Genomic DNA, 72,089 nt, shown 5'->3' with positions numbered 1-72,089 from the left:
TACATTTGATTCTTTTGGAAGTGTTTGTAGAATTGAGCTGCTTCTCCGTGATGTTTCACTCCTTCAGTGATGTGGTTTGGTGTTTTCCTGCTGAGGAATGTTTTTGGGTGACTTTGTGTAGAAAAGTTTGTGAAACGGTTTGGTGTGTCTGTATTGTTTCAACTCGGTGACACTGAGCGGTTACACGTTTTGTGATTGAATGCAGAGTCTGCGTGTTTGAAACTGCTTGTCGCAGGATTGTCGGCAGAGAACAGGGAGGCTGTTTCTGCATCTTGAAAAAAAAAGTGAAAATTGCAGATTAAACTAAGCCACGTTTTGCCACAAATCCTTTCCGAGCACAAGTTGTTGCTGCAATCAGTTTGCCGTTTGTGCAAAGTTTAATCTCGGTGGCATCTGATGGTTGCAGCTTTTACCATCAACTGCAAACATTAAAAGCATTTAAATGTGTTTGAAAAGTGACTCAGTATGAAAAAAATGGTTAAGTTTCAATATTTATTTGTTGTTAATATTCGAGCACCTCGCAATGCTATTGCTGTTATTCCACATTTCTGTTTAGTTTAATAATTCATACATTTGGTTACGAGTTGGTTTGCTGGATATTGATATTTTCTTGCAATGTTAAGTTTGATCCTGTTCGATGTAGAATTGAGCTGCTTCTCCATAAACGGGTTTCAGTCCTTCATTGATGTGATTTAGTGTTTTGTTCTGTTGAGGAGATTGTGTATCTGGGTGACTTTAAATGATTCAGATCTGTCAAACGGTTCAGCGTTTCTGCATTGTTTCTGCATTGTTTAAACTCGGTGACACTGAGCGGTTACACGTTTTCTGGTTGAATGCAAACAGTCTCGGCGTTTGAAAATGCTTGAAAGGCGAATGTCCGGAGAAAACAGCCAGGCTTAAGAAAATAATCTAATAAAGATATGTTGATGCATTTTGTAATTTTAACTGAAGATTCCAGATTAAACGAAATAATGACTGAAACGCCCATGCCGAACATAGTAACATTTATATAATTCAAACAATTGCAATGCGGTGATACAACTCCATATTAACCAAAGCTTATTATATATTAATATAATTCATCATTAATCAACTTTTACAATCCTGCTGTGTTCTGCACGAGGTTAACATGACCGGACAGGTTTCTAGGCTGGAAATACTTTGTAATTCCAGTTATTCTATTATTTCTGTGGCGCTGCAACCATATTATCCCTTCACTGTAATGCGCAGTTGGATAGCGAGGGAATTATCATTAATCTAATTTTAAACAGGTTTCTGAGATGTGGAAGTCGCTGCCAATCAATGAATTGTTCCCATGATTTTATTTGTATTATAGGAAAGTTCAGATTGCCTATGGCAAGAGATTGAAAAGTAAAAGCTTGAATGTCAAACCGATTTATTTATTTACAAAAGGTTAACAGTACCTTTGCATTTTATAATGACACCCTGTCTCCCATAGCTGTGCTCTACATACGATAGAATTATAGGAAAACAGATGATAGGAAAGAAGGAATGATTATATCTTAGCTTTAGGCTTAAATTTTATTAAATGCTAAATTCAACATCAAATTGTCGACGCTACTTGCTCATAATGTGTCAGTTTTACAAATGATTTGAATAAACATTACTGAGCTGTTCTCGTTATATTCATTACTTTCTGAGAATAGATGGAGTTTATGATTTATCAATGCGTTCAGAAAGGCGCATATTTTGCACATTTGTAGGTCGAATAGGGCAATTGGAGTTTAAAAAATTAAAATGTGAATACAGTCAATTAAATGTTAAGATGTTTCCATCTAGTAATTTGGAGTTTATTGCTCAACATTGTTTGATTGTCAGGTTGTTTTAATTAAACCCCAATTATTTCATAAAGCTCTGGGTAAAACAAGTTAGGGATTATTGAAAGCTATTTTTGTTATATTTATTATTATAGTACAGATAATCGAATAAAGAATTAGCTGACAATTAACAATAACTTACAATACAATATCAGTGAGAATTAATTCAACATAAATGATCTCCTACAATTGAGTTGTATCCTGGCGTGCAATATCTCAAATGGTTTTAGAGAACTTTAATAATATCTGAAATGAATTTAGGAAACCATACATTCCTTTACACTGCTGTGTGCAGCTAAACTCTTTTGCTGATTACATTCTTTTGCCCTGATTCTTTTGCTGATTATATTTAGTTGTGATTTTAGATCGTATCAGTGGCTAATGTGAATATTTCCTGGTTTGTTTAATTATTGCCCTGTCACTGAGTCTCTGTTCCGTCATTAATCTACCCTGAATCTGTAATATTTAATCTGCTCATTTTCAGCAAAACTACTTTTTGCCCAATTATCGAGTTTTGAGACAGACGGAGAGAAATAGTTAAAAACCGAATGCAGTTTTGAAATTAATGTCAGTTTAATTTCAAATAAATCACTAAATTATTGTTGTCGGAAGTTGACCATTGATCAATTAGAATCAAACAGTTTCATGAAATTGACAGATTGAACAGATCTATCTGCTGGAACTCGATTGTTGTCATGTGTGTCTGTTCAGTTTATGTGCGCGCGGTCACTGTGCTGGGACCAGGAATCTTCCTGAATGGTTGTAAATCTTCTACTTCATTTTCCAATATTTCAGGGAGTGCAATTTGATCAAGTCCTTCAATAAAACTTGTATATGTGTGGAATGTGGAAATTGTACTTGATGTTTGACCAGGCGACTCAGAAAGGGGATTCCAAATCCAGATTGTGACAGAAAGAATTCAGCAACGCCAGACAGGCTGGAAAAGGAGATTTGGTTGATTTTTAAGCAGTGGTGTATTGGTCTTGGGAATTTTCGATTAGGCAATGCAGAGAGCGATTTATTGGGTTACATTCCGTGCTATGGCAGTCCTTGATTTATTTAATGGGTCAGTGCAGCGGAGAAATCCCTTTGCATTATATTTTTAATCCTATCCTAGGATTCTGGAGGCGCTGGCAAGGCCAGATTTTATTATATATGCCTAAGGGTTCTTGGGAAAGTTTTGATGTGAAGCATCCTTGAATAGCTGCAGTCCATGTGGCGGAGGTCTATCTGCAATATTGTCAGGGAGGGAGTTCCAGAATTTTGACTCGGCGACAGTGAAGGATTGGCAGTATATTTCAGAATCAGGGTGGTGAGTGTCTTGGAAGAGAACATGCAGGTTTTGGTGCACCCATGCATCATCACAAACACAGACACACTCTCGCTCTCTCACACACATTCTCTCACAGCCTCGCACAAACTCATTCTCTCACACACATAATCACAATACTTCTTTGAAACATACACACTGTGCCTCACACACAATCACACTCTCACAGTCTCACTCTTAGACACACTGTGACGATCTCTCACACACACTTTCACTCACACGCTCTCTCACTCACACACATTCGCTCACACGCTCTCTCACTCTCACACGCACTCTCCTTCACCAAATCTCTGACACACCTTGCCTCACTCTCACACCCACTCTCAGACACACAGACCCTCTCCCTCACATACATGCATAATCGCTCTTCAAACGTAGCATTTTTTCTTTCAGGCTCTCTCTCACACACATTTCTCGTATATACACACACACAATATCTCAGACGCACACAAACTCGCCACCACATTATTACTCTCTCACTCTCTCGCTCTCACGCACTCTCACACGTGCACCCTGGCACATGCCCTCTCTCTCTTATGGACACTGTCTCATTCTCTCTCTGACACACAATCTATCTCTTTCAGGCATGCAGTATCTCACATTCTCTCTCTCACATTCTCTCTCTCTCTGACACACTCTCTCAGATGCACATTCTTTCTCTCACACACTCCCTCTCTATTACGGACACACTATATCAGACACACAGATCTCCGTCTCCCACACAGTCTCACATCCATAATCGCTCTTCAAACAGAATCAATCCTTCTTTCACACACACAATCTCAAACATACTATCTCTCTCCCTTTCTCTCACACACACTTCCACAGACGCACACACGCACCCTGTCACACACACATTCTCTCACCTGCTCTCTCATGCACACTGTGTCACGTGTCTCTCTCACACAAAATCTCTCTTTCGCACATGCACACTCATACACAAACACAAACATACTCACACAAACACTTATTTCTCTCACACACACAAACACTGGTACATACATATCTCGTAAACACACTTTCTTTCACTCAAACACAGACATGTTCTTTGGCACACTCCCTCACACGTTCTCTCAGAAACACACAAACTCGGCCGCACAATCTGTCCTTCTCAGACACACGGTCTCTCCCTCATATAGATACAAACGCTCCCACACAAACAGTATCTCGCAAACACACATTCTCTCACTCAAACAGAGACATATTCTTTGGCATACTCGCACCTTCTCAGAAACACACAAACGCGCCCCCACATTCTGTCTCTCTGTGACACACGTGGTCTCTCTCTCACTGTCTGAGGTACACACCCACATGCTCTCTAATCTCTGTCACACACACACTCAATCATACACACACTATCTCGAACTCACGCACACAATCTTTCGTTTACACACACTCTCACGCACATTGCCTCTCTCACTCACACACAAAATCTCACACACACACATCCCCTCACACACTCTCACACAGAAACTCTCCCTTGCAAATTATTTTATTCTCCCTCTAACACCTATCTCACATACATACACGTACTCTATCTGTAGGAGTGTGGTCTGTTCAGTTTCTGAAAGTATTAAAGCAGCTGCCCAGTGATCTACACTGCTGTCTGACTTTACACAGCCCGTGTTACTGACAGTATTAAAGCAGCTGCCCAGTGATCTACACTGCTGTCTGACTTTACACAGCCGGTATTACTGAAAGTATTAAAGCAGCTGCCCAGTGATCTACACTGCTGTCTGACTGTACAGCCGGTGTTACTGAAAGCTGATTAATGTGGAGAATCAGGACAGGATCGATGGAGAGGAAGAGGAGGAGGCGGGGGTGGTGGAGCCGAATGGAGGAGCCCCCAGCACGGCTGTGGACAAGACAAAAGGAAACTGAGTCTGAGTGGAAAATCATCCAGAGAAACATCGTCCTAATGGCTGGGAGTACCTGTGAATCATCACTCAGCCACGGTCACTCACTCCCACACCCTCACTCACACATCCTCACTCACTCCTTTTTTAAAATAAATTTAGAGTACCCAATCCATTTTTTCTAATTAAGGGGCAATTTAACGTAGCCAATCCACCTACCCTGCACATGTTTGGGCTGTGGGGATGAAACCCACGCAAACACGGGGAGAATGTGCAAACTTCACATGGACAGTGACCCAGAGCCCGGATCGAACCTGGGACCTGGACGCTGTGAGGCAGCAGGGCTACCACTGCACCACCATGCTGTCCTTTCACCCACTCCTTCACACACACTTACCCACTGTCACTCACTCACACAGCCTCACTCACTCACACACACATCCTCACACACCCTCACTCACCCACTCACTCACTCACACCCACCCTCACTCATACACCCTCACTCACACATCCTCACACACTAATGCACACTCCCTCACTCACGCACCCTCACTCACTCACACTCACACACTAATGCACACTCCCTCACTCACACGCCTTCACTCACACACACATCCTCACTCACCCTCATGCACCCACTCTCACTCACCCTCACTCACACACCCTCACTCACACATCCTCACACACTAATGCACACTCCCTCACTCACACGCCTTCACTCACTCACACACACTCACTCACCCACCCTGAGACACTCACCCACCCCCACTCACACACCCTCATTCACCAACCCTCAATTATCCACCCTCACTCACAAATCTTCACTCATCCACCCTCTCACACACACTCACTCACCCACCTTCACTCACACGCACTCACCACCCTCCCTGAATCTCCCTCATTCACCGACTCTCATTTCCACACCCTCACTCACTCCCACACCCTCACTCAACACCCTCACTCACACACCCTCACTCACACACCCTTACTCACACACCCTCACTCACACACCCTCACTCACTCCCACACCCTCACTCACACACCCTCACTCACACACCCTCACTCACACACCCTCACTCACACGCCCTCACTCACTCCCACACCCTCACTCACACATCCTCACTCACACATACTCACACGCAGTCGCTACCCTCCCTGAATCTCCCTCACTCTCCTACACTCCCTTGCCACCCTCACTCACTCACACACCCTCACTCACACACCCTCACTCACACACCCTCACTCACACACCCTCACTCACACACCCTCACTCACACGCCCTCACTCACTCCCACACCCTCACTCACACATCCTCACTCACACATACTCACACGCAGTCGCTACCCTCCCTGAATCTCCCTCACTCTCCTACACTCCCTTGCCACCCTCACTCACACACCCTCACTCACACACCCTCACTCACACATCCTCAATCACACACCCTCACTCACACATACTCACTCACACATACTCACACACACTCGCCACCCTCCCTGAATCTCCCTCACTCTCCTACACTCCCTCGCCCACCCTCACTCACTCACACACCCTCACTCACTCACTCACCCTCACTCACACACCCTCACTCACTCACACACCCTCACTCACACACCCTCACTCACACACCCTCCGTCACTCACACCCCTCACTCACACACCCTCACTCACACACCCTCACTCACTCACACCCCTCACTGACCCACCCACTCTCACTCATCCACCCTCACTCACACATCCTCACTCACACACACTCACTCAGATGCACTCATGACACTTCCTGAATCTCCCTCACTCACCTACTCTCCCTCGTCCACCCTCACTCACTCACACAGTCTCACTCACACACCCTCACTCACACACCGTCACTCACTCAAACAGCCTCACGCACTATAACACCCTCACTCACCATCTCTCTCTCACACTTATTCACTCACACTTGCTAGCCCAACCTAAATTGCTCACTCTCATTCACCTGCACTCATTCACACACCTTCACTTCACCTTAGTCACCCACACTGATTCACTTACCCACCCTCACTCACTCAGCCTCACCTCGCTCATCGTCACTAACCCTCAGTCATGGAACCTCACTCAGTCACCCTCACTCATTCAGCCTCAGTCACACACCTTCACACTACCCTCATTACTCACCCTCAATCATCTTCACTCACTCACACACCCTCACTCATTCTTCCTCGTTCACCCAGCTTTATTCACTCACCCACTCTCACTCTCTCAGCCTCATTCACTCACCTACCGACCCTCACTCACCTTCATTCAGTAACCCACCTACGCACCCAACCTCATTCAGTCTCACACACCCACCCTCACTGATCCTCCTTCAGTCTCTCGGCTCAATCAATCACCCATCCTCACTCACTCCCCCTCACTCATCCACCCACCCTCACTTACTCACGCTCAGTCACACACCCACCCTCACTCATCCTCATTCAATCACTCAGCTCAATCAATCACCCATACTCACTCACTCACCCTCACTAACTCACCCACCCACCCTGACTTACTCACGCTCAGTCACACACCCTAACACACTCACTCTCATCCACTTACCCTCACTAACCCACCCACCCTCACTTACCCATGCTCAGTCACACACCCTCACACACTCACGCTCATTCACGTACCCTCACTCACCCACCCTCATGTACTCACGCTCAGTCACATACCCTCACACACTGACCCTCAATCACTTACCCTCACTCACCCTCACGTACTCAAGCTCAGTCACACACCCTCACACACTCACCCTCATTCACTTACCCTCACCCTCCCATGCTCACTCGCCCTCTGTCACACTGTCCTCACTTACTCAGCCCCATTCATTCACCCACCCACCCTCACTCTCCTCATTCAGTAACTTACCCTCACTCAGTCACCCACCCACCTTCACTCTCCTCATTCAGTAACTTACCCTCACTCAGTCACCCACCCACCCTCACTCTCCTCATTCAGTAACTTACCCTCACTCAGTCACCCACCCACCCTCACTCTCCTCATTCAGTAACTTACCCTCACTCAGTCACCCACACTCACTAACACACTCACACACCCACTCTCACTCACCCACTCTCATTCACTCGATCTCACTGACGCCCACAATCACTCACCTCACTCACTCACTCTCTCACTCACACTCACCAACTCACCCACCCTCAGTAAACTACCCTAACTCAGCCCCACTCACTCAACATCACACCCACCATCACTCCCCATCCTCTCGCATTCGCCCACCCTCACTCACTACCCTCACTCACCCACCCTGACCCACTACCCTGACTCACTACCCTCACTCACACAGCCTCACTCACACAGCCTCACTCACACACCCTCACTCACACAGCCTCACTCACACACCCTCACTCACACAGCCTCACTCACACACCCTCACTCACACAGCCTCACTCACACACCCTCACTCACACACCCTCACTCACACAGCCTCACTCACACAGCCTCACTCAGCCTCACTCACACAGCCTCACTCACACACCCTCACTCACACACCCTCACTCACACAGCCTCACTCACACAGCCTCAGTCACACAGCCTCACTCACACACCCCTCCCTCACACAGCCTCACTCAGCCTCACTCAGCCTCACTCAGCCTCACCCACGCAGCCTCACTCACACACCCTCACTCACACAGCCTCACTCACACAGCGTCACTCACACAGCCTCACTCATACACCCTCACTCACACAGCCTCACTCACACAGCCTCACACACACAGCCTCACTCACACACCCTCACTCACACAGCCTCACTCACAAGGAGTCTCTCACCCACCATTACCCATGCGCCTTCACTCACAATCTCACCCATCCTCACACACCCTCACTCACCCATGTTCCCTCTTACATCCTCACTCAGCCACCCTTACTTACACACACTCATGCACCAACACTTTTACACCGCTCTCAGTCACCGTCACTTACACACACTCACTCACCATCACTCACACACCCTCATTAACTCACTCGCCATCACTCACCCAACCTCATTAAATCACCCTCGCCTCTCACCCTCACTCACTCATGCACCCACTCTCATTCACTCCCTCATTCTTACCCATCCACTCTTATTCTCTCATTCACCCTCACTCACTCAACCACTATCACATACCCTCGCTCACCCACCCACACTCATGCTCCGCCGCTCAAGCGCCCTCACTCACCCAAGTTCACCCACTAATTCTGTTACAAACCTCGCTCACAGCCACACTCATACAGCCTTAACCACCCTCACTCATTCACTCCCACTTATTCACCCTCACCCATTCACCCTCCCCATTCACTCACCCGCAGTCACCAACCCTGCCTCACCCACCCTAACCCACTCACCTTCACCACACAACTTCACTCACAAACTCACCCTCCAGGCCTCACTCACCCATCCTCACTTATTTTCCACCTCTCACTCACTGTCCCTCACCCATCATGACTCACTCACCCTCAGTGACACACCCTCACCCAATTACACTCACTCAGTCAACCCCCCATTCTCTCCCACTCATCCACACTCTCATATCCTCAATCACCCAACTCACTCACCCACACTCACTCTCTACCCTCACTCAGTTACTCACTCATCCACACTCACTCTCCTACCCTCACTCAGTTACTCACTCACCCACACTCACTCTCCTACCGTCACTCAGTTACTCACTCACCCACACTCACTCTCCTACCCTCACTCATTTACTCACTCACTCTCTTCATTCTCTCTTATTCACGGTCCCTAAATCAGCGAGGGAATGTCTGGAACGAGAGAGAAAGAGAGAACTGGAGTGGGACATGATCACGAGAGGTGCCCACATGTGTCTGTTGGCCCGGGATTGGGGAGAGCCGGGGGTAGTTCAGAGAGTCGGGAGAAAGCGCCGGAGCCGGGAGAAAGCGCCGGAGCCGGGAGAAAGAGCAAGGAGGCAGGGAAAGGGCAGGAAAGGGAGTGGTGGGGAGGAGGGGGGCAAGCACAGAGATGTGGGAGCCAGGGGAGAGATTCTGCGGAAAGCTCAGGGAGCCGTCGCAAAGGACAGAGAGCTGGAAGAAAGAGAGCAGGGAAAAGGTGCCGAGAGCCGGTGGAAGGTGCAGAGAGCTGAGAGAATTGCAGTGATCGGGAAGAAACTCAGCAAAGAGTGGGCGATAAGCGGTAAGATTCCGCGCATAATAATGGCAAAAAAACTGAAAGAACCGCAGAAAGTACCAGGAACCGGGGCAAAATCCAAAGAACGGGAAAAGTGAAGAGCGCATGGACAAAGCAGAACGAGATGGAGGAAAGTGCGGAGAGACAAAGGAAAAGGCAGAGATGTCGGGGAAAGCCGGAGAGCCGTCTAAAAGAGCAGACAGCTGAAAGAAAGTGAAGGGAGCAGGTGAAAGGTGCAGAGATCCAGCGGAATGGCAGAGAGATGGGGGAACGAACAGAAAGCGCGGGGCGGGGTGCGGGGGATTGCAGACAGCCCGGTCTTAGTGACAGGCGGAATGCTGTTCATTGTGACGTACACCGCTCAGTTTGCTGGATTGTGACGTGCACAGCTCGGTTTGCTGGATTGTGACGTACACAGCTCAGTTAGCTGGATTGTGACGTATACAGCTCAGTTAGCTGGATTGTGACGTATACAGCTCAGTTAGCTGGATTGTGACGTACACCGCTCAGTTTGCTGGATTGTGACGTACACAGCTCAGTTAGCTGGATTGTGACGTACACCGCTCAATTTGCTGGATTGTGACGTACACCGCTCAGTTAGCTGGATTATGACGTACACAGCTCAGATAGCTGGACGGCTGGTTCGTGATGAAGAGCGATCCCAGCAGCGCGGGTTCAATTGCTGGACCGGCTGAGGTATTCATAAAGACCCCCATTTCCACCTGCCCCTGGCCTGGGATGTGGTGCCCTCGGTTAAATCACCACCAGTCCAGCTCTCAAAAGGAGAAATCAGATTCCAGGACTACGGGCGGGGTTTCACATTTTGGAGAACATTGATGGCTGAAATAATGGGAAAAATCATCCGCTCTTCGCTTTCAATCCAATGAAATTTACATCATTCTGAGGACATCAACATGTTGTTTATGCCAGGTGATATGGACGGAGAAAATATGTAGGTTCTAATGAGGGCCAAACCATGTTCTGGGGAAAAGCACAAAGAGCAAGTGGAAAGTTCCAGAAGCTGAGGCAAAGAGCAAACAACCTGGAAAGATGCAGCTGGGCAAATTACAGAAGTGGAGGAAAGATCAGAGAGCTGGGAAAAGCGCAGAGAGCTGGGAAAAGGACAGGAAGCTGGTTAACGCGGATACATGGAATGCGGAGTCCATCCCACAATCCGCTCCGCCATAATCATATTGAATGGTGCAGGAGACCTGAGGGACCGAATGGCCGCATCCCGCTTTTAATGTCCAGGGTCCTGTAATTGGAGAATTTTGGAGTTACTTGCACATGTGCTCAAACGTAGAATTTTATAGTCATTATTTAAATACCTGGATGATTTTTCTGAAGCAAAGTCACGACTCCCTGTTTTGGGGAGTGGGGGTAGTGAGGTGGAGAGAGGAGGGACATCAGTCAGTTTGAACACAGGCAATTTCCAAACAGCAATGACCGAAATGAAGAGACAACTTCTTTATCACAAAGTGCTGTTGGTGGAAAAAACATTGGTGTCATAAATAATGGGGAAACCCTCCGCTCTGCTCATTGAAAGGAATGAATGGTACATTTTCAGATGACACCATAATGCTAATTTCTGCAAGGTGTTAGAAATGGAGAAAGAGATGTGAGTTTCTAAAGAGGGAATAAACAAATGGTGATTCTCAAAAGTTAGAAGTAACAGATGCTCAAGTATGGATGCAGTTTTAATGCGAACGGTTTATGATAAATTTGTAACTTTATCCAAATTCTAAGTTGTATGATACCTTAATGACAAATCCCAGAGTCTAACTTGTTCAATTGGCCATTCTCTCCCAGCGACACCGTCTCCGCCCACTCTCTACAGCCTGGTCTCCTGTCAGCAACACAACACCGGCGGCTCCGTCACCTACGGCTGTTTGGCGATGGACTACTCCCCAGAAATCACCAGCCTTACCTGGAAGAAAGATGGGCAGCTGATCAGCACTGGAGTTAAGGAATACCCGTCAGCGAGAAACAAGAAGGGAACCTACACCCTGAGCAGCCAGTTAACCATCACCGAGTCAGAGGGGGTATGCAGCAAAATCAGCTGTGAGGTTCGACACAGCGGCTCAGACAAGAGCATTGGAATGACATGTAAGTGTTATGGAAACTGTGCGAAGCAGAACCGCTGTGATTACTTTATTTACACCTTTGGCTATAACATATTTATGATAAAGTGTGCCGTTCTGATTCCTGAGGAAAATATTGGCCGCAGAGAAACAGTTAAAATATAATAAATCATTTTATTTGTCACACCATCTTCTGCAAGAAATGTCTAAATTGTGTTTCTTGAAGGCCCGCCTGGTGTCCCTCCACATGTTCTCCTCACCGTGAGTTCCAGTGAAGAAATCACAAGACAGAAATTTGCAACCATCGTCTGTTCAATTAACGATTTCCAGACAAATTCAATCACGGTAAAGTGGCTGAAGAATGGACAACCCATGGCTTCAGGAATTGTCACCTCTCCCGCCTGTGAAGTGAACGGGAACTTCTCGGCGAGCAGTCGGCTGACAGTCTCCGCCGGGGAATGGTTCAGCAAAGCGGTCTATACCTGCCAGGTCACTCATCAAGAGGTTACCCAAAGTCACAACGTCACCGCGTCTGGTAAGAGACACAAACAGAGGAAACAATAAATCATCCTTCACTCTGATGTTAATCCAAATCAGGAATTTATTAAAATCAGGACAAAGCACAGAATAACTTCTAATTTACTGCCATGTAGTTTGTGTTTCATTCTGATGTAAGAGCTGCATTTGGATTGCTCACCATTCAGGATTTGATCAGCAGAGAAATAAATGTTTCCCTCTAATTTGAAGTCATTTAGTGAGTGAGGTGGATTTGATATCAGCCTTATCCTGAGACAGCTGATTATATTTGAGAGGCAGTGGGTGTCTGAACCCCTTTATTGATAACAGCTCCAAGGAAAATTGTTGGAAAGTTCATTCAACCTATTTATAAATCAGCCTTCCGTATTAGGTTTCCGAGATCAGGATTGGAATATTTGTATTGGGAATGCTGCAATACTCGTTCATTAGAATGCCATTGGTGCTGACTGTATTTCACAATGAGAATCGTTTAAGATAACCAAACTGGTTTTCCATTGTGTACAGAAGATTAATGGCGATCATTAGAAGTTTCGAAGTTGATTTATTCCCATTGAGTGAGTGAAGGCTGAATCCTTCTGTCCTGATTCTGAAGATGAACTTGTGTTGATTTTCATGTTTTCATTCACAGATCCTTCTGATTGTATTACCGCCTCAGTAACAATACTGCCACCACCAATAGAACAGGTCTTACTGGAGGCGACTGTCACCTTAACCTGCGTCATTTCGAATGGTCCTTATGGAGTCAACGTGTCCTGGAGTGAAGCGAAGAAGCCGCTGAAATCAGAGATTGCCGACCAGCCTGGGGCAGATACTGAGAGCGTGGTCAGCAATTAAACATCTCGACACAAGCCTGGCTGAGTGGGGCTGTGTTTGACTGTGTGGCGAGCCATCAGGACCTGCCAACTCCTTTAAGAATTTCAATCCACAAAAAAATAGGTGAGCGGTGAAACTGAAGCAATAAGTGAGTCATTGTGTCTATTTCTAGTGTCAGTGCAGCGGTCAGTATTTAGTATTCAGTGTATTTATGGTCCATTCTGATTGGCAATTCCACGACTAAAAATTTTGGGCCTGTTGATCTTAAGGGGGAAATTGCTACGTAGATGAAGGAACAATGAATTAAAAGCAGTGATATGGGGTTTAGACGGAGCTAGACCAATGGCCACAAGACGTAGGAGCAGACGTAGGCCATTCAGCCCAAAACACTGATCCCAGCCTTCAATGAGATCATAACTGATCTGATGTGATGATCTTCAACTCCTCTTTCCCGCCTTCTCCCGCAGTTACCAGACACCTAAACGACCCTCTTACGGACTGACCTCATTAACACTACACCTCTGTATGCTTCACCCGATGCCGGTGTTAAGTAGTTACATTGTGTACCTTATGTTGCCCTGTTATGTATTTTATTTTATTTCCCTTTCTTTTCATGTACTGAATGATCTGTTGAGCTGCTTGCAGAAAAAATACTTTTCACTGTACCTCGGTACACGTGACAATAAACAAAATCCAATCCCATATCTCCCATTGGTTGAAAATATGTCTCTCTCAACCTTGAACATACTGAACAACCCAGAATCTACAGCCCCCTGGGTTAAATCATTCTACAGCTCCCCGACGCTCTGAGAGAGGAATTCCTTCTCATCTCTGTCTGAAATGGGCGAACATTGACTATGTGATCCTGCACTCTGGTCCGAGATGCTCCCACAAGGGAAAACAACCTCCTCAGCGATTACACTCCGAAGCTCCCTGAGAATCTTTCATGTCTCAATTAGGCCGCCTTCATTCTTCTAAACTCCAATCAGTCCAGGCCCAGCCTACTTAACCTCTCCCCATAAGAAAATCCCTCCATACTCGGATCAACATCGTGGTCCTTCTCTGGACTGCCTTCAAAACCAATCTGTCTTCCTTAGATAAGGGCACCAAAACTATTCAAAGTATATCAGGTGCAGACTAACTAGTGCCTTGTATAGTTTTAGCTCGACTTCCCCATGTTTATATTCTATTACCTTTGAATTAAATGTCAACATTCAATTTGTCTCCATATTACCTGCAGAACTTGATTTGTGTGGTTTCTGCACGAGGATCCCCAATTCCCCCGTTACTTCAGCTTTCTCCAGTCTTTCTCCATCTGAATTATATTCCGTTATGTTCCTCCTCCTCCCAAAGTGTCTAACCTCACATTTTCCTACATTATGTTCCATCTGCCAAGCTTTTACTCAGTAACTAAAGCCCTCTCTGTCCCTCTCTAGATTTTCTGTAACTTCACCACTTGCCTTTATATTTTTGTCATCTGCAGTCGTGGGAATAGTACATTCATTTATTAAACACAGTTTTGAAATTCATGTATATTACATCTATTGCCCCCCCCCCCCCCCCCCCCTCCTCTCTAGCCTTCGCGTTATCACCTCGAATAAGGGCAATACATTTGTCAGGCATGATTTCCCCTTCACGAAGCCGTGCTGACTCTGTTTGATTATGTTATGTATTTCGAAATGCTCAGCTATTGGATCTGTTATAATGGACTCGAACCGTTTTCCACTGACAGATGTTAACGTCCCTGGCCTATAGTTACCTGTTTTTGACACCCTCCCTTTTGAATAAGGGTGTCACATTGGCAGTTTTCTAATCCTCTTGGGGTAAGGTGGGAGGAGCCTGGTTTGGAGTTTATACACCAGCACAGAACAGTTGGGCCGAATGGCCTGTTTCCCTGCTGTGCACTTTCTGAAACTTTCGAATCCATAATCCGTAAATCCTCAGGGAAAAGGATTGTGTCCACCTCTGCTCCGAGCTGGGAACCCGGACAGATCCCAAAGTGGAAAATGGAAACCTTTAAAATCCAACACAAAACACATTTCTCTCACATCTAACCCGCGGTTCCATTGTCTCCGGAATTCCCCATTTTATTGACATTTATTGTACATTTTCTGCAGATCCCAATCCGCGGGAACCGTCCGTCTCTGTCCTCCTGCCCTCGGCTGAAGACGTCTCCGCTCAGAGATTCGTCTCCCTCAGCTGCTTAGTGAGAGGTTTCTCCCCCCCGAGAGATCTTCGTCAAGTGGACCGTCAATGACAAGCCGGTGAATCCCGGGAACTACAAGAACACCGAGGTGATGGCGGAGAACGGCAATAGCTCCTTCTTCATGTACAGCCTGTTATCCATTGCAGCGGAGGAGTGGGCCAGCGGCGCTTCTTACTCCTGTGTGGTGGGACATGAAGCCATCCCCTTGAAGATCATCAACAGAACGGTTGATAAATCCAGCGGTAAACCCAGTTTTGTGAACATTTCCCTCGCTCTGATGGACACCGTTAATTCATGTCAATGAGAATCTATTGGTTATATTTCGAACTAAAATAAAATAATAAAGTTTTTTTCCTCCAATTGTGATTTAAATGCACGGCCGCTTAATTAATGGCGCTTCCACTTTGCTGATATTAGATCTGTTCAATGAGACCCGGATTTCTACAGGTCTCAGCCCCAAGTCTGATACAACCAGTGCTCCCAGCTCAGATACACCCTGGGTTAGAGACAGAGTAAAACTCATTCATTCCAGGATTCAGCAAAATATCTTCATTGACTTTCCTCCCGCTGAGGAGAAATCGGACAATTCCCCATTTCAGACAAACAAACCATCACATTTAGATCTCGGTGTTCCTGCTTCTCCCATTGTCCATCCCTTTAAAATTAATGTCAGCTTTAAATTGCTGCATCAGACCCACTGGGAACTGAATTGAGGGTCACACAGAAACATGGACCAACAATCGCCAGTCAAAGAGAGGGGGAAGTGAAATTGTTAATCCACTGTACCCGCACTTTCCCAACAGAGAGAGGGGGAGGGGTATTAGTTATTCCACTGTACCCCCAACTTCCCCAACAGAGTGAGGGGGAGGGGCATTAGTTAATCCACTGTTCCCCCACTTCCCCAACAGAGGGAGGGGGAGGGGCATTAGTTAATCCACTGTTACCCCACTTCCCCAACAGAGGGAGGGGGAGGGGCATTAGTTAATCCACTGTGCCCCCAATTTCCCCAACAGAGTGAGGGGGAGGGGCATTAGTTAATCCACTGTTCCCCCACTTCCCCAACAGAGGGAGGGGGAGGGGCATTAGTTAATCCACTGTAGCCCTACTTCCCCAATAGAGAGAGGGGGAGGGGCCTGAGTTAATCCACTGTACACCTGCTTCCAACAATGAGAGGGGGAGAGGCATTATTTAATCCACTGTACCCACACTTCCCCAACAAAGAGAGCAAAGGGGCAATAATAACCCATTTTACGTCCACTATCCCGACCAAAAGAGGAGGAAGGTGACGAGTGAACTCTCTGTATCTCCATCTCCAGCTGGGAGAACCCAAAGGGAATTTGCTGAGCTGACCAGAGAGAGGGAGATTATTAACTCAATATCTTCCCGGTCTCCAAGCAGCGAGTTTGGAAGTAAACGGTTCTCTAGACTAAGAAATCAGTTACTGACATTACAAGACGACATGTAGCTTACTGGCTGAAGGGTTTAAAAGATCATCATGATAAAGATGTATATTTTTAGCACCCTTGTTCGTCTTATCCGTCTGCTTAGACCGATTCCCCAGAATCCAAATCCAGATGGTGATTGAATTCTCGCTGGGTTTTCACTGTTCTCTCCTGAGGCACCTCCTTGTATTTTTGCATTCGGTCACCTGATGTCAGCTTGCAACTCACACAAAATACATTTATAAGCAGAAAGTTCAACATATTCTACATCGGGACCAATAATACCCACAACTGGCAAAGCGACAGGCAGCTGATACAAATACACAGACAGATAAACAGACACAAACACTACACACACACACGCACACAGACCCACAAACGGACACGCGCTCACACGTAGACACAGACACAGACACACACAGAGAAACACATGCATAAACATACACCCAGGCACAACGAACCACACATATTTTGGCACAAAATCACACGCAAACGTGCGCAAAAATTCACAAATATGCACATAAACACAAAAAAACACACGTTTGTACACACACACATACATACGGGCACATCTACACAAACACACACAAATCCACACACACAAGTGGGACACAAATGTACACAAACAGACACATACAACCACATGACCACACACACACAAACATACGAAAGCAAACCGACGGAAAAATATGAAACACAAATGTAACCAATAACATGTACATTAGCAGAATTTCACGATGACAGAAATATTTCCATTCAGAGACAATGATCCACACTGACACACTTATGGGCATACGTAGGCACATATTAGCATACCCATACACATGCTAACACAAACACACATTAGTGCACATCGAGGCATCAATAAACATCAATAGTTATAAACAACCACCAACGCATAAATAGCTCTGCTGCCTCACAGCGCCATAAACCCGGGTTCAATTCCAGCCTTGGGTGATTGTCTGTGTGGAGTTCCCACGTTCTCCAGTGTCTGTTCCTGTTTCCTCCGGGGGCTCCGGTTTCCTCCCACAGTCCAAAGATGTGCAGGTTCGGTGGATTGGCCAGGCTATATTACCCCTTAGTGCCCACAACGTTAGGTGGGGTTCCGAGGTTCTGGGGACAGGGCAGGGGTCCAGGGGTCCAGGTAGGGTGCTCTTTCCGAGGGTCGGTGCAGACTCAATGGGCCGAATAGCCTCGTTCGGCACAGTAGGGATTATACGAAGATGATTCTGTGATGAAATACAGGCATCAACAAACACACACACACACAAACGCAGTTATCCAGACACAAACATTAAGACAAAGACATGCATGTTGAACGGATAAAGACACATTTACACTTTTATTACTGGGCGGGGAAGTATAAACTTATACTAACACAGGCATTAATATATACACATAGACTTCAACACACACACACACGCAATAAAACACTCATATATACTCATTGACAGAAGATAAACAAAGTCCACATACAGGCGCTGACACAGATACACAGATCAATACTCGTTGACACATGAACACACAATGACACTTATAAAGACATCGGGACACAAAAGAAGAGTAAAGAAACACGAATTTCGCATCCACACAGACACAAAATATGAAGAACAAACACAAACGTCAGGCAATGGCGGCACGGTGGCATAGTGGTTAGCACTGCTGCCTCACGCCACCATGGACCTGGGGTTGATCCCGCTCCTGGGTCTCTGTCCCAGTGGAGTTTCCCCGTGACCCGTGGGTCTCACGCCGACAACCCAAAGATGTGCAGAGTAGGTGGACTGGCCACGCTAACTTGCCCCTTAATTGGAAGAAATAGGTGACAGAGACCGATTTCTGAGTGTCATGAACTCACCAGTAGATATGCAATAATAAATATATAAAAGAATGAATTAGCAGCGGGAGAAATTTAAACAAGAATATTAAAAATATATCCTAGATTAATAAACAATCTGATTATATTTATCCGGCTCTATCCTCGTAGATACCACAGACCACACCTGGACTGAAGAAAATGAGGATGATAACGGGAACATCTGGACAACCGCTTCTACATTCATCACCCTGTTCTTCCTGAGCATTTCCTACAGCGCTGCAGTCACTCTGGTGAAGGTGAGAAGATTCAATCCACTCACACTTCAAACTGACAGAAGCCGTTTAAAACATCTCTAAATGTTTGATTGATTAAAAACTCTAACATCAATGTCCCAGATCATAAACATCTGCTTCATCATTTTCTCTCTCTTTTACAGATCAAGTGATGGGTTGACGTTCGGACGCCGTAGATCTTCCTCAGCTGTTTATTATGATCTGTGTGTGACAGAAATACAATATCTCCTCTTGGTGACTCTCACAGTAAAATTCTCTCAGTTTATTATTCTGCATCTGTAACTGAGACAATCATGGACAGTATTTCTGCTTTTCAGTTTAAAATGTCCGAGATAATTTTGGCTGTATTGTAATTGTAGCTAATAATTTCTCTCAATGTCATGTCTAAATAAGTAACTTATCTCGTAACTTATTTACAACAGTTGCCTTCCCTTTATGTTGAGCTCCTGTTCTCTCTTGTGTCTGTAGCAGTTGTACATACATTTGGCAGCTCAGAGGGCATGTGTTCTGTTCTCACTGTGACCCTCAATCGTTTTTGTTAACTTCAAAATAAACTTTTGTGCAATATCGTCTCTGAAATGTTAATAAATATTGAATAAAAAGTTAATAAAATACTTTGCTGAACTTCTTTCTCTCAAGTCCATCGGAAGCGCTCCTTTTCCCCGATTATACAGTTCTCTCCCCTTTCCCAGACAGATATTTCTCACCAGTCCCTCTGGGATGTGTCTGAACTCACGGCCCCTCAGTGAAAGACCCACTGCGCCACCAAGCGGCCCATCCGGGTTAAGACATTTCACCTCTGCCGTTTTATGGTAAACTCCAGAGAGAGGATATGAAATGAAAAATGAAAATCGCTTGTTGTCAGGAGTAGGCTTCAATGAAGTTACTGTGAAAAGCCCCTGGTCGCCACATTCCGGCGCCTGTTCGGGGAGGCTGTTACGGGAATCGAGCCATGCTGCTGGCATGGCTTTCTGCGATCAAAGCCAGCGATTTAGCCCAGTGTGCTAAACAGCATGATTGCGCAGCTGAAGAATTCCACAGATTCACTCCCGTCTGAGAGAAGAAATGTCTCCTCATCTCTATCTTAAATGGGAGATCCCTTACTCTGACATTCTGCCCTCTGGTCCTAGACTCTCCCACAAGAGGAAACATCCTCTCAGCATCTTCCCTGTCAAGTCCCCTGAGAATCCTTATGTCTCAATAAGGTTACCTCTCATTCGTCTCAACTCCAATGAGTACAGGCCCAAACAACTCAACCTCTTCTAATATGAAAATCCCTCCATACCCAGGATCAACCGAGTGAACCTTCTCTGGACAGCTTCAAATGTCCACATATATTCCCTGAGGAAAGGGGACCAAGATTATTCACAGTATTCCAGGTGTGGTCTAACTAGTGGCTGTAAAATTTCAGCATGTCTTCCCTATTTTTCTACTCCATTCCCTTTGACATAAAGACCAATCTTCCCAATTACCTGCTGAAACTGCATGTTATTTTTTTGTGATTTATGCACCAGGACCTCTGTGCTGCAGGCTTTCGACATTTAAATGATATTCAACTCCTATATTATATTCCATCTGCCAAGTTTTTACCCAATCACCAAATCTGTCTATATCCATCTGCAGACTTCGCATCTGTTTTTGTGTCATCCACAAAGTTTGCAACAGGGCATTCACTTTCAACACCATAATCCCAGCCAAACTCATATCAAAGCTCCAAAACCTAGGACTTGGCTCTCCACTCAGCAACTGGATCCTCGATTTTCTGACCAACAGACCACAATCAATAAGAATTAATACCAACACCTCCTCCACAATAGTCCTCAATACCGGTGAACCGCAAGGCTGCGTACTTAGCCCCCTACTCTACCCCCTGTACACACACGACTGCGTGGCAAAATTTGGTTTCACTCCCCCTTGCTCTTTGCGTTGGCAATTGAGCCCCTGGCCATGGCGTTGAGGGAGTCGAGGAATTGGAGGGGTCTGGTGCGGGGTGGGGAGGAGCACCGAGTGTCATTATACGCAGATGATTTGTTGCTATATGTGGCGGACCCAGTGGGGGGAATGCTGGAGGTGATGACGATCCTGAGGGAATTAGGGGGCTTTCTGGGTACAAGCTCAACCTGGGTAAGAGTGAGCTGTTCGTCGTGCACCCGGGGGATCAGGAGAAGGGGATTGGTAGGCTCCCACTGAAAAGGGCAGGGAGGAGTTTTCGGTACCTAGGAGTCCAGGTGGCTAGGGGCTGGGCGAGGGGGGGGGGGGGGTCCTTCACAAACTTAACCTCGCTAGGCTGGTGGAGCAAATGGAGGAGGAGTTCAAAAGATGGGACATGTTGCCGCTATCGCTGGCAGGCAGGGTGCAGTCCATCAAGATGACGGTGCTCTCGAGGTTTTTGTTCTTGTTCCAGTGCCTCCCCATCCTTATCCCAAAGGCCTTTTTTAGGATGGTCAATAGGAGTATTACGGGATTTGTATGGGTGCAAGGGACTCCGAGGGTGAGAAGGGTGTTTTTGGAGCGGGGCAGGGATAGGGGGGGGGGGGGGGGTGGTGGGGGGGGGGGGGGGGGGGGCTGGTGTTGCCTAACCTCTGTGGGTACTATTGGGCTGCCAATGCAGCGATGGCTCGTAAGTGGGTAATGGACGGGGCAGGGGCAGCATGGAAGAGGATGGAGATGGCGTCCTGTGTGGACACGAGCCTGGAGGCGCTGGTAATGGCGCCGTTGCCGCTCCCTCCAACGAGGTATACCACGAGCCCGGTGGTGGCGGCTACCCTCAAAATTTGGGGGCAATGGAGACGGCATAGGGAGGAAGTGGGGTGCTCAATGGAGTCCCTGATACGGGGGAACCAGCGGTTTGTTCCAGGGAGCATCGATGGTGTGTTACTTGGCTGGCATAGGGTAGGTATCAGGAGGTTGAGGGACCTGTTTGTGGATGGGAGTTTTGCGAGCCTGGGTGAGTTAGAAGGGAAGTTTGGGCTCCCCCCTGCATGTTTAGGTACATGCAGGTTCGGGCGTTTGCCAGGCGGCAGGTGGAGGGGTTCCCTCTGCTGCCCCCATGTGGGGTACGGGACAGGGTGCTCTCGGGGGTGTGGGTTGGAGGGGGGAGGATTTTGGACGTGTACCACGTCAAGCAGGAGGTGGATGAGGCTTTGGTGGGGGAGCTGAAGGGTAAATGGGAAGAGGAGCTGGGTGAGGAGATTGAGCAGGGGACGTGGGCGGATGCCCTGGAAAGGGTGAATTCCTCCTCTTCCTGTGCGAGGCTTAGCCTCATACAGGTCAAGGCGCTGCACAGGGCCCATATGACCGGGATGAGGATGAGTAGGTTTTTCGGGGGCGAAGACAGGTGTGCTAGGTGCTCGGGGAGCCCAGCGAACCATGCCCATATGTTCTAGGCATGCCCAGCGCTGGGGGAATTTTGGAAGGGGGTAGCAAGAACAATGTCGAGGGTGGTAGGATCCAGGGTCGAGCCAGGCTGGGGACTCGCAAATTTTGGGGTTGCAGTGGAGCCGGGAGTGCAGGAGGTGTAAGAGGCCGGTGTGCTGCCCTTTGCGTCCCTAGTAGCCCGGCGGAGGATTTTGCTTCAATGGAAGGATGCGAGGCCCCCAAGTGTGCAGGCCTGGATCAAAGATATGGCAGGGTTCATCAAATTGGAGAAGGTGAAATTTGCCCTGAGGGGATCAGCACAGGGGTTCTTTAGGCGGTGGCAGCCTTTCCTGGACTTCCTGGCAGAACGGTAGAAAAATAGGCCGGCAGCAGCAGACGGGGGGAGGGGAGGGGGGAGAGGGGGGGTTTGTTGCGGGAGAAGGGAGAAATGTGTATATGTGTTTATTGAATATGCCGAGTGCTTATCTATTTCTTCTTTTTGTAGTTACTGGGGGGGGGGGGGGGGGGGGGGGATTTGGTCTTGGGGGTTCTTGTGTTATTTCTTTTTGTTGTTGTTAATACGGTTTTCTTGCTGTTATTTTATGTTTTTGATACGTTTTTGAAAATCTTAATAAAAATTTATTTTTTTAAAACTTGGTTTCAACTCCATCTGCAAGTTTGCTGACGATACGACCATAGTGGGCCGGATCTCGAATAACGACGAGTCAGAATACAGGAGGGAGATAGAGAACCTAGTGGAGTGGTGTAATGACAACAATCTCTCCCTTAATGCCAGCAAAACTAAAGAGCTGGTCATTGACTTCAGAAAGCAAAGTACTTAACACCCCTGTCAGCATCAACGGGGCCGAGGTGGAGATGGTTAGCAGTTTCAAATTCCTAGGGGTGCACATCACCAAAAATCAAGAAAATACAAGAAAATACATAATAGGGCAACACAAGATATACAATGTAACTACATAACCATTGGCATCGGATGAAGCATACAAGATGTAGTGTTAATGAGGTCAGTCAATAAGAGGGCCATTTAGGAGCCTGGTGACAGTGGGGAAGAAGCTCTGTGGTCCACTCACATCGACGCTATCACCAAGAAAGCGCCTATACTTCCTCAGGAAACTAAGGAAATTCGGCATGTCCACATTACCCCTTGCCAACTTTTACAGATGCACTACAGAAAGCATCCTATCGGCTGCATCACAGCCCGGTATAGCAACTGCTCGGCCCAGGACCGCAAGGAACTTCAGAGAGTTGTGAATACCGCCCAGTCCATCACACAAACCTGCCTCCCATCCATGGACTCCATCTACACCTCCCACTGCCGGGGGAAAGCGGGCAGCATAATCAAGGATCCCTCCCACCCGGCTTACTCACTTTTCCAATTTCTTGCATTGGGCAGGAGATACAGAAATCTGTGAACATGCACGCACAGACTCAAAAACAGCTTCTTCCCCACTGTCATCAGGCTCCTAAATGGCCCTCTTATTGACTGACCTCATTAACACTACATCTTGTATGCTTCATCCGATGCCAATGGTTATGTAGTTACATTGTGTATCTTGTGTTGCCCTATTATGTATTTTCTTGTATTTTCTTGAATTTTGTTTAATTCCCTTTTCTTCCCATGTACTGGATGATCTGTTGAGCTGCTTGCAGAAAAATACTTTTCACTGTGCCTCGGTACATGTGACAATAAACAAATCCAATCCAATCACTTCCCTCGTCCAAGTCATTAATATATATGGTGAATAACTGTGGCCCCAGTACGGATCACTGTGGCACTCCACTAGTTCTAAGCTACCATTCTGAATATGCCCCCTATTCCCAATTTTCTGTCTTTTATAATAATAACAATAATCTTTATTATTGTCACAAGTAGGCTTACAATAAAACTGCAATTAAGTTACTGTGAAAACTCTGGTAAGTCGCCACATTCTGGCGCCTGAATGGGTACACAGAGGGAGAATTCAGAACGTCCAATTCATCGAACAAGCACGTCTTTCGGGACTTGTGGGAGGAAATGAGCACCCAGAGGAAACCCACACAGACACGGTAAAAACATGCAGACAGTGACCCAAGCCAGGTATCGAACCTGGGACCCTGGTGCTGTGAAGCAACAGTGCTACCATGCCGCCGAATAGTTAGCCAATCTTCTGTCCATGCTAATAATAATAATAATCATTATTGTCACAAGTTGGCTTCCAATAAATGTTACTGTGAAAAGCCCTAATCGCCACATTCCGGAGCCTGCTCGGGTACACGAAGGGAAAATTGGGAATGTCCAAATTACCCAACAGTACGTTTTTCGGGACTTGTGGGAGAAAACCAGAACACCCGGAGGAAACCCACCTGAGAATCAATCTCCTGGCTATTCATCTACAAGAAGCTTCAGAGACTCATGAGAATTATTTGTGTCTAAAAACGCTTCCCTCCAGCTAAAGTATCAGCTAAACAAAAAGCCAACAGGCCTGCAGCGATATAAAGATTGCAGTCTACATTCCATTTTCATCATTATAGCTTCAACTTGACCTGCAGCTAATTTCTGTGCGTGTGTCAGTGAGTGAAAGAGCCGAGAGACTGAGATGCTCAAACATCCAGGGAAAGGGTGCGATAATAAATAACCTTCTATCCTTTAAAAATCACCAGTAACTTGCTGCTGAAATGTATTTTAAATAAAGAAATATCACGCTGAGGGTAAGAAAATATCACACAAACATCCTGATAATGGAGTGAAAGGACCACGAAATGTAATCAACCTTTGGAAAACCCCCTTCAGGTAGCTGTATAGAGGCTCAAGCCTCTCACACTGAATGTATACGTGATACATAGACACCTCCAGGCTACAAACATCAGCTTCAGGCTGGGAGTGGGTGAAACCTTTTGAAAACCTGTTCCTCGTTAATTTTCCGTCGGGCACTAGGACCCGGCTGGGAACAGAAACCTTCAGGCCCCGCCCACGAGCTGTTGCATCACCAAGACGCCAGCGCATGCGCTCTGCTTCCCCAAGATGGTGGCTGTGAATCAGGGCCTGATCCCGGGAGAGAGAGCTGACCGGCGGTGATGTGACCTGAGGATCACCACACCTCAGGCAAGGGGCCAGGTTGGGAAGGCGGTGCCTTCAGGAATAACTGGGAAGGTGATGTTTGGTCAGTTGCTGCAGTCTGTGTAGTGAAGGTGCTGTCACAGTGGTGTGAGGTAAGGAAGTACAGGATTATCACCCAGCAATGATGAATTAATGGGAATGTAAATCCAGCTCAGGCTGCTTTCAGATTGGAAAGGGAGCTAAGGTGAGTCCTTAGAGCTGGTGAATGTTGAGGCTTTGGCAGTTTCTCTGTAAAGTCCTTCTCATTCATTGCCTCTCTTTACAGCACGGATAAAGGCCCTTTGGCCCATTCATAATAATCTTTAATATTAGTGTCACAGGGAGGCTGACATTAACACTGCAATGAAGTTACTGTGAATATCCCCTAGTCGCCACATTCCGGCGCCTGTTCGAGTACACAGAGGGAGAATTCAGAATGTCCAATTCATCTAACAAGCTCATCTTCGGGACTTGTGGGAGGAAACCGGAGCACACAGAGGAAACCCACCTAGACACGGAGAATGTGCAGACTCCGCACAGACAGTGATCCAAGCCTGGAATCGAACCCAGGTGCCTCGTGCTGTGATGCAGCAGTGCTATCCACTGTGCTACCGTGCCGCCCATAAGATTATTAGATTACCAGGTCTGGATGAATTGTGTCCCAGGATGCTGTGGGACGTGAGGGAGAGATTGCAGAAGCTCTGACCCAAAGTTTTAACCACCAATTAGGCCTGATTTCGCCGAATATTTAGACAATTAAGGTGTGATCTGATTGAAGTATTTAAGATATTAAAAGGGAAAGACAGGGTAGATAAAGATAAACTATTTCCACTGGTTGGAGATGCTAAAACTAGGCATTATTGTCTGAAAATTAGTACCAGACCATCCAGTACAGTTTTGTGGAAGTAGTTGAGTCGGAAACGTTAGGGACCTTCAAACGGCTATTGGATCTCGTGGATTAGGGTAGAATAATGGAGTGTAGGTTAACTTCTAAGGGCAGCACGGTAGCATTGTGGATAGCACAATTGCTTCACAGCTCCAGGGTCCCAAGTTCGATTTTGACTTGGGTCACTGTCTGTGCGGAGTCTGCACATCCTCCCCGTGACTGCGTGGGTTTCCTCCGGGTACTCCGGTTTCCTCCCACAGTCCAAAGATGTGCAGGTTGGGTGGATTGGCCATGAAAAATTGTCCAAATTCTATGATTAACCTAGGACAAAAGTTCGGTGCAACATCGTGGGCCGAAGGGCCTGTTCTGTGCTGTATTTCGCTATCTATCTCTATCTCTACAGATATTAGGAAGAACTTCTTCACACACAGGGTGGGAGAGGTTTGGAACTCTCTCCCACAAACAGCAGGTGAAGCTGAATCAGTTGTTAAGTTTAAATCTGAGATAGCGTTTTCTTTAGCAAAGATATTCAGGGATAGGTCACAGATCAGAAATGATCTCACTAAATGGCAGGACAGACTCGAGGGGTTGAATGGCCTACTCCTGTCCCTATGTGTATTTCTGTGATTCTGAAATTCAGATAACACCATGACACGGAAAGAGTCCTGATTAGAACCTGAGTTAGTCCGAGCTGTAAACCATCCCTCCAGATCCTTGTCCTTCATGGATTTAATGAAGGTCAAGGCAATAGTTGGATTATTGAAAGACTTGATGGAGTTGTTGGAGACCATTTTTCGGGTCTCAGGATAAAGCCTGACGTAATTCACTCCCCACAGCCTTGAGCTACCTCTGAACTTCATCGAAGCCTCGACGCTTTGTGTTGCTGCCAAAAAGTCCTGGAAGAAGTAGATCCTCATTCCTTCCTGGAGCCAGGTGCCACCTCGCCGTTCCCTCTCCAGGACATTCTCTCAAGTTGTGGAAGTGAATGATTACAGGCCTGGGATGAAAACTATCCCTCAGCCTCAGAGACAGGATACGATGAACCCTTTCTAATTTGAAACGGCCAGGCTTCACATCCAGCTTGAGAAAACATGGCAGTCAGTCCTTGAAAAACCAAACGGGAGCCTTAGTCTCTACACTAAATGGACAAAAAATAACATCATTTATGGGCAGCATCATAGCACAGTGGTTAGCACAGTCACTTCACAGCTCCAGTGTCCCAGGATCGATTCCTGGCTTGGGTCACTGTCTGTGCGGAGTCTGCACGTTTTCCCTGTGTTTGTGTGGGTTTACTTCAGGTGCTCCGGTTTCCTCCCACAGTCCAAAGATGTGCAGGTTAGGTGGATCGGCCATGATAAATATCCCTCAGTACCCAAATAAAAGGTTACATGGGGTTACGGGGATGGGATGGAGGTATGGGCTTGAGTGGGGTGCTGTTTCCAAGGCGCAGACTTGGTGGCCGAGTGCACTGTAAATTCTATGATGACCATCGGACAGGCCGATGACTCGGATGTTCTTTCTCTGGCCCTGGTCCTCCAGGACCTCCGCCAGCCACTTAGCTGGTTTTCAAAGGATTGAATTCTTGCCGCCGTTGAGGAGGCATCTTGCTGAATGTTCAGGATTCTCTCCTCCGGATCATCGAGCCTCTTCATGGTGTTTTACAGCTGGACCGCATGAGCACATTCTGGTCAATAAAATGGATAATGTCGGCAGTCATCATTTTCGCCACCTCCCAGAGCCCCAGAGAGCGCGGGGTCGAGAGACCTCCTGAGGGTCAGGCCGCCATGTTGAAAAGACAACATTCCCACAGAATCTGCCAGCGCTGTTTTATCGACGCCTATCTTCACATTTTCCGGCACAATCCTACCAGGCCGAACTCTGAAGTGTTTCAGGGACACAATAACAAATATGAATTCAAGGATTAGGTAGAATAGTGCCGGGCAATCGGGATAAGTGACAGATTATAGGTGAGTGGCACCAGAACCTGCTGAAAAGCAGCTACTCCCGCACCCGTATCACATGGCTGACCCCTGCCCCCTCCCCCACAGACAGATTTCTGATAGAGGGTGTCGAGCGTTATGGGGAACTGGCAGGAAAATGGAGAGAAAGTTGAGATGAGAAGGGATTTCTTTACTCGAGGATGTGGTGAAGGTTTGGAATTCTGTACCCCCGAGGATTCTGGAGCTTCAGTCATCAAGTATTTTCAAGACACAGACTGATAGGTTTCTAGATATTGAAGATGTCGAGGGATATGGGGGATAGTGTGGGAAAACGGTGCTGTGGTAGATCGGCCAAGGATCTCATTGAATAGTTGAGCAGACTCAGTAGGCCGAATGTGGGCCGAATAGCCTAGTCTTGCTCCTATTATAATCTCTGTGTCCTGGTCAGGAAGCAGAGAGCTGAGCTTGGATCTGTTAATCCACATCAACCAGCACCTTCAGGAGAATTGGGAGGGTGAATATTAGATACAGCAGAGTGAGAATGGAGGGAGATTGTGTGGGATGGAGATTTAAAGCTTTTGGAGAACGAGAGAGGAAATTATGTTCCATCGGAACTAGAATTGTCTGTCTGAGTTTCTATCCTGTACTAACAATGATGACTTTGGTATTTTGTTTTCACAGGATATTAGATGAGGTGGAGTGACAGACAGAAATCTCAAACGTTACATCACGATCTGACAGAGTCACCCAATTGCTTGGAACCTGAATATCATCGGACTCTGAATATCATCCGCCTTTGAATCTAGAAGAAGAACTGATTGCCTGAACTGTCAGCTTCTAAACATTTCAAACATCACTGTGACTGGAAAAGCACCATGACCCACACAACACACACCCGAGTGAGAGAGTTCCAGTGAACTGACTGTGGAAAGATCAGTGTGACTGGAAAAGCACCGAGACCCACACAACACACACCCGAGTGAGAGTGTTCCAGTGAACTGACTGTGGGAAGAGCTTTAACCAGTTACACAGCCTGAAAATAAATCACACCATTCACAGCGGGAAGAGACCGTACCCGTGTTGTATCTGTGATTGCCCAACGTGGAGAGACACGAGGAAAACCAAAACATGGAGAAACCGTGGAAATGTGTGGACTGTGGGAAGGGATTCAGATTCCCATCTCAGCTGGAGACTCATCGACGCAGTCACACTGGGGAGAGGCCGTTCACCTGCTCTCAGTGTGGGAAAGGATTTACTCAATTATCCAACCTGCAGTCACACCAGCGAGTTCACACTGGGGAGAGGCCGTTCACCTGCTCCGAATGTGGGAAAGGATTCTATGATTCATCCCACCTATTGAGACACCAGCGAGTTCACACTGGGGAGAGGCCATTCACCTGCTCTCAATGTGGGAAAGGATTTAGTGAAGTATCCGACCTGCAGAAACACCAGCGAGTTCACACTGGGGAGAGGCCGTTCACCTGTTTTCAGTGTGGGAAAGGATTTAGTGAAGTATCCGAACTGCGGAGACACCAGCGTGTTCACACCGGGGAGAGGCCATTCACCTGCTCTCAGTGTGGGAAGGGATTCACTCAGTTATCCACCCTGCAGAGACACCAGCGATTTCACACTGGGGAAAGACCATTCACCTGCTCTCAGTGTGGGAAGGGATTTACTGAGGTATCCGACCTGCAGAAACACCAGCGAGTTCACACTGGGGAGAGGCCGTTCACCTGTTTTCAGTGTGGGAAAGGATTTAGTGAAGTATCTGACCTGCGGAGACACCAACGAGTTCACACTGGGGAGAGGCCATTCTCCTGCTCTCAGTGTGGAAAGGAATTCATTGATTCATCCACCCTGCGGAGACACCAGCGAGTTCACACTGGGGAGAGGCCGTTCACCTGCTCTCAGTGTGGGAAGGGATTCACTCAGTTATCCCACCTGTGGAGACACCAGCGAGTTCACACTGGGGAGAGGCCATTCATCTGCTCTCAGTGTGGGAGAGGATTTACTCAGTTATCCAACCTGCGGAGACACCAAGTTCACACTGGGGAGAGGCCATTCACATCTCAATGTGAGATGGGATTACATGTTTCTTTGCACCTGCTGTGACACCAACAATTTCACAATTGATTACAGGGGTTGGATTTTGCTGTTATTGTTTCTGCTCTACACCCAGGACTGCATTTTGTTCATTCTGACAGGTGGTCAGTGGGGATGGTCAGAGGGTTTCTTTCTGCTGGACTGGCCGGTCTCACCACTTTGCCTCCAGTGGGCTGATGCTCTTTGAGCCTTGTTGCTGGTACCTGGCTTCAAATTGCACAAGGATCACAGAGTGAAAGGGGGTCTGGAAGTGTGAAGATATTTAGTTGCTATTTCTGTTTGATACCCCCCAAAGCATGCCACGTTGCCATGGAGATGGGCCCTGGTGGTTACATGGTTCTTTTGTTTAATTTATCTGGGTGTTCCTCACAGAAGAAAACTATCAGGGTATGAAGGGCAAGTTGTCTGAGGTGGACTGGGAAACTGATTGGTACAGGGAATACCTAATATTTAAGGAATTATTTCATATTTATCAGGGGGTTGGTTTGCTCAGTTGGCTGGACGACTGGGTTGTGATGCAGAGCGAGGCCAACAGTGAGGATTCAACTCCCGTACTGGCTGAATTTATTGATGAAGGCCCCGCCTTCTCAACCAGGCCCCTCGCCTGAGGTGTACTGACCCTCGGGTTAAATCACCTCCAGGCAGCTCTCTCTCTGTCAAAGGGGAGAGCAGCCTATGCTCCTCTGGGATTTTTGCAACCTTTATTCACATAAATACAACTTCAAGCGGCTATTGGATAGGTACATGGATTATGGTAGAATAATGGAGTGTAGATTAATTTGTTCTTAAGGGCAGCACGGTAGCATTGTGGATAGCACAATTGCTTCACAGCTCCAGGGTCCCAGGTTCGATTTCGGCTTGGGTCATTGTGTGGAGTCTGCACATCCTCCCCATGTGTGCGTGGGTTTCTTCCGGGTGCTCCAGTTTCCTCCCACAGTCCAAAGATGTGCAGGTTGGGTGGATTGGCCATGATAAATTGCCCTTAGTGTCCAAAATTCTATGATCTATGATTAACCTTGGACAGAAGTTCGGCACAACATCGTGGGCCGAAGGGCCTGTTCTGTGCTGTATTTCTCGATGTTCTACGTTCTAAATATAGATTCCTTTAAGGAACAAATATCCAACAGGAAAAGTGATGCAACATTGGTTAACAAGAATAGTTAAAGATTCCATGAGATCCATTAGAATTCAACAAAGGAGGATCAAGAAAATGATGAGAGCAAACTGGCGAGAAAGATAAAAACTGACTGGAAAAGCTTCTACAGGAATGTGAAAAGGAAAAGATTAGCAAAGACCAATGTGGGTCCATTCCAGGCAGAGACAGGAAAGTTTATAATGGAGAGTAAGGAAATGGCAGAGAAACTAAACAACGTGAGTCTGTCTTCACAGAGGAAGATACAGAATTTGTCCCCAAAACACCAGAGAACCAAGGGACTGGCAGAGATTAGTATTGGTGAAAAAGTAGCACTGGAGAAATTAATGGGGTTGAAAATGAATAAATACCCAAAAGCTGATGAACGAGGTGGCTGTAGAGATCTCTATTCCTCATTCTAAATTCTCCTGACTCTATCTGGAATGGACAAACCTTTGTCTTAGCCAAACGTTTCCTTTTTATGTAGCCATAGAAGCTTTTACAGTCCATTTTTATATATTTTTCTAGTTCACATTCTATTCTATTTTTTTCCCTCCGTGTCTTGGTTGAAGAACGGAAGTAAATACTCAGGAATGAATCATCACTTTGGGCAGATTCTGAGATAATTAAGTTTTGACTTCCAGGAAAGAGTAAACTGTAATTGTGGAGTGTGATTTTAGCTTGTATAAAGGGCGAAGTTCTATTTTATAGTTTAATGTATAGGTTTCCGAGTTAAAGTAGCTTCCAGTTTGTTTGTTGCATTAAAAGTCCTGTTGTGTGATCCTTTAATTTGTTGACAGGGAATTTGAATTTTTCTTAGAAGGTGCTGACCTACAGGGGTGCCCCCTGTCCCCCTTGCTCTTTGCACTGGCGATTGAACCTCTGGCTATGGCGTTGAGGGAGTCAGGGAGATGGAGGGGTCTGGTGTGGGGTGGGGAGGAACATCGTGTATCGCTGTATGCGGACGACCTGCTGTTGTATGTGGCGGATCCAGAAGGGGGAATGCCGGGGGTGATGGAGCTGTTAGCGGAATTTGGGGGCTTCTCGGGCTATAAGTTAAATTTAGGCAAGAGTGAGGTATTTGTAGTACACCCGGGTGATCAGGAGGAGGGAATTGGGAGACTCCCATTTAAGAGGGCAGTGAAGAGTTTCAGATACCTGGGGGTGCAGGTGGCCAGGAGTTGGGGGACTCTCCATAAGCTTAATTTTACCAGGCTGGTGGAGCAGATGGAAGAGGAATTTAAAAGGTGGGACATGGTGCCGCTATCGTTGGTGGGTAGAGTGCAGTCCGTCAAAATGACGGTTCTCCCGAGGTTCTTGTTCCTTTTTCAGTGTTTGCCCATCTTTATCCCTCGGGCCTTTTTTAGAAGGGTGACTAGCAGCATCATGAGCTTTGTTTGGGCGCATGGGACCCCGAGGGTGAAGAGGGTCTTCTTGGAGCGGGGTAGAGATGGTGGGGGGCTGGCGTTACCCAATCTCTCGGGGTATTATTGGGCGGCCAATGTGTCGATGGTGCGCAAGTGGGTAATGGAGGGGGAGGGGGCAGCATGGAAACGGATGGAGAGGGCGTCCTGTGGCGATACAAGCCTGGGGGCCCTGGTAACGGCGCCGTGGCCGTTCCCTCCTACGAGGTATACCACGAGCCCGGTGGTGGCGGCTACCCTCAAGATTTGGGGGCAGTGGAGGCGACATAGGGGAGAAGTGGGGGGCTCGATGGAGGCTCCGTTAAGGGGGAACCATAGGTTCGTCCCGGGGAATATTGATGGGGGATTTCAGAGTTGGCACAGAGCGGGCATCAGACAGCTGAGGGACCTGTTTATTGATGGGAGGTTTGCGAGCCTGGGGGAGTTGGAGGAGAAATTTGGGCTCCCCCCGGGGAACATGTTCAGGTATCTGCAGATAAAGGCATTTGCTAGGCGGCAGGTGGAGGGATTCCCTTCGCTTCCTGCGAGGGGGGTGAGCGACAGGGTGCTTTCGGGGGTCTGGGTCGGAGAGGGGAAGATATCTGATATCTACAAGGTTATGCAGAAGGCGGAGGAGGCGTCAGGAGAGGAGCTGAAAGCTAAGTGGGAGGGGGAACTGGGGGAACAGATCGAAGACGGGACATGGGCTGATGCTCTGGAGAGGGTTAATTCTTCCTCCTCGTGTGCGCGGCTTAGCCTCATCCAATTCAAGGTGCTGCACCGGGCCCACATGACTGGGACGAGGATGAGTAGGTTCTTTGGGGGTGAAGACAGGTGTGTCAGGTGCTCGGGGAGTCCAGCGAACCATGCCCATATGTTCTGGGCATGCCCGGCACTGGAGGAGTTCTGGAAGGGGGTGGCGAGGACGGTGTCGAGGGTGGTGGGATCCAGGGTCAAGCCAGGATGGGGACTCGCGATTTTTGGGGTTGGGGTGGAGCCGGGAGTGCAGGAGGCGAAAGAGGCCGGCGTGCTGGCCTTTGCGTCCCTAGTAGCCCGGCGAAGGATCTTGCTACAATGGAAGGATGCGAGGCCCCCAAGCGTGGAGACCTGGATCAATGACATGGCGGGTTTCATTAAGCTCGAGAAGGTCAAATTCGCCCTGAGAGGGTCGGTACAAGGGTTCTTTAGGCGGTGGCAACCTTTTCTCGACTTTCTGGCTCAACGATAGGGTACAGGGACATTAGCAGCAGCAACCCGGGGGAGGGAAAGGGGGGGGCGGACAATGACTGTTTGTTTATTTAATTTAAATTTATTTTTAAGTTCTTTTGTTGTTCATGGGGGGTGGGGGGATGGGATACATATGGTCTGGGGGTGTTACAGTTATTATGGGTTATTTTGTTGCATTTCATTGTTTGTCGTTATGTTTTATATTTTCTGTAAAAAATTCCAATAAAAATTATATTTAAAAAAAAAAGTTTACCCAGTGTATATGCAGATTGAAATCACCCATTACTGTTTTACCCATGCTACATGCTTCTCTAATCTGCGATTAATACCATGTCCCACACAACCCCTACTGTTTGGTCGCCTATAACAGCTCTTACCAATGTTTCCTGCCCCATGCTGTTTCTTGTCTCCACCCAAACATATTCCACGTTTGTATTCCTGATCTGAGATCCACCCTTACTAATGTTCTGATGCCGTCCCTTATTCGAGCAACACCACCTCCTTTTCCTTTTTGCCTGCATCATCAGCAAACTAAGCGACCATACCTTTGGTACTGTCATCAAAGTCATTGATATAAATTGTAAAACGTTGAGGCTCCAGCACTGATGGATGTGATACATCACTCATTACATCTTGCCAACCAGAAAATGGCCTATTTGTGCCTCCTCTCGGTTTTCTGGCAGCTGGCTAATCTTTCACTGTGAAAGACAGATCTGGGATTAAAGGCTGCCTGACTGTGAAAAGAACGGAAGTAAATCCTGGGGAATGACTCATTACTTTGGACTGGTTCTGAGATAATTCAGTTTCGACTTGCAGGGCAGAGTAACTATAATCGTTCAGTTCGAATTTAGATTGCGTAACTGTGGTATGGTAGCACAGTGGTTAGCACTGTTGCTTCACAGTGCCAGGGCGCCAGGTTCAATTCCCACTTGAGCCACTGTTGTACAGTCTGCACGTTCTCCCTGTGTCTGTGTGGGTTTCCTCCGGATGCTCCGGTTTCCTCCCACAAGTCCCGAAAGGTGTGCTTGTTAGATGAATTTGGCATCCGGAATTCTCCCTCTGTGTACTCAAACAGGTGCCGGACTGTGGCAACTAGGGGCTTTTCACAGTATCTTCATTGCAGTGTTAATGTCAGCCTACTTGTGACGATAATAAAGATTATTATTATTAAAAAAGAGCAAAGTTCTATGTGTAGGTTAATGTACCTTTTAGTTTGTTGCATTAAAAGTCATAACACGTGAAGTCCCGCCGTGTGATTCTTTAATTTGTTGACTGGGAATTCAATTTTTAAAAAATAATTTGCTGACCTTTATGGAGGTCCTAATCCACAAATTCTGACTTCCCTCGTGCACCTGTTTGTCTCTATTGTTCGTGTCACTGACAGCCAGGTGATGGAGCTGAGGGCTGAATTTAGCTGAGAGTAAAGGAGCCTGTGCACGAATAGAGACAGGAAGGGCTGGAGGCCTGACTGGGAAATGGATCTCCAACTAATCAGGGGTGGGGGGGTTTCGGCGACCACAGTTTACATACAGAAAAATCCCGGAGTTCCCCTCGGGGAAGTGTGTGTAAAGGCCACAATGTTACAGAAATTCAAGTAAACAGGTTACAAGGGGAAAGAATATAATAGAAATGTTTGCACCGAGCAAGAGAAAACTCTAAAGCTACAAAAGGAAGAACCTTATTGATTGTCATGATGGGGAATGTAGACAGAGGGAGGCAACACAGAGAAGATCTGAATAACTTTAATAAACTTTATTCAACAGTAATGACACTTACACACATTAAAACAAAGGACCTACAATACAAACAGGTTCTCAGAGGTCAGACTGAGGATAAGATTGGACATGAAGAGATAAATAATCCGAAAGGACAGACAATGTATATTCTCAACACTGAGCCAGAGGGTCAGGAGATGGACTAAATACAAAGACATTCTTAAGTTTTTAAGAGAGGAGATATTCAGTTCTAAACCATGAGAAAAGTAGTGGTAATATCACACAGACTGACTAAAGAGCATGACATCATTTACCAAATGAATTAATGGGTTCATGTGTTCCACTTTGATAAATAAATAACCAGAGTGTGTTGACAAGTTAAGAACACGTTGAGCAAATTCTTCGGGATAGAGGACAAATGCGCTAGGTGCGCGGGAGGACCAGCGAACCACGTGCACATGTTTTGGGCATGCCCTAAGCTGAGGGGGTACTGGGAGGGATTTGCGGGGGTCAGGTCCCGGGTGCTAAAAACGAGGGTGGTGATGAGCCCAGGGGTGGCAATTTTTGGGGTTTCGGAGGACCCGGGAGTCCAGGGGGCGAAAGAGGCCGATGTTTTGGCCTTTGCTTCCCTGATAGCCCGGCGACGAATATTATTGGCGTGGGGGGACTCAAAGCCCCCGAAGACGGAGTGGTGGCTTGCGGACATGTCGAGTTTCCTGGGTATGGAGAAAATTAAGTTCGCCTTGAGGGGATCTGTGCAGGGGTTCGCCCGGAGATGGCAACCATTTATTGACTTCTTTGCGGGAGAGTGAGCGTCAGCGGGGGGGGGGGGGGGGGGGGGGGGGGGTAGAGTAGAGTAGGAGGGAAAATATGGGAGGGGAGCGGGCTTGTGCAATATGTTACGATTGAAGTATTGAAAGCACGTGGATGTTTGCACATTTTTGCCTTTTGTGCTTTCTTTCGATGATGTCTGTAACTGTTTATAAAGCGAAAAACTACCTCAATAAAATTGTTTATTAAAGAACACGTTACTAAAGTCAAAAAGGATCAATATAAAATCTCGGTGTTCCTGAGCAGGTCTACCTTTGAGCAGATTGATCAGATTAGAATAACGTGCTCACTGATCTTTCTGATGAGACCTCCCGTCAGTATCCAGTAATCTCACGGTCTCTGTCTGGAATGGGTTATGTGATAGAAATAAAAACATTGAACAAATGTCTCATTGTTGCTTAGTTTCCGAGCTCGTATTAAGTGTTATGGATAATTCGGTAAAAACACGTGGTATATTTAGTTTTTAGGGAGCAACACTGTAACAATTTGAAATGAAATCCAGGATCTCTGATCAATATGAATTCCATTATCAGAAACTGTGTTTCCAGGCAGCACACACACACCCTCTGTGCAGTGTGAACTCACTGAGGAGTCAAAGGTTTAAATGACTGAGTGAATCCCTTCCCACTCAGATCAGATGAACAGTCTCAGCCCAGTGTGAACTTTCATCAGGTCAGTTGAAACATTTCCACACATAAAGTGAATGACTGTCCAACAGCAGACTGTGTGACTGAGTGAATCCCGACACACACACACAGGGCAAGTGAATGACTGTCGAACAGCAGACTGCGTGACTGAGTGAATCCCTGCACACGCACACAGGGCAAGTGAATGACTGTCGAACAGCAAACTGTGTGACTGAGTGAATCCCGACACACACACACACGGCAAGTGAATGACTGTCGAACAGCAAACTGTGTGAATCCCGACACACACACACAGGGCAAGTGAATGACTGTCCAACAGCAGACTGTGTGACTGAGTGAATCCCTATACACACAGCAAGCGAATGACTGTTGAACAGCAGACTGTGACAGTGAATCCCCCCCCACACACACACACACACACAGCAAGTGAACAACTGTCCAACAGCAGACTGTGACAGTGAATCCCTGCACACACACACAGACACACACGGCAAGTGAATGACTGTCCAACAGCAGACTGTGTGACTGTGATAATCCCTACACACACAGACACATAGAGCAGATGGTTGGCCTCTCCCCAGTATGAATACACTGCTGTCTCAGAAGGGTGTATGTCTAATTGACTCTCCTCCCACACTCGGAGTATGAGATGGCCTCTTCCCAGTGTGAGTGCAATGGTGAACTGTGATGCGAGATGTTTGCCTGAATCCAGTCCCACAGTGAGAGCGCCTGAACTCACTCACATCCGTGAACACGTCAATGGGAGATAAAGTTCCTCGGAAAGTTTACAGCACTTCCCGCAGTCTGGGCATTTAATAGGTCACTCATCAGTGTGAACTGGCTGATGTCGCACCAGGTTGGACAAGTGAGCAAATCCCATCCTACACTTGGAACAGGTGAATGGCCTCTCCCCAGTGTGAAGTCGCTGGTGGATCAGCAGGTAGGATGAATGAGTGAATTGTTTTCCACACATAGAACAACTGAATGGTTTCTCCCCAGTGAACTCGCTGGTGTATCCGCAGTTGGGATGACTGACTAAATGTCTTCCCATATTCAGAGCAGGTGAATGGACTCTGCCCAGTCTGAATTCTCTGGTGTCTGAAGGCAGGATGCGATACTGAATCCTTTCCCACATTCAGAGTAGGTGAATGGCCTCTGCCCAGTCTGAATTCTCTGGTGTCTGAAGGCAGGATGCGATACTGAATCCTTTCCCACATTCAGAGTAGGTGAATGGCCTCTGCCCAGTCTGAATTCTCTGGTGTCTGAAGGCAGGATGCGATACTGAATCCTTTCCCACATTCAGAGCAGGTGAATGGCCTCTGCCCAGTCAGAATTCTCTGGTGTCTGAAGGCAGGATGTGATACTGAATCCTTTCCCTCATTCAGAGCAGGTGAATGGACTCTCGGCAGTGTGACTGTGATGTACAGTGGGGTCAGATGAACGCCTAAACCTACTGTCACAGTGAGAGCACTTGAACCGTCTCTCAGCAGTGTGAACAAGTTGGTGGGATATCAGGGCTCCAGTGGGCAGCACGGTAGCATAATGGCTACCACTACGGCTTCACAGCACCAGGATCCCAGGTTCGATTCCCAGCTTGGGTCACTGTCTGTGCGGAGTCTGCACGTTCTCCCCATGTCTGCGTGGGTTTCCTCCGGGTGCTCCGCTTTCCTCCCACAAGTCCCATTAGGTACTTTGGACAGTCTGAATTCTCCCTCATTATACCCAAACAGGCGCTGGAATGTAGCGACTACGGGCTTTTCACAGTAACTTCATTGCAGTTTTAATGTAAGTCCACTTGTGACAAAAAGGATTATTTAAAAATTCCCGCAATCTGGACATTTAAAAGGTCTCATCAGTGTGAACCTTCTGGTGTGTCAGCAAGTGTGATGAACAAGTGAATCCCTTCCCACACTCACAGCAGGTGAACAGCCTCTCTCAGTGTCAGTGCCCTGATGTACAGTAAGGTCAGATGATCGTTTGAACCCAGTCCCAATGGGAGAGCAGCTGAATGGTCCTTCATCAGTGTGAATACGTTGATGGGACTTCAGTTCCCAGGAGCTTCGACAGTACTTCTCACAGTCCAGGCATTTAACGGTGTCTCATCAGTGTGAATCCGCTGGTGTCTCAGCAGGTTGGATGACTGAGTGAATCCTTTCCCACAATGAGGGCAGGTGAATGGCTTCTCTCTGGTGTGAATTCACTGGTGAACCAGCATAGCTGATGCACAAGTGAACCCCTTCCCACACTTGGAGCAAGTGAATGGCTTCTCCCCAGTGTGAATGCGTTGGTGTGTCCGCAGTTGGGATGGGGTAATAAATCCTTTCATACAGTTAGAGCAGGTGAATGGTCTCTCCCTGGTGTGAACTCGCTGGTGTTGAGTGAGGTTAAATGATCGCCTGAACCCAGTCTCGCAGTGAGAGCATCTGAACGGTTTCTCGTCAGTGTGAACACGTTGATGGGACTTCAGATCCCCAGAACTTTTATAGCACTTCCCACAGTCTGGGCATTTAAAAGGTCTCTCATCAGTGTGAATCCGCTGGTGTCTCAGTAGGTTGGATGACTGAATGAATCCTTTCCCACACTGAGAGCAGGTGAATGGTCTCTCCCCAGTGTGACTGCGCTGATGTTTTAACAGGTCAGATGATTGTCTGAATCCTCGTCCACACACAGAACACGTGAACGGTTTCTCCTCACTGTGAACAGTGCTTTTCTATTCCATGTTCAAAATCTGATGATATTCAGGTGATGATTATTGGCTACTTTTCCAATGTCCTGTCAAACTGATTTAAAACAGAAAAAAGGGAGTGAGAGAGAACCCACATAAACACAAAGAGAGAGAGAGCGACGTGGAGCAGCAGGGTTGAAGGGGATGAAGTTTATACAGCTACAACTCGACAAAAGTCTGCCAACCCTCAACATGTACCACCCAAAAGGACTGGGATAGCAGGTATATATTAATAATAATAATCTTCCATATTGAACATCGTCATCTTGTGTTTCCCCTCCAGGTAACATACCGTCCTGACTAATCAGATATCCAGTACTGGATAAGCAGAAATTTCCTCTCTCAATTTCATTATTGACAAGACTGAAGCCTTGTCTTCAGTCCCAGTTATAAACTCCACTCCCTCACCAGTGGCTCCATCCCTCTCCCTGGGAACTGTCTGAATCAAACGGTTCACAATCTCAGTGTCATCTTTCACCTAAATATGGGTTTCCAACCACATCATAACCAAGACCGTTTATTTCCACCTCAGTGCTTGTCTCTCTCTCACTGTGTAATCTCCTCTCTGCCCTTGACACTCTCTCTCTCTCTCTTATCTTCTCCCTGCTCTGGTCTTTCTCTTGTTAGTTAGAGGGAGGGAAGTGGAAAAAGTTCATTTGTTCTCGCAGAGAGCTAGCACAGGCTAGACAGGCCGAATGGCCCCTGCCCCTGTCTGTATTGTAATCACTCAATGATTCAATGCAAAAAGACTTACACTGGAGGCCATGGACCAGATTCTGCCTCTGGACCCACCCTGCTAAAAACTGGATCTTAATTGGTCTGCCTGTGTTTCCATGAGTGACTCTGTGGTGAGGTTCCCGTATCAGCCTCCCCGGACAGGCGCCGGAATGTGGCGACTAGGGGCTTTTCACAGTAACTTCATTGAAGCCTACTCGTGACAATAAGCGATTTTCATTTCATTTTCATTTCTTGCAATAAAAAAATCAAAATACTGCAGTTGCTGGAAAGCTGAAATAAAAAGAGGAAATGCTGGAAACACTCAGCAGGATCTGTGGGGAGGGAAACAGATTTCACATTTTCACTTTGTGCAGAACGAACTCCAGAGAATAAAAATGGTCAATATAAACTCAGAAGTGGAAGAAAAATGCTTTACGCCACAGGAAAAACAATTCCTGACTCTGAAAGGTGCAGTGAGATGGTCGGGGGATGAGCAGTGATGGAAACCTCATTTAGACATGGTCGGTGGAAGTAACAATAACATTTTTTAAAAAAATTAATTTACAGGATGCTGATTAGGCCAGCATTTATTCTCCATCCTTAGATACCCTTCAGAAGGTGGCACTGAGTTGCCTTCTTGAACCACTGCAGTCAATGGCATGTAGGTACATCCACTGTGCTGTTAGGGAAGTGGTTCCAGGATATTGCCCCAGTGACAGGAGGAGCGGCGATATATTCCCAGCTCAGGGTGGTGAGTGACTTGGAGGGAAGCCTCCAGGTGGTGGGGTCCCCAGATGTCTGCTGCTCTTGTCCTTCTAGATGGTAGTGGTCATGGGTTTGGATTGTGTTGTCTAAGGAACCTTGGTGAGTTACTGCAGTGCATCTTGTAGATGGTACACACGGCTGCCACTGTTAGTCGGTGGTGGAGGGTTTCAATGTTTGTGGAAGGGGGGCAATCAAGCGGGGCTGCTTTGTCCTGGATGGTGTCGAGCTTCTTTAGTGTTGTTAGAACTGCACTCATCCAGGCAAGTGGAGAGTATTCCATAACAGTCCTGACTTGTGCCTTACAGATGATGGACAGGCTTTGAGGCGAGTCAGGGGGTGAGTTACTCGCCGTAGGATTCCTAGCCTTTGACCTGCACTGGTAGCCACAGTATTAATGTGGCTAGTCCAGTTCAGTTTCTGATCAATGGAACCATGCTAAATATATTTAAAATATGTTAAACTCATTCATTACTGAAGACAGAGAACAATGGTGGAAGGTGATTCGGGAGAGCAGGGGTGATGGAGATGGATTCAGGCCCAGAGTAAAGAACAGACCCACAAATCTTTGGAGGCATGGTGCACGATATCCCAGGAGGGAGAGAGATCCAGAGAGCAGAATTCACTTATTTTCCTTTACTTCTCTACTTATCATCTGGGTCCCTGCAAACAAGGGAAATGGAGGGTCAAATTCCCCAGATCAAAGGCTAATGCAGTTTGATGGACAGGCTGCCTCCATTCTGAACAATGGGAACAATCTCCTCCCAGTCATTCAAAATTTTGCCCCTTACACAGATGGCGGCCGGACATGCGCCTTGCTGCATCTTGCCCACCAGAAAGATTGAGCCTCCAGTCTTTGGGTAAACATTTTCCAAGGCGGCCTTCAAGATACACGACAACAAGGGCGGCATAATAAGTGGTTAGCACTGGGACTGCAGCGCTGAGGACCCGGGTTTAAATCCTGGCCCTGGGTCACTGTCCTTGTGGAGTTTGCACATTCTTCCCATGTATGTGTGGGTTTCACCCCCACAACCCAAAGATGTGCAGGTTAGGTGGATTGGCCACACTAAATTGCCCCTTAATTGGGGAAAAATAATTGGATTCTCTAAATTTATTTTTAAAAAGACACACGACAACACAGAATTGCCGAGCAGAAACTGGTCGTCAAACTCTGCTCGCGTGACGCCGGCCTGAACCGGGATCTCGGGTTCATATTGGATTGGATTCGATTTGTTTATTGTCACATGTACCGACGTACAGTGAAAAGTATTTTTCTGCAAGCAGCTCAACAGATCATTCAGCACATGGAAGAAAGGGGAATTAAACAAAATTCAAGAAAATACATGAGAATACATAATAGGGCAAAACAAGATATACAATGTAACTACATAAGCATTGGTATCGGATGAAGCATACAGGGTGTAGTGTTAATGAGGTCAGTCAATAAGAGGGTCATTTAGGAGTCTGGTGACAGTGGGGGAAGAAGCTGTTTTTGAGTCTGTTCGTGCGTGTTCTCATACTTCTGTATCTCCTGACCCGATGGAAAAAGTTGGAAAAGTGAGTAAGCCGGATGGGAGGGATCTTTGATTATGCTGCCCGCTTTCCCCAGGCAGCGGGAGGTGTAGATGGGGGTCAATGGATGGGAGGCAGGTTTGTGTGATGGACTGGGCAGTATTCACGACTCTCTGAAGTTCCTAGCGGTTCTGGGCCGAGCAGTTGCCATACCAGGCTGTGATGCAGCCCGATAGGATGCTTTCTTATAGTGCATCTGTAAAAGTTGGTAAGGGTTAATGTGGACATGCTGAATTTCCTTAGTTTCCTGAGGAAGTATAGGCACTGTTGTGCTTTCTTGGTGATAGCGTCGACGTGAGTGGACCAGGACAGATCTTTGGTGATGTGCACCCCTAGGAATTTGAATTTGAATGTGATAGGAATTATCACATTACATGTAACCCCTACCATACTGCCCGGATTTACAGAATCCTACTCACTGTCCTGGTTTGAGACAATTCACACCTCGATTACCTGTGATTATCCCTCACTCCACTCAGACTGTTCCTACAGAGACTCACATTCCAGTCTGCAATTATCTGGCAATTATTTATCTGCCTATTTCTACTGTGCCTGTGAACCTGCCTCCACTTCACCTGAGGAAGGAGCAGCGCTCCGAAAGCTTGTGATTTCCAATAAATTTGTTGGGCTTTACCCTGGTTTTGTGAGACTTCTCCCTGGGCTCACCCCAGCCCAGAGGCGGCATCTCCACCCCACCAGAAAGGTGGCGTCAACTAAGGCCTATCACGAGAAGTTGTGACCCTGTTCGGTGCAAATATGGGGACGGAGAAGTTATTTCTCATGGTTTCATCTTGAAAAGGATGTTTTGATGCCTCTCCACCAACCTGGCAGATCCGTCCTCCCGGAGCACCGTCAACTCCCCCCGGAACCGATCACGGACCCGAGACAGCTCAGCCCCGCCCCTCATTGTCTCTGATTGGCTGGAGGACCAGCCTCTCCCACTCGGTTCTCCAGACCCGCCCCCACTTTCTGTTGATCGCGAATCGCCGTCAATCATTCCCAGGGAGCTGGAGCATGCGTGGTGCAGCTGCCAGGGCTGAACATAATTGCGCATGCGCGGGGTCGAGGCCTTCGGCGGAAGGAGCCGGAGAAGCGGAGTCAGCGTCAGGCGGTGGGTGGGAGGATTTGGAAACACTTTGTGGGTCCGCAAACCCTTCACCATCATTGCCAGCTCCCTGGTTTGCAGCTGCGGGGCTAAAATCAATGAGGACTCTGATCTCTGGCAAGGAAGGAAATTCCCAGTCAGCAGTGGAAGCTGCTTCATTAAATATATTCAAGGCTCAGTTAGATCCAAAAGGCAGTCAAAGGTTGTGGGTGACAGGAAGAAAATGAAGTTTAGGGTCACAATCCGATCAGCCATGATCTTATTAAATAGAAGAGCAGGATTGATGGGCCGAATGGCCGATTCCTGTCCTGAGGTTCTTAAGATCTCTCCGTTGAGAATATGAAATGCTGTGCAGATGAAAATGAAAATGAAAATCGCTTATTGTCACGAGTAGGCTTCAATGAAGTTACTGTGAAAAGCCCCTAGTCGCCACATTCCGGCACCTGTCCGGGGAGGCTGGTACGGGAATCGAACCGTGCTGCTGGCCTGCTTGGTCTGCTTTTAAAGCCAGCGGTTTACCAGATCTGTCCATCAGCATGTGTTAGCACCTTCAGGTGTATCTTCGATGCAGCAGAGTGAGAACGGAGGGAGTGAGTGTATGTGGGTGGGTGGGTGGGTGGGTGGGGGGGGGAGGGAGTGAATGTATGTGGGGGGGCGGAGGGGGTGAGTGTATGTGGGTGGGGGGGAGGGTGGGTGGAGGGAGTGGGGGGTGGGTGGAGGGAGTGGGGGGTGGGTGGAGGGAGTGGGGGGGTGGGTGGAGGGAGTGGGGGGGTGGGTGGAGGGAGTGGGGGGGGGGGTGGAGGGAGTGGGGGGGTGGGTGGAGGGAGTGGGGGGGGGGATGGAGTGTGGGGGGTATATAAAAATATTGAAAATGGGATAAAGGTCGTTTGGCTGACGGTCAATCACTGTCCTGTGAGGTAATGAGTCATTTTGCCTCCCAATTGGCTGAGGAAGGCAGTGTGTCACAAGGATGGATGTGTTGACCGATTAATGGCTGGAGGATGGGGCAGGTCATGTGATCAACCCTCCAGGAATACATTTAATCAAAGTTGGCGAGGAGAGAATGTTGTGAATTTCTATCCTAAACTGACAATGAGGTTCCTGTAAATTTGCAGGATACTGGAAGTGGAGGTTTAACAGACGGGAAACACAAACCAAACGTCACATCGCGATCTGACAAAGTCACTCGATTCATCAGAACCTGAATATCAGCAGCATCTGGGTGTGGAAGGTAAAAGTTTGTCTGATCTGTCTGTGAGGGAAGATTTCAGGTCTCTGTGTGACTGGAAAAGCCCCGAGATTCACAAACCCTGGTTAGACCAAACCTGGAGAACTGTGTTCAGTTCTGGGCAACAAACCTGAGGAAGGATAGAATGGCCTCGGAGGGAGTGTAGCACAGATTTATCTGAGTGATATCTGAACCCTCCGTGGTTAAATTCCAAAACTAGATTACACAAAAGAGTCAGAGACATGATGGCACAGAGAAGGGCATTCGGCCATTGAATCCATGCTAGCTCTCTGGAACAATCCAGTGTGTGCCATTCTCCTGCTCCCTGTATCCTCACAGGTTTATTTCCCTCAACTGTGTATCCAATTTCCTTTTGAAATCAAATGATTCATGTATCTATTTTCAAACTCCCTGATAGGCAGCAAGTTTCAGGTCATTGCCGCTCGCTGTGTAAAAACATATTTCTCATATCACCTCATATCTCCTGTACCTTTCACATACAAACTAGGAACAGGCCACTCGGCCCCTCAAGCCTGCTCAGCATTCAATAGGTTTGAAACAAATCTGTTGGACATTAACCTGGTGTTGTAAGACTTCTTACTGTACAGCATTCAATAAGATTGCGGCTGATTTCATTCTAACCTCAACTCCATATTCCTGCCTACCACTGATGACCTTTCACCCCCTTGCTCATCAAGAATCTATCCAGCTCTGCCTTAAAAATATTCAAGGGCTCTGCTTCCACTGCCTTTTAAGGACGTGAGTTCCAAAGTCTGATAGCCCTCAAGAGAATAAAAAATCCTCATCTCCATCCGAAATAGGTGACTTCTTATTTTGCAACAGTGACACCCTCGTTCTCGATTCTCCCTCAAGAGGAAACATCCTCTCCACATCAGGATCTTGTATAGTTCAATCCAGGTTTTACCCAAAACTTTAAATCTGTGTCCCTAGTGCTTGTACGATCAGTGAATGGAAACAGTTTCTTTGCCCACCTGATCAAAACTTGGCAGAACCTTGTGGACCTGAATCAAATCTCCCCTCAACCTCCTTTGCTGGAACCATTCTGGTAAATCTCCTCAGCACCTTCTCAACAACCTTCACATCCTTCCTGAAGAGTGGTGACCAGAGCTTTATAAAGATTCATAGAATAGAATTAGAACCATAGAATTCCTACAGTGCAGAAGGAAGCCATTTGGCCCATCAAGTCTGCACTGATTCTCTGAAAGGGCACCCTGCCTCGGCCCACACCCCTCCCCTGTCCCTGTAACCCCATAGCTCCACCTAACCAGCACATCCCTGGACACTAAGGGGCAATTTATCAAGGCCAATCCACCTAACTTTCCCTTCTTGTTGGAGGAAACCTGAGCACTGGGTGGAAACCCACGGAGACACGGGGAGAAAGTGCAAACTCCACACAGACAGTCACCACGGAATTGAACCCGGGTCCCTGGTGCTGTGAGGCAGCATTGCTAATCACCGTGCCACCAGAAGCATAGTTTTGGTATCAGTATTACTGTTTATGAAGCTCAAGGTCGAATTTGCTTTGCCATCTATTCTCTTTAATATGACTCGCAGATATACAAAATCCCTCTACACCTCTTTCTCTCTCCTCCCAAAGAGGCCAGTTGGGTTTTATAACAATCCAGCAGTTTTCATGGTCACTTTTTCCCAGTGTAGACCCCACAAATGACCAGATTCATTCAGCTCAATTTCACAACCTGCCTTTGTGTTTTTGTGGGTTCTCTCTCACTCCCTATTTTCTGTTTTCAATCATTTTCACAGGGTGTTCGAAGGGGAGGCTTCAAAGTCCGGAAACTCAAACCAAGCATCACATCAGGATCTGACTGAGTCCTCAATTTATCATATCCTGAATATCAATGTACATTGAACATGGAAGGAAAAAGCATTGTTCACAGTGGGGAGAAACCGTACACGTGTTGTGTGTGTGGACGAGGATTCAGTCAATCATCAGGCCTCACAAGCCACAAATGCAGTCACACTGAGGAGAAACCGTGGAAATGTGCGGACTGTGGGAAAGAATTTAGTTCCCCATCCAAGCTGGAAACTCATCGACGCAGTCACACTGGGGAGAGGCCATTCACCTGCTCCAAGTGTGGGAAGGGATTCACACAGTCATTTGACCTGCGGAAACACCAGAGAGTTCACACTGGGGAGAGACCATTCACATGCTCCAAGTGTGGGAAGGGATTCACTCAGTCATCCACTTTGTCCATACACCAGCGAATTCACACTGGGGAGAGACCATTCACCTGTTCAGAGTGTGGGAAAGGATTCACTAAGTCATCCCACCTGCTGAGACACCAGCGAGTTCACACTGGGGAGAGACCATTCACGTGCTCCAAATGTGGGAAGGGATTCACTAAGTCATCTTCCCTGCTGAGTCACCAGCGAATTCACACTGGGGAAAGACCGTTCACGTGCTCCAAATGTGGGAAGGGATTCACTGAGTCATCCACTCTGTCCACACACCAGCGAGTTCACACTGATGTGAGACCGTTTCAATGTCCAGACTGTGGTAAGTGCTATAAAAGTTCCGGGGAACTGATGAACCATCAACGTGTTCACACTGATGAGAAACCGTTCAGGTGCTCTCACTGTGGGACTGGGTTCAGACAATCATCTAACCTCACTGTACATCAACGAATTCACACTGGGGAGAGGCCATACACCTGTGTCAAGTGTGGGAAGGGATTCACCACTTCATCCAACCTGCTGACACACCAACGAGGCCACAAGTAACCATAGTGATTGGATTTTGCTGTTCCTCACATTCAGGACTGAACCAGGTTAATTTGGGTCTCTTTCTGCTGATCACAAACTCCAGCCCATTTACAGGAGCTGATATTCTGGCTAAAAATCAAATAAATTAGATTTATGTTAAATACGCAGTGTGTTGAAACTTTTTAATATCTTGACACAGGTTAGTTCCTTTTGAAGTTCTCTCACTCTCCCCTGTCTCTTCCATCCTCACCTCCAACAAGAAGTGTGAGGAGCTTGTGGAGCTTCTTTGTGACTGAGGTTGAGTAAATCCGATCAGCTGCCTCTGCTGCTTCCCTCCCTTCCACGAGCACACCGGACCAAACTGTCTCTAAATTTCATCCTTTCCCGAGCCCTGAACCCACATCTTTCTCTAGTTTCTCTCCCCTCATGCCCTCTCAGCGCTCATCTTGTCCATGAGACCCAGCTCCTGCTACATCGACCCTATTCCCACTGAGCTACTGATCAGCCAACTACACTATGTCCATGAATATTGTCAACATTTCTCTCTCTTCAGGTACTGTCCCTCTGTCCTTCAAATCTGCCATCATCACCCCCTCAATAAAACAAACCCTTGACCCTGCCATCCTTACAAATTACTGCCTCATCTTCAACCTCCCTTTCCTCTCCTAACTCTTTAAACATGTTGTCACCTCCCAAATCCTTGACTATCTTTCCCAGAATTCCCATGTTTGAACCCTTCAATCAGATCTCTGCCCTGTCACAGTGAAATACAAGAGACAAACAGAATCTCACCCGGAGAGAAAGACAGACAATCCGGGAGCTTGGATCCAACACGGATATGTTCATAAGACCAGAAGACAAGGGTAGCAGCACAGTCATTATCGAGAGACAACAATACCTGCTGGAGACAGACAGACAACTAAACAACACAAATGACAACACCAAGCTACCTAGACCCATATACCCCAGACAGGAAGGAGAATTGGAGACAGACTGGAAGAACTCAGACTCCAGACACATTAACCAAAAACAGATGGAATATCCGAGGGGACAACAGGTAGAATAAAGGAAGTTCGACCAGCTCCCTAAAGTACCCAAACATATAATAATATTCTTTGTTATTGCCACAAGTAGGCTTACATTAACATTGCAATGAAGTTACCGTGAAAAGCCCCTAGTCACCACAATCCTGTTTGGGTGTACAGAGGGATAATTCAAAATGTCCAAATCACCTAACAAGCACATCTTTCGGGACTTGTGGGAGGAAACCGGAGCACCCGGAGGAAACCCACGCAGACAAGGAGGGAACGTGCAGACACCGCACAGACCGTGACCTAAACACGAATTGAACGAGGAATCCTGGCGCTGTGAAGCAACAGTGCTAACCGCTGTGCTACCGTCGGAAATACCGGCAAACAGACACATCGGATCAGACTGTGAGAGAGAAAATCCTCCAGAATCAGAGAATTTACAATGCAAAAGGAGGCCATTCCACCCATTGAGACTGCATCAGCCCTTGGAAAAGCACCCTATTTAAGAGCATGCCTCCACCCTATCCCCGTAACCCAGTAATTCCACCTAACCTTTGTTTGGACACTAACGGGCAATTTCGATTGGTCAATCCACGCAACCTGCACATCTTTGGAGAAAATTGGAGCACCCGGAGGGAACTCATACAGTCACGGGGAGAATGTACAAACTCCACACAAACACCCAAGGCCGGAATAGCTGAAATATCAACACACTGCTCCTGGTAGTTCATGCGACAGTGGTTCAATAAATATAATTAATGGATCAAAAAGGTGTGTAATATAGAATAAAAACAGAAAATGCGAGATTAACTCAACAGATCTGGCAGCATCATTGAATCCCTACATTGCAGAAGGAGGCCATTCGTCCCATCGAGTTTGCACCAATCCTACAAAAGAGCACCCCACCCAGGCTCAAACTCTCTTGCCCTATCCCCGTAACCCAACTTCACCTTTGGACACTAAGGGGCAATTTAGCACAGCCAATCCACCAAACCTGCACATCTTTGGACGGTGGGAGAAAACTGCAGCACCCAGAGGGAACCCACACAGACACGGGGAGAATGTGCAAACTCCACACAGTCACACCAGGCTGGAATTGAACCCAGGTCGCTGGTGCGGCAATGCTAACCACTGTGCAATGCAGCAGTGCTAATCACTGTGCCCCCATGCCACATCTGTGGCGAATGAAACAGAGTTAACGTTTGTTGTTCCTTGTAGCAGTTCTGTAGAAGGCTCAATGGACTCTAAAAATAAATTGTTTTATTCAAGTTTGACTCAGGAAGAAGTTTCAGTCTGTGTGAAGCTCAATATTCAATCACACAAAACCCGCAGACTGATTGGATGGAGGACCAGAGTCCATCCGGTCCTCCAAGTCTTCAATTGGTCAACACCTCTCAGGCAGGAAATGAGATTCTGGAACCCACGCCACGTGGCCAATGGGAAGAAAAAATGATGCAGACTCTCAGCCAATGAGGGAGGTCCACGATCACCCCCGCCCCTCATTCACTCTGATTGGTTGGCGAACCAGCCGCTCCTGCTCGGTCCTCCAGTTTCCCTCTCTTCCTATTGGTCCGGAGCTGCCGTCAATCATTCCCCGGGTATTGTGATGTTGAGCATGCGCAGTGCAACTAATGTCCAGGGACAGACGCTTGTTTCTCTCATCGTTAGGCGGGAAGGAGGCGGATATGTGGAGGCAGCGTTAGGGGCAGTGGGTGGGAGGGGAGGCTTCACACACACCCAGTGGCCTCAAAGCTAAAACAAGAAATTACCACTCCCAAGTTTGCACCGAGGGAAGGTTTTCCTGTAGAGCCTTTCCCCAGTTAACCACCGCCATCCTCGCAGGGGGCAGTGTGCAGCAGGGCGCATGCGTGGTGATCCCTGTCCACTCAGCAGAACTGACAGTGATGGATTCTGGAAACTCCTTTTACAGGAGGTTAGAAGGGGAGGATTTAAACACAGCAAAGTGAAATCAAACAAGGCATTAAGACCTGAACTTCTGTTTTGAACCAAATGTATTGACAATTTTTATATGATGCAGAACAAGGCCAGCAGTGTGGGCAGTACAGTGGTTAGCATTGTTGCTTTACAGCACCAGGGTCCCAGGTTCAATTCCTGGCTTTGGTCACTGTCTGTGCAGAGTCTTCACATTCTCCCTGTGTCTGCGTGGGTTTCCTCCGAGTGCTCCGGTTTCCTCCACAGGCCCCGAAAGACATGCCGTTAGGTAATTTGGACATTCTGAATTCTCCCTCCATGTACCCAAACAGGCCCGGAATGTGGCGGATTAGTGGCTTTTCACAGTCACTTCATTGCAGTGTTAATATAAGCTAACTTATGACAACAAAGATTATTATTATAAATAAATCAAATCAAAACGTGGGTGAGGGTCACATTCAGGAGAAGTTATTAAAACGTAACCAAATACAGATAAACTATATCAGATTTACTTATATTTCCATTTGAATCACTGCTCCTGGTACCTGAGACCTCTTAACTTGATCCATCACACCAACATTTGGACTAACTAACTGGGCTGAGGTCGGTATTGGATAAAAACCCAAGGATCACTTGTCATCACAGAATCCTAGAAATTTACAGCACAGAGGAGGCCATTCAGCCCATTGTGTCTGTGTTGGCTGAAAATGGTTTATCGGGTCCACTTTCCACCTCTTGGTCTGTAGCCCTGCAGGTCACAGAAACTCCACATCGGGGTGTCTTTAAATGTGATGAGCGTTTCTGTCTATACCTACCTTTCAGAGTTCCAGACCCCCACCACACCCCTTGGTGAAGAAAATCCTCAATTCCCCTCTAATCTTTCCAATAGATACTTAAATCTCTGGCCCCCTGGTTACTGACCAGCCTGTTAATGAAATAGGTCCTTCTGCCGTCTGATCCACTATATCTGGGACCCTCATGATTTTATACACCTCAATTAAATGTCCACTCAGCCTCCTCTGTTCCACAGAAAACAATCCCAGTCGATCCAATCTTTCCTCTTGTTAAAATTCCCCAATCCTGGAAACATCCAGATAAATCTCTTCCGTACTCTCTCCAGTACAATCACATCCTTCCTGTAATGTGGTGACCGGAACTCCATACTCTAGCTGTGATATAACTCGTGTTTTTTAGTTCTGGAATAACCATTCTCTTAACATTTCATTGACTTCAATGTGATGGAAACTGACAGTTGCAACCTGTCAGCAATTGAAAGATATTTACAAATGATTTGAGAGTTTTTTACAGTTGGGATCGTTCTCTGTCCTGTCCATTTGAGGTGTTTGATAACAGCCTTTCTCCTGTGAATATCTAGCTGGAGTATTGGGCCCTGATATGTTTCCTTATTCACCTTGTTGACTAAATATTGAATCTTGTGGTTTTCAGATACCAGATAATCAAACTGCCAACAACAAATCGTCTTTTACTAATTTTATTTACAGCGCTGCAATAATACAGACAGTCAAATCCTTACATGGTTCTGGTCCTCCGTGAAATACTGAAATGATGAACTTTAGATGTACTTCATATATTCCACAGGAAACAAAGTACATTTGGTTTGTCCACATTGAGTCCTTTTTTAAAAGTTAGAGTACCCAATTGTTTTTTTTTTCAATTAAGGGGCAATTTACTGTGGCCAATCCACCTACCCGCACATCTTTGTGTTGTGGGGGTGAAACCCACGCAGACACAGGGAGAATGTGAAAACTCCACACGGACAGTGACCCAGGGCCGGGATCGAACCTGGGTACTCAGCGTCATGAGGCAGCAGTGTTAACCACTGCGCCACCCCATCCACATTTAAATTTTATAAATTTTTACAGATGCACCACAGAAATGAAATGAAAAAATGAAAATTGCTTATTGTCACGAGTAGGCTTCAATGAAGTTACTGTGAAAAGCCCCTAGTCGCCACATTCTGGCACCTGTCCGGGGAGGCTGGTACAGGAATCGAACCGTGCTGCTGGCCTGCTTGAAAAGCCAGCGATTTAGCTGAGTGAGCTAAACCAGCCCCTGGTTTAAGCAACCTATCTTACTGCATCACACCTTGTATGGTAACTGATCAGCCCAAGACCGGATTAACCATGCTAAATTGCCCCTTAGTGCTCAGAAAACATGCTTAGGTTAGGTTAGGGTCGTTGGTATAGGGAATGGGAGTGGACTTTTATAATCTTTATTATTATTGTCACAAGTAGGCTTACATTACCACTGCAATGAAGTTACTGTGAAAGACCCTAGTTGTCACATTCCGGCGCCGGTTGGGGTACACTGTGGGAGAATCCAGAATGTCCAATCCACCTAGCAGCACGACTTTTGGGAGGAAACTGGAGCACCCGGAGGAAACCCACGCAAACACGGGGAGAACATGCAGATTTCAATGTGGGTTTTGAGGAGAGATTTAGCCTGCTGCTGCTGAGTAGACTGAACACTGGTTCTGAAATACTGTCACACTGATCCAAATCCTCCCAGTCAATCCAGAGTTCAGATTTAAGTAGAATTATTTAAGTTAAAAAACTGGTACCATTTAATTTCTTTAAACTTGGGTCAGCAAACCCGGTCACACAAACTACAAGAGATAGTCTTTGAGATTAATTATTCCTTTAATGTCTGTGTTGTTCTGAATGTTGACAGTATTAACCTTCTCCCTAACCTGCGCTTTCCCTTCTTTAGGTTAATTCTAAAAATGTTTAACTGACTTGCTGGAGTTTTTTGAGGAGCTAACAAAAAGCGTTGATGAGGGTAATGCTGCAGATGTGGTGTACTTGGACTTTCAAAAGACATTTGATACAATGCCACACAACAGACTTGTGAGCAAAGCTATAGCTCATGGAATAAAAGAGACAGGAGCAACATGGATACAATATTGGCCGAGTAGTAGGAAACAGAGAGGACTGGTCAATGGATATTTTTGGGGGCTGGAGGAAGAGTTTAGTCGTGTTCCCCAGAGGGTGGTATTGGGACACCTGCTTTTCTTGATATATATCAATGATCTAGACGTTGGTGTACAGGGAACAATTTCAAAGTTTGCGGATGATACAAAACAAAAGTACTCAGTATCCTGGGATTTATTATTCTGTGGCACAGTGGTTAGCACTGCTGCCTCACAGCACCTGGGACCTGGGTTCAATACTAGCCTTGGGTGACTGCCTGTGTGGAGTTTGCATGTTCTTCCGTGTCTGCATGAGTTTTCTCTGGGTGCTGCGGTCCCCGCCCCCCCCCCCCCCCCCCCCAACAGTTCAAAGGTGTGTTGGTTAGGTGGAGTTACTGGGATAGGGATGGGAAGTGGGCCTAGGTAGGGTGCTCTTTCGGTGAGTCGGTGCGGACTTGATGGGCCGAATGGCCTCCTTCTGCACTGTATGGATTCTATGATTAATAGGGGAATAGAGTAGACGAGCAAAGAGATTATGCTGAACTTATACAAGGAACTTGTTAGAACCATTCTTGGAAACTTCTTCTGCACTCTCTCCAATGTGTTCCCATCCTTTCTATGGAGTGGCGCCCAGAACTGTGCACAATATTCCAGTTGAGGTCTCAAAGGGCATGAACGGAGGTGAGGGAAACGAGAGAAAGAGGAGTTCAGGGCCTGGACAAAGGGGAATTTTAGAGGAGACTTGGCCCAGTGGGTGAGGGGAATTATCAACAGCAGAGAAAGCTGATTGAATGGACTGAATCTTAGTGACAAAGAAAAGCATGAGTTCCTCCTCCATGAGCACTTGTGGGGAGGTGAGGATGGAGGAGGCAGGGGAGAGGGAGAGACCTTCAAAAAGAATTGTTTACGTTGACAATATTAAGATTTAACACACAAATCTTTATTTTTACTTTTTCCAATTTAGTGGAGATTTTGCGTGGCCAATCCACCTACCCTGCACATCTTTGGGTTGTAGGAATGAAACCCACGCAGATACAGGTAGAAAAGGCAAACTCCACACCGACAATGCCCAGGGCCGCGATGAAAGCCGGGTTCTCGGCGCCGTGACTCAGCAGTGCTAACCACTGCGCCACCTTTCCGTGGGCCACACACAAATCATTTAACACAAAGCTCATTTATTTGGCTTTTATCGAGAATATTAACCCCTATAACTGGCCGATGATCATGAAGTCCTCCAAGGGGCTGGAGGCAGAGGTAGCGGTCGCTATGGACATGGAGAAGGCGTTCGACCAGGTTGAATGGAATTATTTGTGGGAGTCCTGGGATGGTTTGGGCAGGGCTTTATTGACTGGGTTCGGTTGCTGTACCAGGCACCAGTGGCGAGTGTGCGGACGAACCGGGTGAGCTCGGACTACTTTAGCCTGCACCGGGGGGATAAGGTAGGGAATGTCCCCTCTCCCCACTGTTGTTTGACTTGGCTATAGAGCCATTGGCGATGGCGCTGAGAGCGTCAAAGGATTGGAAGGAGCTGGTCCGTGGGGGGCTGGGGGGGGGGGGGGGGGGGGGAGTGGAACACAGGGTCTCGTTATATGCAGATGACCTACTCCTATACAATTCTTTTTTTTTTTAAATAATTTTTATTCAAAATTTTCATAAAATATCAACAACAAAAAGTAATTTTTTTTTACAAAGAACAGAAAAAATGAAGAAACAGTACCCCCCCCCCCCCCCCCCCCCACACGCATACACAAAGGAAGAGGTAAATTAACACCTGCCATTCGCACACAACACGCGCCCGCCCCTTCGACACCCCCCCACCACAGTGTGTACATAGAGAAAGAAAGAAATCAACGCCCCCCATTGGCACAGAACAAATATGCCCATCCCTTCGGTCCAAAACAACGAAACACCCCCCCCCCCCCCCCCCCCCCACCACCTCCTCCCTCCCCCCGGTTGCTGCTGCTACTGGCCTTTTCCTATCGTTCTGCCAGGAAATACAGAAATGGCTGCCACCTCCCGAAAAACCCCTGCACTGATCCCCTTAGGGCAAATTTCACATTCTCTAATTTAATAAACCCCGCCATATCGTTGACCCAGGCCTCCACGCTTGGGGGCCTCGCATCCTTCCACTGAAGAAGAATCCTCCCCCGGGCTACTAGGCACGCAAAGGCCAGAACACCGGCCTCTTTCACCTCCTGCACTCCCGGCTCCACTGCAACCCCAAAAATTGCGAGCCCCCAGCCCGGATTGACCCTGGATCCTACCACCCTCGACACCGTCCTCGCTATGCCCTTCCAAAATTCCCCCAGCGCTGGGCATTCCCAGAAACTATGAGCATGATTTACTGGGCTCCCTGAGCACCTAATACACCTGTCCTCACTCCCAAAGAACCGGCTCATCCTTGTCCCGGTCATGTGAGCCCTGTGTAGCACCTTAAACTGTATGAGGCCAAGCCTCACACAAGAAGAGAAGTTCACCCTTCCTAGGGCGTCCGCCCACATCCCCTCCTCAATCTCCTCACCCAGCTCCTCCTCCCATTTACCCTTCTACTCCTCAACCGAGGCCTCGTCTACCTCCTGCATCACCTGGTACGCTTCCGAGATCCTCCTGTCACCAACCCACACCCCCGAGAGCACCCTGTCCTTGACCCCACATGGTGGCAGTAGAGGGAACCCCGCCACCTGCCGCCTGCAAATGCCCTTACCTGCATGTACCTAAAGGCGCTCCCCGGGGGGAGCCCGAACTTCCCCTCCAGCACACCCAGGCTCGCAAACTTCCCGTCTACAAACAGGTCCCCCAACCTCCTGATACCTGCCCTGTGCCAACTCAGGAACCCGCCATCTATTCTCCCCGCAACAAACCGGTGGTTGCCCCATATCGGGGCCCTCATCAAGGCCCCCACCTCCCCCCTGTGCCGTCTCCTATACAATTCTGACCCATTAGCGGGCATGGGAGAGTTTATGCGGATCTTTGGGGAATTTGGCCGGTTCTCAGGATACAAATTGAACATGGGTTTTTGCGATCTGGTCGAGAGGGCAGGAGCTGGGGGAGCTGCCGTTTAAAGTGGTGGGAGGGAGTTTCCATTACTTGGGAATTAGGGTGGCACGGGGATTGGAGCAGGTACATAAATTAAATTTGACCCGGTTAGTTGAACAAATGAAGGAGGACGTTCAGAGGTGGGACATGCTCCCGTGGTGGGGAGGGAACAGTAAAAATGAGATTTTTGTTTATTTTCCATTTTCCAGTGCCTCCCTATTTTTATACCAAAGACCTTTTTAAAGCGGGTGAACAAGGTGTTTTCTGGTTTTGTGTGGGTGGGTAAAACCCCGCGAGTAAAGAGAAGTGTTGCTGAGCAGAGAGGGGGGGGGGGGGGGGGGGCTGGGCTGGCGCTGCCAAACTTGAGTAACTACTACTGGATGGCAAATATAGCCATGTTTAGGAAGTGGGTAGTGGGGGAGGGGTTGGTGTGGGAGCGGGTAGAGACACAAGGAAGGACACAAGTTTGGGGGCATTGGTAATGGCTCCTCTGCCATTCTCGCCGGCCCGGTACTCCACATGCCCAGTGGTACTGGCGGCCCTGAGAGTTTGGGGGCAGTGGCGGAAGCATATGGGAGTGGAGGGAGTGTCGGTGTGGGCATCAATTTGTGGCAACCACCAGTTAGTCCCGGGGAGCCTGGATGGGGAGTTTTGGAAGTGGCAGAGAGCAGGCATTGAGAGGCTGCGAGATCTATTTATTGATGGGAGCTTTCCATGTTTCAAGGATTTGGAGGCGGAGTTTGAATTGCCGGGAGAGAATGGGTTTCGATATCTGCAGATAAGGGATTTTGCGCTAAGGCAGGTTCCAACTTTTCCGCTTCTACGGCTACAGGGGATACAGGACCGGGTAGTTTTTAGAACGTAGGTGGGGGAGAGGAAGGTTTTGAAAATGTATAACAAACTTATGGAGTGAGAGGAAACCCAGATAGGTGAGCTAAAGCGTAAATGGGAAGATGAGCTGGGAGGGGAGATAGAGGTGGGTCTGTGGGAGGATGCGCTGAGCAGAGTCAACACGTCCTCATCATGTGCCAGGCTCAGCCTGATACAATTCAAAGTGGTTCACCGGGCACACATGACAGTGCTTCAATTTTCATTTCAGTGGCCCGGATGAGCATGTTTTTTGGGGTGGAGGACAGGTGTGTGAGGTGCACGGAAGGGCCCGCATTCCATGTTCACGCCAACTCCGGTTAGGGGATACTGGCAGGGATTAGCAGATGTCATGTCCAGGGTGCTAAAGACGAGGGAGGCGCCGGGTCCAGAGGTGGCAATTTACGGAGTGTCGGAAGACCCGGGAGTCCAGGGGGCGAGAGAGGCTGACGTTTTGGCTTTTGCCTCCTTGGTAAACCGGAGACAGATATTGTTAGCATGGAGGGATTCAAAGACCCCAAAATCAAAGGTCTGGGTTAGCGACATAGCTGGGTTTCTCAGTCTTGAGAAAATGATGTTCGCCCTAAGAGGGTCAATGTTAGGGTTTGTTCGGAGGTGGCAGCCGTTTATTGACTTCTACAGAGAAACCTAAACTGTCAGTGGGTTCGATAAGGTTAGGGGGTGGGGGGGGGGGGGGGGGGGGGGGGGGGAGGTCAGGCTATTTTGTGTCTAGAGTAGGCAGGAGCTGTGGGAGAAGGAGGAGAAGTGTTACTCACTGAATTGTGTTTACATTTGTGTTGGTGTCGTTTGTTATAAAATCATAAATGCCTTCAAAAAATGTTTTTTTTTTAAAAGAGTATTGATAGGCAGAGGGATCTGGGTGTACAGGTACACAGGTCACTGAACGTGGGAGTACAGGTGGAGAAGGTCCTCAAGAAGACATACGACATGCATGCCTTCATCGGCCAGGGTATTGAGTTAAAAAATTGCCATGTTGCAACATTATAGAAACTTAGTTTAGCCGCAATTGGAATATAGAGTTCAATTCTGGTCGCCAGGCTACCAGAGGAATGTTGAGACTTTGGAGAAGATACAGAAAAGATTTACCAGATGTTGCCTGTTCTGGAGGGTATTAGCTATGAGAAGAGATTGGAGAAATCAGGTTTGTTCCCACTGGAACAACGGAGCTTGAGGAACGGCCTTATTGAAATCTACAAGATTATGAGGGGTATAGACAGAGTGGATAGTCAGAAACTTTTTCCCAAGGTGGAAGAGACAATTTCTAGGGGGCATAGGTTTAAGGTGCGAGGGGCAAGTTTTAAAGGAGATGTATGAGGTACGTTATTCTACACAGAGGGTGGTGAAAGCCTGGAACTCACTGTCGGGAGTGGTGGTGGAAGCAGGGACGATAGTGAGTTTTAGGGGGCGTCTTGACGATAATATGAATAAGACGGGAATAGAGGAATGTGGTCACCAGAAGGGGAGGGGTTTTTAGTTCAGATGGGTGGCATGTTTGGAGGGCCTGTTCCTGTGCTGTACTTTTCTTTGTTCTTTATGACCATCAAACTGCATTAACCTTTGACCTGGGTAATTTGACATCCATGACCCTGGTTTGTAGAGACCCAGGTGCCTGATTGATGAAGCAGAACAATGGCAGATAAGGAAAGATAATGAAGCAAATTCTGCTCTCTGGATCCCACTGCCTGATGGGATGTCTTTCCCCATGTGTCCAAAAATCTGCAGCTCTGTTCAGTCACATGAAGACCTGGGGCAGAAAAACATGACCCTGAGTAGACGCCATCCTCGAATCGAGCGACTGCTGATGACAAAAGGGTCAATGTGCAGCAGGAGGGGTCATCCTGGAGCAGGGAGCAGGAGCGGCCATCCTGGACCAGGGAGCAGGGGAGGTCATCCTGGAGCAGGGAGCAGGAGTGGTCATCCTGGACCAGGGAGCAGGAGGGGTCATCCTGGAGCAGGAGTGGTCATCCTGGAGCAGGGAGCAGGAGTGGTCATCCTGGAGCAGGGAGCAGGAGGGGTCATCCTGGAGCAGGGAGCAGGAGGGGTCATCCTGGACCAGGCAGCAGGAGGGGTCATCCTGGAGCAGGGAGCAGGAGCGGTCATCCTGGACCAGGGAGCAGGAGCGGTCATCCTGGACCAGGGAGCAGGAGCGGTCATCCTGGAGCAGGGAGCAGGAGCGGTCATCCTGGAGCAGGGAGCAGGAGCGGTCATCCTGGAGCTGGGAGCAGGAGCGGTCATCCTGGAGCAGGAGCGGTCATCCTGGAGCAGGGAGCAGGAGCGGTCATCCTGGACCAGGGAGCAGGAGCGGTCATCCTGGAGCAGGGAGCAGGAGCGGTCATCCTGGAGCTGGGAGCAGGAGCGGTCATCCTGGACCAGGGAGCAGGAGCGGCCATCCTGGAGCAGGGAGCAGGAGCGGTCATCCTGGACCAGGGAGCAAGAGCGGTCATCCTGGAGCAGGGAGCAGGAGGGGTCATCCTGGAGCAGGAGCGGTCATCCTGGACCAGGGAGCAGGAGGGGTCATCCTGGAGCAGGGAGCAGGAGCGGTCATCCTGGAGCAGGGAGCAGGAGCGGTCATCCTGGACCAGGCAGCAGGAGGGGTCATCCTGGAGCAGGGAGCAGGAGGGGTCATCCTGGACCAGGGAGCAGGAGGGGTCATCCTGGAGCAGGAAGCAGGAGGGGTCATCCTGGAGCTGGGAGCAGGCAGAGAGAATGCTGTGGGTTTCTACCCTGGACTGTGTGAAGGGGAAATAAATCGTACATGTTAAGGTTATGATATGATTTAAGAATGAGGTTTCAGTCTGAATAAAACACCAGAAAAGGGGTTACAGATTGTTACAAAAATTCAAATTGACCTTTGTAAAACTTTAAGCACAAGTCAGCAGAATTTGCAGCTGTGTTCTCACAAGGACAGCGAACTTCAATAACAAGGAACAGGAGGTAACGGCTGTCTCAGTAACAGATAGGGACAGTGGACAATAACAAGGAACAGGAGGTAACGGCTGTCTCAGTAACAGATAGGGACAGTGGACAATAACAAGATAAGCAGTGCCTGCAAAGAGTAGGTGAAAGTGTGTGTTTATATATACCAGATTGAAACTTTAAACAATGACTGTGCATGTGTTCAATAAGTTAGAACTATGTGCCACTTTGTGTGAACAATAAAATTAGTTCAGCGAGATGCTTGTTGAGCTATCTCTCGTAAATCTGCTCGGATATTCCTGTGAATCATTTGTTCGGAGAAGTTAACGGTGCCAGCTTGAGAACGATGACAACTGACAGTGAGGTTTCTGTTCATTTACAGGATACTGGAAGAGGAGGTTTAACAGACGGGAAACTCAAACCAGACATCCCATGGCGATCTGACAGAGTCACTCGATTCATCAGAACCTGAATATCAGCAGCATCTGGGTGTGGAAGGTAAAAGGTTTGTCTGTTCTGTCTGTGAGGGAAGATTTCAGGTCTCAGTGTGACTGGAAAAGCCCCGAGATTCACAAACCCTGGTTAGACCAAACCTGGAGAACTGTGTTCAGTTCTGGGCAATAAACCTGAGGAAGGATAGAATGGCCTCGGAGGGAGTGTAGCACAGATTTACCTGAGTGATATCTAAACCCCCCCCCCTCCCGGGTTAAATTACATGGTGCAACTACAGGAAAGACTGTGTGGACTGTGCACATTCTCCCCAGTCTGCGTGGGTTTCCTCCGGGTGCTCCAGTACCTCCCACAAAAATGTGCAGGCTAGGTGGATTGGCCGTGCTAAATTGTCCCTTTGTGTACAAAGGTAGTGTTATGGGAATAGGGTGGGAGATTAAGCCTCGGTAGGGTGTTCTTTCAGAGGCACAGTACAGACTCGATGGACCGAATGGGCTCTTTCTGCACTGTAAGGATTTAAGGATTTCTTGGAAAGAGCCATAGAGTCATAATGGTACAGAGGAGGCCATTCCACCCATTGAGTCCGTGCCAGCTCTCCACAGCAATCCAGTCAGCCCCATTCTCCTGCTCTATCCCGTGTCCTTGCAGGTTTATTTCCCTCCAGTGTCTCTCCAATGTCCTTCAAAATCATTCATCGTGCCTATTTCCACCCCCTCGTGGGCAGCAGGTTTTGGGTCATTATCACTCACTGTGTAAAAATATTCTCCCTCACATCCCCGTCTATCTCTTATCCAAAAATGGAAATCTCTGTCCCAGATTTTTTTTGTCTACCTGATCCAAACCCGTCAGAATCTTGAGAACCTGAATCAAATCTCCCCTCAGCTTCTCTTGCTCCAACTATTCTGGTAAATCTGTAACTTCTCAAGAATCTTCACATCTTTCCTAAAGTCTAGTGATCAAATCTGGACACAATACTGGAGATGTGACCTAACCAGAGCTTTAGAAAGATTCAGCATAACTTCCCGGGTTTTGTATCAGTTTTCCTACTTATGAAGCTCAACACCCCATTGGCTTTACTAACTAATCTCTCAATATGTCTTGCAGATATACAAAATCCTTCTCCTTTACTTGCCACCTCTATCTCTCTCCTTTCTGAGAGGCCAGAGTCCTGTGTAGGTCCAGACCAAGTGGAAGCTTCCCTCCCTGGTGGATATTAGCGAATCAGTTGAGTTTTCACAATAATCCAGTAACTTTCATCATCACTTCTTCCTGGTCTCCGGTAGCACGGTGGTTAGCACTGTTGCTTGACAGCTCCGGGGTCCCAGGTTCAATTCCCGGCTTGGGTCACTGTCTGTGCGGAGTCTGCACTTTCTCCCTGTGTCTGTGTGGGTTTCCTCCGGGTGCTCCAGTTTCTTCCCACAGCCCAAAGATGTGCAGCTCAGGTGGATTGGCCATGCTAAATTGCCCTGAGTGTCCAAAAAGGTTAGGCGGGGTTACTGGGATAGAGTGGAGGTGTGAAGCAACAGAAAAGTATATTTGGCCTTCAGAGAGCAAGTCTGCAACAATTTGAAATGAATTCCAGGATCTCTGATCAATCCGATATCCATTATCAGGAAATGTGTTTGCAGACAGGAAGCAGGTGAATATCCTCTCTCCACTTTGTAATTGACAAGTTTACAGTTGTGATGATGATCAAATCCTTTAACACGCACACACACATACACACCCTCTGTGCAGTGTGAACTCACTGACGAGTCAGAAGTTTAAATGACTGAGTAAATCCCTTCCCACACACGGAGCAGGTGAACAGTCTTAGCCCAGTGGGAACTTGCTGGTGTATCCACAGATTGGATGATTAATGAATCCAATCTCACGTCATATCACTGGGCAGCCTTTCCCCAGTATGAACAATTTGATGATTGATCAGGTCAGTTGAAACATTTCCACACATGGAGATAGTGAATGACTGTCCAACAGGCGACTGTGTGATTGAGTGAATCCCTCCACACACAGAGCAGGTATTCAGCCTTTCCTCAGTATGAACTCACTGGTGTCTCAGAAGGGTGTATGTCTGATATACTCTCTACTCACACAGGGCATCAGACAGCCCCTCCCCGTTGTGAGTGCGCTGGTGTGTCAGCAGGTTGGATAACTGAGTGAATCCCTTCCCACACTGAGAGCAGCTGAACGGCCTCTCCCCAGTGTGAAGTCGCTGGTGTGTCAGCAGGTAGGATGAGGTAGTGAATCCTTTACCACACACAGGGCAGGTGAATGGTCTCTCCCCAGTGTAAATACGCTGATGTACAGTGAGATCAGATGATCGCCTGAACCCAGTTCCACAGTCAGAGCACCTGAACGGTGTCATGTCAGTGTGAACACGTTGATGGGACATCAGTTCCCCAGAACCTCTACAGTGCTTCCCGCAGTCTGGGTATTTAAAAGGTCTCTCGTGGGTGTGAACTCGCTGGTGTCTCAGCGGGTTGGCTGAGTGAGCTAATCCCTTCCCACACTCGGAGCAGCGGAATGGTCTCTTCCCAGTGTGGACTCATTGGGGTCAATAGGTGGGATGAGGTAGTGAATGTCTTCCCACACTCCGAGCAAGTGAGCGATCTCTCCCCTGTGTGAGTGTCACTGTGAATTTCCACTTCAATGGGTAATTGTATCCCTTCCCACAGTCCGCACGTTTCTACGTTCTCTCTCTGCTGTAACTGCGTTTGTCTCAACAGGACAGCTGATCGGCTGAAATCTCAGCCACACAGAACCTGAGCACAGTTTCCACTGTGAACGGTATTGTTTCCCGTCCATGTTCAAAATCCGTCAGCATTTGGATGATGATGAAATTTTCACCCATTCCTTTGTTCTCTGTAGATTTAACAGTTCTAATGCAGTCCCAGCTGGTCCCCCACATTAAACCTCCCTATGAACCCGAGATCTTTATTGCTTAATCACACCAAGGTTCAGTCATGCTCACAGACCTACAAAGGCTCCCAGTTACGAAGCAGATACATTAAAAAAGTCTCCATGCTCTTGTTCCCCCCTCACCCCCTTCCACTCTCTATAATCTCCTCCATGCCATTCTCTATCTCTCTGTAATCTCCTCCATGCCATTCTCTATCTCTCTGTAATCTTCCCCCATGCTCTGGTCTCTCTCTCTCTGTAATCTCCTCCACGCTCTTATCTCCCAGTCTCTGCAATCTGCTCCAGCCTCACAACCTCCAAGGTCTCTGCACTCCTCTCATTCCAGCTTCCTGACCATTCCTGATTTTAATCACTCCATGTTTGGTATCCATGCCTCGAGCTGAGGCCATAAACTCTGGAATTTCCGCCCCAAGCCTCTTGACTTCTCTATCTTCCTGTCCTCCTTTAAGATACTCGTTAAATCCAACTCTGACCATCTGCCCTGCTCTCTTATCTCCTTACATGACTCTGTGTCAAATATTGCTTTTTATCCCACCCATGGAGTACCTCAAAATGGTCCATTACACAAAGCGCGCTATATAAATACACAGTGTTATTGATTTGGACATGTATCACTGTTCATTCACCATCACTGGGTGAATAACCTTTAACTCCAGCATTGTGGGAGTCCCTTCACCACACAGACAGCAGCGGTTCAAGAAGGTCAAACATCATCTTCTCCACAGGTAACTGGGGATGGGGAATATTTGCTGCTGGTCTTGTTGGTGAAAGGACAAGGGAGTGGGAGGGGCTGATTGGCTCTGGCACAGAGAGCCAGCACAGACAGGACGGGCTGAATGGCCTCAGTCGGTATTGTGACCATTCAGTGATTCACTGATAAAGAAGCGATGGTGGAGACCAGGGAACAACCTCTGGAACCAATGGCCAACCTGATACAAAGCGGCTCTTCATTGATCTGGTGGCTGCGGCCCCGCTCGGTGTAAACGGGGGGAGGGGGGATCCACTCAGTTTATTTCCGAAGCTTCTCTGTCCACCCGCCGGACCCTCCGCCCCGCCATCCCCTCCTTTACCCATTGTGGACACGTCTGCCCATCACCCGCACTGCGCATGCTTCACTCACAGTCCAGCCCCGCCCCTCATTCACTCCCATTGGTTGGAGGACCAGCCGCTCGTGTCCGGTCTTCCAATCCCACCCCCTCTGTTCCTATTGGTCCAGAGCCGCCACCGATCACTCCCCGCGCATTGTGACATTTTGGGCTGTGCCCAGCGCATGCGCAGTTCAGGTTGTCGTTGACGGTGCGAGGAGCAGGAAAGAAACAATGGAGCAAATTTCAGGATTGGAGCCGGTGGGTGGCCGGGGAGCAATAGAATCTGCGGAGTGAGCCGGGAGGCTTCATAAATACCCCGTGGAGGCTTCAACACCCGAGTAAAATGTTAACGGTCCCATTTTAACGGGCACTGAACAGAGTGAGAGCTGAGCGGTGATAGGCCCGGGTTTTCCGGCCGCCATCTTTACAGAGGACAAGGGGCCGCAGGGCACATGCGCTGTGAGCCTGGACCGGATACCAACTCTCCCAGATTGACTGACTGGAGTCTCCAGGATTTTATTTCATTCATTTGTCGGAGTCACTGGCTGGGCCAACATTTATTGCCCATCCCTAATTTCCCTCAAACCGAGTGGCTGGCTCGGCCATCTCGGAGGGCATTTAAAGAGTCAACCACATTGCTCTGGTTTGGAATCGTGTCGGCCAGACCAGGTAAGGATGGCAGATTTTCTTTTCTGTTCATTCCCGGGATGTGGGTGTCGCTGGCTGGGCCAGCATTCACTGCCCAGCCCTAATTGCCCTTGAACTGAGTGTATCTCGGAGGGCATTTTAAGAGTCAACCAGCTGACTGTGGATCTGGAGTCACGTGTAGGCCAGACCAGGTAAGGATAGAAGATTTCCTTCACTGAAGGACATCAGTGAACCAGATGGGTCTTTGCAACAACCAACAATGGCTTCATGGTCATCAGTAAACTTTCAATGAATTCAAATTTTACCTTCTACCTTGGTGAGATTCATACCTGGGTGTCGAGAAAATCATTGGGACAGTAAAAAATATTTGTGTGACTCTGGAACATGATTAGGACAGTAAAAATATTAATTTTGGGTCTCTGGAAAATCATTAGGACAGTAAAAAGGATGCTGGTTTGTAAGCTGGATGTTTTGAGATGATCGGAGGTTATGAGAATGTTGAAATCCTTCATTTCCTCAATGGGTAAAATTGGGGCTTAATATTTATCCTAAATAGCTATCTTTTCCCTATTAGATGTGTTAGGAAATAGTTGACTTCTACACCCGAGCTTTATAAAGATTCACAGAATAGAATTAGAACCATAGAATTCCTATAGTGCAGAAGGAGGCCATTCGGCCCATCAAGTCTGCACTGATTCTCTGAAAGGGCACCCTGCCCAGGCCCACACCCCTACCCTGTCCCTGTAACCTGCACATCCCTGGACACTAAGGGGCAATTTATCAAGGACAATCCACCTAACTTTCCCTTCTTTGGACTGTGGGAGGAAACCTGAGCACCGGGTGGAAACCCACACAGACACGGGGAGAAAGTGCAAACTCCACACAGTCACCAAGGCCGGAATTGAACCCGGGTCCCTGGCACTGTGAGGCAGCAGTGCTAAGCACCATGCCACCAGAAGCATAGTTTCACTATCAATATTGCTGTTTATGAAGCTCAAGATGGAATTTGCTTTGCCAACTACTCTTAATATGTCTTTCTCTCACCTCTTTCTCTCTCCTCCCAAAGAGGCCAGTTGGGTTTTTATAACAATCCAGCAGTTTTCATGGTCACTTTTTCCCAGAGCCGGCCCCACAAATGACCAGATTCATTCAGCTCAATTTCACAACCTGCCTTAGTGTTTTTGTGGATTCTCTCTCACTTTCTATTTTTTCTTTTTAATCAGTTTCACAGGGTGTTCAAAGGGGAGGCTTCAAAGTCCGAAAACTCAAACCAAGCATCACATCAGGATCTGACAGAGCCCTCAATTTATCATATCCTGAATATCAGCGGATTTTGAACATGGAAGGAAAAAGCATCGTTCACAGTGGGGAGAAACCGTACACGTCATCAGGCCCCATGAGACAGAAATGCAGCCGCACTGAGGAGAAACCGTGGAAATGTGCGGACTGTGGGAAAGGATTCACTTCCCCATCCAGGCTGGAAACTCATCGACGCAGTCACACCGGGGAGAGACCATTCACCTGCCCCAAGTGTGGGAAGGGATTCACTGGGTCATCCACCCTGCAGAGACACAAGTGGGTTCACACTGATGAGAGACCGTTTCAATGTCCAGACTGCGGGAAGAGCTATAAAAGTTCTGGGAATCTGATGCACCATCAACGTATTCACACTGAGGAGAGACCGTTCAGGTGTTCTCACTGTGGGACTGGGTTCAGACGATCATATAACCTCACTGTGCATCAGCGAATTCACACTGGGGAGAGGCCATTCACCTGCACCAAGTGTGGGAAGGGATTCACTCAGTCATCCACCCTGCAGCAGCACCAGCGAGTTCACACTGGAGAGAGACCGTTCATCTGTGCCAATTGTGGGAAGGGATTCACTCGATCATCCGACCTGCAGACCCACCAGCGAGTTCACACTGGGGAGAGACCGTTCACCTGCTCCCAGTGTGGGAAGGGATTCACTGAGTCATCTAATCTGTCCATACACCAGCGAGTTCACACTGGGGAGAGACCATTCACCTGCTCCAAGTGTGGGAAGGGATTTATTCAGTTAACAGCCCTGCGGAATCACCAGCGAGTTCACACTGGGGAGAGACCGTTCACCTGCTCCACGTGTGGGAAGGGATTTACTAAGTCATCCGACCTGCTGAATCATCAACGTGTTCACACTGACGAGAGACCGTTTCAATGTCCAGACTGCGGGAAGTGCTACAAAAGTTCTGGGAATCTAATGAGCCATCAACGTGTTCACACTGACGTGAAACCGTTTAGGTGCTCTCACTGCGGGACTGGGTTCAGACACGCATCTCACCTCACTGTACATCAGCGAGTTCACACTGGGGAGAGGCCATTCACCTGCTCCAAGTGTGGGAAGGGATTCACTCAGTCATCCTCCCTGCGGAGACACCAACGAAGCCACAAGTAACGACAATGATTGGGTTTTGCTGTTACTCACATTCAGGACTGAACCATGTTCATTTGGGTCTCTTCCTGCTGATGACAAACTCCAGCCCATTTACAGGAGCTAATATTCTGGCTAAAAGTCAAATAAATTAGATTTGTGTTAAATACGCAGTGTGTCCTGCAAAGATGGAACACACTCCCACTCTCCCTCACGGGGAGAGTCCAGATGATCAAAATGAACGTACTGCCCAGGTTCCTCTTCCTGTTTAGATCCATTCCGATCTACATCCCCAAGGCCTTTTTCAAAATGCTGGACAAACCTATCATGGTGTTTGTATGGGGGGGTAAAAATGCTAGGATCCCAAAGAAGGTCCTACAAAAAACAAAATCCTGGGGGGGGGGGGGGGGGGGGGGGCGCTAGCCCTCCCAAACCTACAATTCTACCACTGGGCGGCAACAGCCGAGCGAGTAAGGGGATGGATCCAGGAGCCAGAAGCCGAGTGGGTGCGTGTGGAGGAGGCCTCCTGCATGGGAACCTCCCTCCGGGCCCTCGCCACGGCAGCACTCCCATCCCCAGCCAAAAAACACTCCAGCAGCCCAGTGGTGACAGCCACCCTCCAATCCTGGAACCAACTGCGGCAGCAATTTGGCCTGACCAAAATGTCGGACAAGCACTGTTCACACCAGCACTGACTGACTGACGCCACCTTCAAAAGGTGGAGGCAGGACGGGGGGACACTGACAGTCAGGGACCTATACACGGATGACAGGATCGCAACACTGGATGAACTGACAGAGAAATTTCGGCTAGCCAGGTCAGCTCAAAAACTTCCTACGAAAGGAGACAAGGACGTACCCACAACCGCCACGACAGACACTACTGGAGGACCTACTGGACACAAGCATCCTAGAGAAAGGGAACTGTAGCAACATGTTTGACCGACTGGTAGAAAGGGACGACACCGTACTGGACGCAACAAGAACGAAATGGGAGGACGACCTGGGGATTGAGATAGGGTGGGGACTCTGGAGCGAAGCACTGCATAGGGTCAACTCCACCTCCACGTGCGCAAGGCTCAGCCTGACGCAACTAAAAGTGGTACATAGAGCCCACTTAAGAAGAAACCGTATGAGTAGGTTCTTCCCGGAGGTGGAGGACAGATGTGAACGGTGCCAAAGAGGCCCGGCCAACCACGCCCACATGTTCTGGTCTTGCCCCAGACTTGCAGGGTACTGGACAGCCTTCTTCGAGGCAATGTCCAAAGTGATGGAGGTGAGGGTGGAGCCATGCCCAATAGTGGCAGTCTTCGGGGTTTCAGACCAGCCAGAACTATTCCTGGGGAGGAGGGCGGACGCCCTTGCCTTTGCCTCCCTGATTGCCCGCCGTAGAATCCTGTTTGGCTGTCGGTCAGCAGCACCACCCAGAGCTGCAGACTGGCTGTCCGACCTCTCGGAATCTCTCCAAATGGAGAAAATCAAATTCGCCATCCGAGGGTCAGAATGCGGTTTCCACAGAACGTGGGAGCCATTCATGCAATTGTTCCGGGACCTGTTTGTGGCCAACGAACAAGAGGAAGAATAGTCGGGTGGCCAAGAATCAGGGGGAAATGGACGGGAATCGGGGGAAGGTAGCCGGGGGGGGGGGGGGGGGGGGGGGGGCTACGGGTTCGTTATGGGGGTTTGATGGCTAGCTAAGGCCCAAACCAAACTGTAAATAAATGCCTATAAACATGTGCCTTGGCCATATTGGGGAATGTAAAATATGTATGTTGGCTAAAGGGGGCGGCCACAGTTGTTATTATGAAGATGCTTACGTGTAAATATATATGTTAATTTCTGCGTGTTTTTTTTCTAATAATTTGTAATTTGTTGGATATAAAATATGAAAACTCAATAAAAAACATTAAAAAAAAACGCAGTGTGATGAAACATTTTTTTTTAAACAAACAATTTTAATGAGGTATTTTCCGGCATTGTAAACAGTAGAATTACAGAACATGAAAACAAAAGGGCTGTACAGTAAACAAAGTACATAGTGCAATTGCCGTAGCCCACCCCACCCAGATCTGCCTAAATGGCCCCCTATACTACATTACCCTAACCCTCCCCTCCCCCCCGCCCCGCCCTGCTGACGATTAATGATCCGCAAATAAGTCAATGTATGGTTGCCACCTCCGGGCGAACCCTAACAACGACCCTCTCAATGCAAACCTGATTTTCTCTAAGCCCAGGAAACTCGCCATGTCTGACAGCCAGTCTTCCAACTTCGGGGTCTTTTTTTTTTTTTTTAAATAATTTTTATTGGAATTTTTTACAGAAAATATAACAAAAAGTATAGCAAAAAGCAGTAATATGCAACTAACAGCCCCATAACACCCACAATTCTCCCCATACCGTAACATCACATGTATCACTCGACTTCGGGGTCTTTGAGACCCTCCAAGCTAGAAGTATCCGTCTCCGGGCTACCAGGGAAGCAAAGGCCAAAACGTCGGCCTCTTTCTCCCGCTGGACTTCCGGCGCCCCTGAAACCCAAAAAATCACCACCTCTGGACTCATTGCCACCCTCGTGTTCAATACTCTGGACATGACGTCCTCGAACCCCTGCCATTATCTCCTAAGTTTTGGACACGCCCGAAATGTGTGGACATGGTCTGCCGGTCCTCTCAGACACTTTATACACCTGTCCTCTACGCCGAAGAATCTGCCCATCCGGGACACTGTCATGTGGGGCCGGTGGACGACCTTAAATTGAATCTGGCCAGGCCTGGAACATCTTGCAGTCCCATTAACCCTGCTCAGCGCCTCCGCCCACAGGCATTCCTCAATCTTCTCTCCCAACTCCTCCTCCCATTTATGCCTCAGCTCCTCGTCTGCATCTCCTTCGCCCCCATGAGCTCCTTGTAAATATCTGAGACACTTCCCTCCCCCACCCATCCTCTCGACACTACCCGATCTTGGATTCCCTTTAGAGGCGAGAGTGGAAAAGATGGCACCTGCCTGCGCAAAAAGTCCCGCATCTGAATATACCGGAATTCATTCCCGCTCGTCAGCCCAAACTTGGCCTCCAGCGCCCCCAAGCTAGGGAAGCTCCCTTCCAAAAACAAATCACCACCCGCTCAATCCCAGCCCTCCGCCATACCCGGAACTTCCATCCAACCTCCCCGGGGCAAACCAATGGTTGTCACATATCGGGGACCAGACCGATGCTCCCGTTGCTATCTACTCAGTAGAACACTCACTGTTCCAGAAGCTGCTGGGAAATGGGACCTTCCCCTGACC

At 47.9% G+C, this 72,089-nt stretch overlaps 2 protein-coding genes and 1 pseudogene across 2 annotated transcripts; all 3 read left to right on the top strand.

The window, feature by feature from the left end:
* The window catches only part of LOC119960646, an 18,479-nt pseudogene extending 2,298 nt beyond the window's left edge, over positions 1-16,181 (top strand).
* A 9,524-nt stretch (positions 16,182-25,705) lies between these two features.
* LOC119960643 (zinc finger protein 239-like) lies at positions 25,706-30,873 on the top strand. Its single transcript, XM_038788277.1, has 2 exons — positions 25,706-25,939; positions 29,334-30,873. The coding sequence occupies exon 2, from the start codon at positions 29,781-29,783 to the stop codon at positions 30,762-30,764; it is 984 nt and encodes a 327-aa protein (XP_038644205.1). The 5' UTR covers positions 25,706-25,939; positions 29,334-29,780; the 3' UTR covers positions 30,765-30,873.
* A 17,145-nt stretch (positions 30,874-48,018) lies between these two features.
* On the top strand, positions 48,019-68,974 carry LOC119960644 (zinc finger protein 239-like; the record flags this gene model as incomplete). Its single annotated transcript, XM_038788278.1, has 2 exons — positions 48,019-48,327; positions 68,074-68,974. Coding segments are annotated over 2 exons (1,065 nt in total), but the record flags the coding sequence as incomplete, so codon positions are not given.
* Between the last annotated feature and the right edge of the window lie 3,115 nt (positions 68,975-72,089).

This window comes from Scyliorhinus canicula, unplaced genomic scaffold, assembly GCF_902713615.1.
Source record: "Scyliorhinus canicula unplaced genomic scaffold, sScyCan1.1, whole genome shotgun sequence".
NCBI lineage: Eukaryota > Metazoa > Chordata > Chondrichthyes > Carcharhiniformes > Scyliorhinidae > Scyliorhinus > Scyliorhinus canicula.
This window is presented reverse-complemented; position numbering and strand designations above follow the sequence as displayed.

Excerpts from the sequence above, each read along its gene's own strand:
- LOC119960643 (XM_038788277.1), top strand. The coding sequence starts at position 29,781 with ATGGAGAAACCGTGGAAATGTGTGGACTGTGGGAAGGGATTCAGATTC.